The 72,089-nt window shown below is 38.3% G+C and overlaps 4 protein-coding genes across 10 annotated transcripts; 3 read left to right on the top strand and 1 right to left on the bottom strand.

Annotated features, from left to right (window-relative positions):
- Nucleotides 1–16,879: 16,879 nt before the first annotated feature.
- Nucleotides 16,880–42,405, bottom strand: LOC104099738 (uncharacterized). Of its 7 annotated transcripts, none has more exons than XR_011408539.1 (9): nucleotides 42,167–42,394; nucleotides 40,831–41,465; nucleotides 39,639–39,776; nucleotides 37,916–39,477; nucleotides 37,568–37,625; nucleotides 21,341–21,987; nucleotides 20,130–20,267; nucleotides 18,912–19,968; nucleotides 16,880–17,267 (listed from the first exon to the last, which is right to left on the bottom strand). XR_011408539.1 is itself a non-coding variant. In XM_033657009.2 (5 exons), the coding sequence occupies exons 2-5, from the start codon at nucleotides 40,942–40,944 to the stop codon at nucleotides 19,879–19,881; spliced, it is 480 nt and encodes a 159-aa protein (XP_033512900.1). In that variant the 5' UTR covers nucleotides 40,945–41,465; nucleotides 42,167–42,388; the 3' UTR covers nucleotides 18,772–19,878. The 7 variants fall into 7 exon arrangements, 1 of the variants encoding a protein (XP_033512900.1); XR_011408538.1 differs by having other exon boundaries at nucleotides 18,916–19,968; XR_011408537.1 differs by lacking the exon at nucleotides 16,880–17,267 and having other exon boundaries at nucleotides 18,760–19,968; nucleotides 37,568–39,477; nucleotides 42,167–42,405.
- An 835-nt stretch (nucleotides 42,406–43,240) lies between these two features.
- LOC104099739 (uncharacterized) lies at nucleotides 43,241–46,899 on the top strand. The gene is made up of 2 exons (XM_009606828.3): nucleotides 43,241–44,683; nucleotides 45,162–46,899. Exons 1-2 carry the CDS (start codon nucleotides 43,369–43,371, stop codon nucleotides 45,212–45,214), a joined length of 1,368 nt encoding a protein of 455 aa, XP_009605123.1. The 5' UTR covers nucleotides 43,241–43,368; the 3' UTR covers nucleotides 45,215–46,899.
- Nucleotides 46,900–50,641: 3,742 nt separating this feature from the next.
- Nucleotides 50,642–57,501, top strand: LOC104099737 (poly(ADP-ribose) glycohydrolase 1-like). The gene is made up of 11 exons (XM_009606825.4): nucleotides 50,642–51,024; nucleotides 51,118–51,306; nucleotides 51,967–52,070; nucleotides 53,527–53,731; nucleotides 53,814–53,918; nucleotides 54,273–54,391; nucleotides 54,584–54,727; nucleotides 55,710–55,854; nucleotides 56,025–56,225; nucleotides 56,564–56,626; nucleotides 57,156–57,501. Exons 1-11 carry the CDS (start codon nucleotides 50,776–50,778, stop codon nucleotides 57,327–57,329), a joined length of 1,698 nt encoding a protein of 565 aa, XP_009605120.1. The 5' UTR covers nucleotides 50,642–50,775; the 3' UTR covers nucleotides 57,330–57,501.
- An 8,760-nt stretch (nucleotides 57,502–66,261) lies between these two features.
- LOC138893896 (uncharacterized) lies at nucleotides 66,262–66,926 on the top strand. Its single transcript, XM_070178563.1, has 2 exons — nucleotides 66,262–66,746; nucleotides 66,839–66,926. Exons 1-2 carry the CDS (start codon nucleotides 66,262–66,264, stop codon nucleotides 66,924–66,926), a joined length of 573 nt encoding a protein of 190 aa, XP_070034664.1.
- The last annotated feature ends 5,163 nt before the right edge of the window (nucleotides 66,927–72,089 follow it).

Genomic DNA, 72,089 nt, shown 5'->3' with positions numbered 1-72,089 from the left:
ATGATACTTGTTGAGTACATGGGGTCAGTTGTACTCATACTACATTTCTGCACCTTGCATGCAGATCTTGGAGTTGAGCTGCTATGGATGACATGAGCTGGCACTGAAGATGTACTTGCTTTTCGGATATAGCTACCACTTGTCCTTGGTAGTTTTAGATTCGTACTCTGTTTATGTATAATCCAAACAGATATTGTATTTATTTTCACACCAAATTTGTAAATCTAAAATCTTAGAGGCTTATGACTTGTACTACCAATTCTTAGGTTATTGTATGAAAATTCAGTTATTTCACTTATTGATTTTTTATTATTTTCGTTAGAGTTGTGTTAACTGTTGTTTGGCTTACCTAGCGGGTTGGGTTATAGCTCCATCTCCTAGGTACCCTTGTCCTCATGCTAACTACTATACATAGGATCTTGCATATCTGATTTTATCACACAAAAAATATATCAGAACAAAAAAATTGATATATATTGACCGTTTATATATTCTTGATTCTATTTAGCTTTTGTATACTTTTATGTGAGAGTAGAAAAACATTCTGACGTAATTTCAAATTGTAATAAGTCGTTCTTATTTGGATGGACCCTTCTTCTTGATCATGACACCGGAAGTGAAGAAGAAAGGGTCCACCGTATGCTTTTCTATTTTTCTTTATTTTTTCTTTTTATTATTTTACCTCTTCCTTTATCGAATGTAATAAGAGAAATTTCGTACTAAAAAGAGGTTGTGTGGGATGGCCGCAGGGGCGGAGCTAGAGTTTGACTTGCGGTTTCGACAGACCACAATAATTTTTGCCTATACCTTATATTTGTATTGATAAAATACATTTAATTTGTACAAATAATATATTTAGAACTCAATTGATTTTTTTAAAATTCAAATTTTATAAAATCAAAATCCTAACTTCGTCTCTATATAGCCGTACTTTTCATCATTCCCTAAATCAAACCACTAATAAGCACCCGTAAGAGAGATTCATTATATGTGGGATAAAGTTGATGCATAGTAGAAGGGTACGACTTCAAGGGATAAACTCGATCTGCCGATTGAACGGCTATATCACGACCCAAAATCCAGTATAGGCCATGATGGCGCCCAACGTCGCCGTTAGGCAAGCCAACGGTGAATTATCACATTAATTATTCATTTTATTACTTTCGAAATCATAAATTTTATTAAGGAAGGAAATTTACACTTTTAAATCCACAGAAACGTACATAAGTAGTAGTTCATAAAAGAAATGAAAGGTGATAATGATATATAAATCCGTAAGCAACAACTAGCATATCCCAAAACCCGGTGTCACAAGTGCATGAGTATTTACTAAGGAATACAATAATAATACAACATTTGTCCGGAATGTAAATACGATAGGATAAAGTAAATAGTAATGTAAGGCCCCATAAAATTTTTCCTAAATACCGGGGTTCCGTGATGCCGCGGCAGGCGTAGAGGTTAATAGTAGTAAATATTCTTCGCGGCGAGCTTGCGGGTCGCGGTTCGAACTTTTTGGATTGAAAAGTACATGGGGAGTTGAAGAAAAATGTTGGGCAAAAGTAGGCATTTCTGCGGCCCATTCTGCGGCCACAGAACCACTCTGCGGACCGCAGAATGGTCGTAGAGTAAGGCAGTTTTCTGGGGTATTTTTTATGTCAATTTCGCGGCCAATTATGCGACCGCATAATCATTTCGCGGGCCGCACTTTGGTCGCATAGTCATCCTTAGACTTTTGCAGAGGGAGGTTCTGCGGCGCATTATGCGACCGCAGAACAGGTCTGCGGGCCGCATAATGGCCGCAGAGTGAAGCAGGCCAGCCCAGTTCCTAGAGCCACCTTTCGCGGTCATTTCGCGGTCATTGACTGAAAAAGGTAACGCCTTAGGTGAGATGGCCTAGCCGATCGGGCCGTGATCAAACGCCATGCCGCACACATGGTGGTGACTGTGCTGAAATTGATAATTGGAATTGTGGTTATGGTTGATGTCTCAAGTGAGACGACCTAGCCGATCGTGTCGTGATCGGACTACGTGTAAGAATACGGTGATATTATGAATTGTGAAATATCGGCACTAAAGATCACTCAACCTAATAACGTGGAAATCGACTTGAAAATCCATGTGATCCTTAACTTGATGTTTTAGTGTTATTTAAAGCCCATATTGCATTCTTGACTGTTTCCCCCTGTATTATTGTTCATTCTATTGAGATAGTGTTTTAGTTTTACATACTAGTACTATTTGACAGTACTAACATCCCTTTTGTCGGGGGCGCTGCATCTTTAAATGGATGCAGGTGGTTCCATAGCAGACAGTATTGATCATAGATAGTGATGCATCCTCTTCTCAGCGGACTCGGTGAGCCCCATTTCAGTCCGGGGTCATGTATTGTACCTTATATTTATATTGTGGTCACTTTTTGAGGTATAGCCGGGACCTTTTTGCCGACACCATCTTTACTCTCTTTTGTATCTTTAGAGGCTCCGTAGATACTATGTAGGTTGTATATGAGTGTTAGAAAGTTTAACGGATCTTGTTGTGTTTTGGATTCTTGTTCCACTTAGCCATAAGGATGCATGTATTTTGAAACTTAACAATGATATAACAAAATGAAATGACTTAGTGATGTGTATATATATATATATATATGATCTCTCTACTGTTTAATCAGTGAAAACATGCCTTCTCATGATCATAAGCGCGTCGGGTAGAAAGTGTCTAACTGGCTTGCTCGACCGGGTCCACTCGGTTGAGCGCCGATCGCGCTCTCAGAGGTTGGAGTGTGACAAACTTGGTATAAGAGCCTAAGGTTTTAAAGTATCCTAGAATGTCTCGGAGCCGTGTCTAGTAGAGTCTTTCTTATCGGTGTGTTATCGACCACATCTATAAATTGGAGGCTACTTGGACATTTAGGAATAATACCCTTCTTTGATATTCTGGATCGTGCGATGAAATTGATGGTGAAACTGTTCCTCCTCTAACTCGTGCATTCCTTTAACTTTCAGTACATGGAACCTAATAAGAGAACAAGAACTGGCCAAGGAGCCAATGCCACCTTAGGAGGGGCAGTTGACCCTTTATTTGGTGAGGCGGGTGAACACCCGAGGGGTGAGGATAATCCCCCGACTGCTACATTGCTTGATTCCACTACACCTGACCAGGCCACACCAGTTCTTGTACCTACTAAGGGTGCAGCGATTCCTCCAACTGATATTCTGGTTCCACCACCAGCTCCAGCTTCCGATTTTGGTGTTTCTGATATGGATCTTAGGGGAGCTATCCAGATGTTGACACAGATAGTGGCTTCTCAAGCTCAAAGATCAAATGTTGCATCCACTTCTTCTAGCCAACAAGGGGATTCTAGTGGTTCTAGGGTGAACAGGTTTTTTCAGTTGGATCCTCCGGTGTTCACGGGTGCTAATCTCGAGGAGGACCCACAAGACTTCATTGATGAGATGCATAAGAGTCTCCGAGTGATGCGCGCTACTGATACGGAGGGAGTGGAATTGGCCTCCTACCACCTAAAAGGGGTGGCCTATTCTTGGTTTGAGCTGTGGGAGGACTCTCGGGAGGAGGGGAGCCCTCCAGCGAGGTGGAGTGAGTTTGTTGATGCTTTCATAGACCATTTCTTGACGGCCGAGACTAGGGCAGCTCGTGCTGCGGAGTTTGAGAACCTTAAGCAAGGAAGTAAGAGTGTGTGGGAGTATCACATGGAGTTCGCGCGTCTTTCTAAATATGCCATTCTCATGATGCCTACTATGGAGGCTAGAGTGCGCCGGTTCGTGCAGGTCCTTATCCCCTTTGTTATCAATGAGGCCGTTACAGCTGCCTTGAATTCAGATATGAACTATGGGAAGATGGTAGCATTTGCTCAAGCTACAGAGAACCTTAAGTTGAAGAACAGAATAGATCGAGAGGTACCAGCAAGGCCCGGTCTGCGGGAAACTTTGGGGAATCATTTGGTGGGGGAAGGTCAGCTTATAGGGGAGGGTCATCAGGGCCATCCCAGTCTGTTGCTCAGTCTTCAGCCAGTGCCCCGCCAACAGGTCCCAGTCAGCAGCAGGGGAGTCGTTTCAGGCCCAATCAGGGCAGCAGGGGACCCCACTAGCAGGGCCGATCAAGAGGGAGATTCCAGCAGCAGCGGAGGCTCCCATGCCCCAGGTGTGGGAAGATGCACTTGGGTATCTGCTACATGGACTTATCTATATGTTACGGGTGCGGATTGAGGGGTCATATTTAGAGGGAGTGTCGTTCATCCCGCCAGGGTGCAGGAAGGGGCACAGCATAGCCATCCAGTTCTGCAGCCGCTACGTCTTCAGTACCCTCTCCAGCACGAGGCACTCTAACACCAGCAGGGAGTGGTGTAGCTAAGGGTGGTGCGCAGAATTCAGGAGGATCCAGCCATTTCTATGCTATGAGTGGTCGCCGGAGTGCAGAGGCTTCTCCAGATATTGTCACAGGTATATTGACTGTCCAATCTCATTATGTATATACTCTTATTGATCCAGGTTCCACCTTGTCCTATGTTACCTCTTATATTGCTATGGAATTTGGGATAGAACCGGAACAGATTCCTTAGCCGTTCTTTGTATCTACTCTGGTTGGCGAGTCTATTGTGGCCGCACTGGTTTATAGGGGTTGTGTTGTCACGGTTCGTGGTCGGGACACCGTGGCCGATCTCATTGAATTGGGGATGGTCAATTTTGATGTAATTATGGGAATGGATTGGCTTTATTCATGTTTTGCCAAGCTCGATTGCCGAACTAGGATGGTGAGGTTTGAATTTCCAAATGGGCCAGTTATTGAGTGGAAAGGGGATAATGTGATGCCAAAGGGAAGGTTTATTTCTTACCTTAAGGCCACGAAGATAATTAATAAGGGGTGTATCTATCATTTGGTCCGGGTTACGTACACTGATGCCGAGGTGCCTACACTTGAGTCTGTGCCTGTTGTAAATGAATTTCCGGAGGTCTTTCCTGATGAACTCCCTGGAATCCCACAGAACAGGGAGAGTGATTTTGGGATTGATGTGATACCAGGCACGCATCCTATATCTATTCCACCCTACAGAATGGCACCAGCAGAATTAAAGGATCTAAAGGAACAATTAAAGGATTTGTTATAGAAGGGTTTCATCCGACCAAGTGTATCACCATAGGGCGCACCGGTTCTCTTTGTGAGGAAGAAATATGGATCACTGGGGATGTGTATTGACTATCGGCAGCTTAACAAAGTCACAATCAAAAACAAATACCCATTACTAAGAATAGATGATTTGTTTGATCAGTTACAGAGTGCTAGGTACTTTTCCAAAATTGATTTGCGGTCCGGGTACCACCAATTAAAAATTAGGGAGCAGGATATTCCGAAAATAACTTTTAGTACCCGGTATGGGCACTTTAAATTTCTGGTAATGTCTTTTGGGCTAACAAATGGCCCGGCGGCTTTCATGGATCTTATGAATCGGGTTTTCAAGCCTTTTCTCGATTCCTTTGTGATAGTGTTCATTGATGATATTCTTGTGTATTCACGAGGTCGAGAGGACCATGCCGATTATCTCAGGGCAGTTTTGCAGACTCTTCATCAGCACCAATTGTATGCAAAAGTTTCAAAATGTGAACTTTGGCTCGAGTCTGTCATATTCTTGGGTCTTGTTGTCTCCAGAGAGGGGATTAAGGTTGATCCTCAAAAGATTGCAGCGGTGAAGAATTGGCCTAGACCAACAACGCCAACCGAGATTCGTAGTTTCTTGGTCTTAGCAGGGTATTACAGGAAGTTTGTGGAGGGGTTATCTACTCTTGCCTCTCCGTTGACTAAATTGACTCAGAAAGCGATTAAGTTCCAATGGTCTGATACTTGTGAAAGGAGCTTCCAGGAGTTAAAATCGAGATTGACTACGGCACCGGTGTTGACCCTGCCAGAGGGTATAGAAGGGTTTGTGGTATATTGCGATGCTTTAAGGATCGGGCTTGGGTGTGTGTTAATGCAACACGGCAAAGTTATAGCTTATGCTTCTAGGCAACTCAAGAATCATGAAAAGAACTATCCAACTCATGACTTAGAACTTGCGACGGTGGTTTTTGTATTGAAGATTTGGTGTCATTATTTGTATGGGGTCCATGTGGATGTATTCACGGACCACAAGAGTCTCCAATATATTTTCAAGCAAAAGGAGTTGAATCTGAGGTAGAGAAGATGGCTTGAGTTACTCCAGGATTACAACATCAATATTTTGTATCACCCGGGGAAAGCCAATGTTGTGGCGGATGCTCTTAGCCGAAAATCTATGGGTAGTTTGGCACACTTGGAGGTATGTTAAAGGCCGTTGGCCAAGGAAGTTCATCGATTGGCTAATTTGGGAGTTCGTCTTGTGGACTCTAATGAAGGAGGAGTAATTGTACAAAATAGGGCTGAATCGTCGCTTGTTGTGGAAGTCAAAGAGAAGCAATATAACGATCCATTTTTGGTACAACTAAAGAAGGGGATTCAAAAACATAAAACTATGGCTTTTAATCTTGGCATGGATGATGGTAAACAAAGGTACCAAGGGCGGCTATGTTTTCCAAACGTAGATGATCTCCGAGAAAGAATCATGACAGAGGCTCACACTTCTAGGTATTCTGTGCACCCAGGTTCTACGAAGATGTATCATGATCTCAAGGAAGTTTATTGGTGGAATGACATGAAAAAGAATGTGGCGGACTTTGTGGCAAGGTGTCCGAACTGTCAGCAAGTACAGGCCGAACACCAACGGCCTGGTGGGTTGGCACAAAACATAGAAATTCCAATGTGGAAGTGGGAAATGATTAATATGGACTTTGTGGTAGGATTACCTCGCACTCCGCACAAGTTTGACTCAATTTGGGTGATTGTGGATCGGCTCATGAAATCAGCACATTTCTTGCCAGTTAGATCTACCGACACAGCGGAACAGTATGCTCAGTTGTATATCAAGAAAATAGTCAGGCTACATGGTACTCCAGTATCTATCATTTCTGATTGAGGGGCTCCGTTCACGGCAAATCTTTAGAAGAAATTTCAGCAAGGTTTGGGTACTCAGGTGAGTCTTAGTACAACCTTCCATCCACAGACCGACGGGCAAGCAGAGCGGACTATTCAGACGCTTGAGGACATATTGCATGCTTGTGTTCTTGACTTCAAGGGTAACTGGGATGATCATTTTCCACTCATAGAGTTTGCTTATAACAACAGCTTTCATGCTAGTATTCAGATGGAACCATTTGAGGCATTATATGGTAGGAGATGTAGATCTCCCATTGGGTGGTTCAAAATTGGGGAAACAGAGTTGATAGGGCCAGACCTCATGCATCATGCTATGGAAAAAGTTATGATCATTAAGGAGCGGTTGAAGACTGCTCAGAGTCGTTAGAGGTCCTATTCAGATGTTCGTCGTAGGGATTTGGAGTTCAAGGAAGATGATTGGGTATTCCTGAAAATTTCTCCCATGAAAGGTGTAATGCAATTTGGTAAGAAATGGAAATTGAGTCCGAGGTATGTCGGACCATACAAAATCATACAAAGGATCGGTGAGGTGGCGTACAAGCTTGAGCTACCACCAGAGATGTCATTAGTGCACTCGGTATTCCATGTGTCTATGTTGAAGAAGGTAGTTGGAGATCCGTCAGCTATTGTGCCAGTTGAGACCATTGAGGTTAATGAAGAACTGTCATATCAAGAAATTCCAGTTGCCATTCTTGATAGGCAAGTCCGGAAGTTGAGAAATAAAGAAATTGCCTCCGTGAAAGTGCTATAGTGAAACCAACAAGTTGAAGAGGCTACTTGGGAGGCCGAGGAAGAAATGAAGAGAAAGTATCCTTATTTTTTTGAATAGCCATGTATTTATTAAGTTGTGTTCTATGAAAATTCTAAGGGTTACCTTCTATGAAATATGTATCATTTGAACAAATTCACGTTAAGGGTATTTCTTTCTGGTAATGTATTGTATGTGAAGCCACGGTTGGTATTGTTATGAGTTATGTTATTGGTTTATGAATATATTTTAAGGATGTGTTTGTGGGGCTCTCTGACAGGTGGATAGGCCTAGTTACAGGGGAAACTTTAGCGAAATTTTGGAGAATTTAGGGAGTTAGTCAAATTTGGGGTTGCTGGTGTGTGGTATGAAAATCGAGTTGCATAAGATGCTAATAGTGAACATTGACCCTCATTCGGGGACGAATGATCTTAAGTGGGGGAAGATGTAAGGCCCCGTAAATATTTTCCTAAAAATTGGGGTTCCGTGATGCCGGGACAGGCGTAGAGGTTAATAGTAGTAGAAATATTTCGCGGCGAGCTTGCGGGCCGCGATTCAAACTTTTTGGATTGAACAGTGTCTGGGGAGTTGAAGGAAAATGTTGGGCAGAAGTAGGCATTTCTGCGGCCGCAGAACCACTCTGCGGACCGCAAAATGGTCACAGAGTGAGGCAGTTTTCTGGGGCGTTTTTTATGTCAATTTCGCAGCCAATTATGCGATCGCATAACCGTTTCGTGGGCCGCACTTTGGTCGCATAGTCATCCTTAGACTTTTGCAGAGGGAGGTTCCTGCGGCGCATTATGCGACCGCAGAATAGGCCTGCGGGGCGCATAATGGCCGCAGAGTGAAGCAGGCCAGCCCAGTTCCCAAAGCCACCTTTCGCGGTCATTTTGCGGACCGCATAATCATTATACGGTAGCATATGTGACCGCATAACCTGGTCCGGAGCTTCATTTTTGGGGTTTTTAAACCCAGCCATATTCCGTTAAAACACCTCCCATAGACCATTTTGAGCTTATTTCTGATATCTTTGGAGTGAGAAAGAGAGTCCTAGAGGGAGAAAGTGATCCTCATAAAAAATTTCTCTTCAATTCTTACTTAAACCTTTGAAGATTATCAAGAGAAGCACCCTAGGTCTTCATCCTAAGAGGTAACATTCTATCACCAAGCTCTTAAATTCGAAATATAACCAAAATGGGCAATTAGTAAGGTAGTTCATAGGGATGGGAGTGCTTACCTTGCATGCATGTATTCTTAAGGTACGTGGGGAGGTTGTGAGTTAAAGATAGAAAAGAATGGGGTGTGGGATGGTGAAGTCTTTCATAAAAGGGCCATGGAACCTTAATACACACATAGTGTTTGATATAATGCTCAGGTGAGCTAGATTCATGATCGTTTTCCTAATATTTGGTTCAATTTTTGATATATTGCTAAAATAGATTGAAGTTGCTAATATTCCAGAACATCTTAGAGTTTTAAGAAGCTCAATTGAGGTATGTTGGCTAAACACCCTTCTTCTTAGAATCGAATCCTATGGTGTTCATGTAATTGGAGTAAGTCCTTGACCATTATTGAATTGGCTATTCCTAAATATGGTTGTATTGAAGGATGTATGTTCAATATTTATTCTAAATGCTTCATCATGTCATCTTGCCATTTGAGGACGTGTTCAAAATGTGGAATAGGTGTTAGAAATGTTAAGACTTCATGTCAAGATCGAAATAAAGGTTGTTATGCCAAATTGTATGGAAATCCTCTATGTGCCTAAGATTTCCCAAATTTCTCATATGTGAATTTAATATCTTGAATGGGAAGCCCTATTGCTGTTGATAATGATAATGATATTTGAATGTGGAAAATGAAACTGAAACTATGAAATACGGCCAAGTGCCAAGAATGACTTTGTAATCGTGATCACTAGTGCTAATGAATCGAAAAGATATGAAAGAAGTATGATGTGAAATGATTGACTGAAAAAGGTAACGCCTTCGGTGAGATGGCCTAGTCGATCAGGCCATGATCGGACGCCATATCGCACACATGGTGATGACTGTGCTGAAATTGATAATTGAAATTATGGTTATGGTTGATGTCTCAAGTGAGACGACCTAGCCGATCGGGTCGTGATCGGACTCCGTGTAAGAATATGGTGGTATTGTGAATTGTGGAATATCGGCACTAAAGATCACTCAACCTAATAACGTGGAAATCAACTTGAAAATCTATGTGATCCTTAACTTGATGTTTTAGTATTATTTAAAGCCCATATTGCATTCTTGACTGTTTTCCCCTGTATTATTGCTCATTCTATTGAGATAGTATTTTAGTTTTACATACTAGTACTATTCAAAAGTACTAATGTCCCTTTTGCCGGGGGTGCTGCATCTTTAAATGGATGCAGGTGGTTCCATAGCAGACAATGTTGATCACAGATAGTGCTGCATCCTCTTCTCAGCGGACTCGGTGAGCCCTATTTCATTCCAGGGTCATGTATTGTACCTTATGTTTATATTGTGGTCACTTTTTGAGGTATAGCCGGGGCCTTGTTGCCGGCACCATCTTTACTCTCTTTTGTATCTTTAGAGGCTCCGTAGACACTATGTGGGTTGTATATGGGTGTTAGAAAGGTCAACGGATCATGTTGTGTTTTGGACTCTTGTTCCACTCAGCTATAAGGATGTATGTATTTTGAAACTTAACAATGATGTAACAAAATGAAATGACTTAGTGATGTGTATATATATATATATATGATCTCTCTACTGTTTAATCAGTGAAAACATGACTTTTCATGATCATAAGTGCGTCAGGTAGAAAGTGTCTAACAGGCTTGCTCGACCGGATCTACTCGGTTGAGCGCCGGTCGCGCTCCCCAAGGTTGGGGGCGTGACAAGTATGATGAAGACTCGGTGGGTTACGATGTGTAGCCTAGAATGCAACTAACCATAAAGTCTCCTCAACAGCTGCGCCTACGTGCCAAGATGACCGCCAGATCAACATATCGGATCCTGCACATTTAGTGCAGAAGTTCAGCATGAGTACGTAAATCAACGCATACCCAGTAAGTATCTAGCCTAACTCCGGAGAAGTGATGACGAGGGGTCGATATCGACACTTACTAGAGGTCCAATAAATCAATATAATAAATCATAAGCATATATGAAGCACACAGCAATAATGGGGTAAATCTGTAAGTTACATAATCTTCCAAAAATTTCTTTTAAAGGTATGAATTTCTGAGTCTTGTATTCTACCTCAACAGCTCATATGTATCAAGTGCCAGTATCAAACGGATAAGGAATATCACATGAAATGCCAGGCATCTGTGGAAGGATAATCCCGTGAATATTCGACTGCCAACGATATAACGCACGATTATGCCGAGGTCGTTTGGCCCGATCCAGATTAATATGTACACTGCCGAGGGTCGAGCGATACGAACCATATATGCATCTATTATACTGCTGAGGTGTTCGGCCCGATCCACAAGAAAGGAAGGAACTTATTGAATTATGAGGCATGTGCTTACAATACAGTACATGAGCATAAAGTGAATAAAACCTTTACCGTTTCCCAAATAACTTGCCAATAACTCAGGGTGATAAGGCTCGGCCTAACATATATATATATATATATATATATATATATATATATATATATATATATATATATATATATATATATATATATATTTCCAAATCAATTTCAATTATAAATCCAATTAATTAAGCCAGCTGAGTGAGTTTAAATAATTCACATATTACATGATAAAGTCATAAGTCTACCCGGACATAAACATATTTTAGCTACGTACGAACTCTCGTCACCTCGTACATACGTAGCACCCACAACTAGTACCACATAACAATTATATCACCTAGGGGTAGTCCCCCCTCCCCCTCCCACAAGGTTAGACAGGAGACTTACCTCACTCTGGAGTTCTATAACCGGCTCCAACGCCACTCTAACACCTCAAACTGATGCTCGTCGCTCCAAAACTAGTCAAACAATGTGCAAACCAATAAACATATACTCTAATACTCGTAATAAATTAATTTATAACAATTTTTAACTCCGTTCGAAAAGTCAATAAAGTCAACCCCCGATAACATGTGCCCGGAACCCGACAAAAGTCACAAAATCCGATAACTCATTCAATTACGAGTCCAATCATACTAGTTTAACTCAAATCCGACTCTGAATCGGCAATCAAAACTCAAAAATTTATTATATGAAACTTTAGATAAAAAAACCCCAATTTCTCTTTTTAAATCATCAACCAAATTCCTAAAAGAAGGATAGATTCATGAAATATAATCAAAATCGAGTAGAGAACACTTACCCCAATCCATAAGGCAAAAATCGCTTCACAAATCACTTCAATCCGAGCTTCATAGCTTCAAATATAATAAAATGGCCGAAACTCACAAAATATAGCTTATGCCCAGGTATTTACCCTTCGCGATCGCGGAAAATGCTTCGCGATCACGAAGCATAACTTTTTCTCAGCTCAAAATTACCCTTCGCGATCGCGAAGAACAAGCTGCCCAACTCCTCCAGATAGTCTCTAGTATAATGATCATAACTATTTTTAACAAACTCCAAATGATAAATGGTTTGATTTTCTGAAAACTAAACACCAAGGGCTACAACTTTTATTTTTGGATCATCTCCAAAGTCTTTATAGATTGCAAGATATTAGCTTCTATAATCAGCCTTGTGCAGCAGCAATTTCTTCTTCGCGAACGCAAATCTGTCTTCGCGAACGCGATTCACAAACCCCTTTCTCCCATTTTGCTCTTCGCGAACGCGATCCAATGTCCGCGATCGCGATGCACACTGCTGAAGCCAAAAACCAGCAATTAAAAATGGCCTAGAAATGGTCTGAAACCGCCCCGAAACTCACCCGAGCCACTCGCAACCCCGTCCGAACATACCAACAAGTCCCAATACCTTATACAAACTTATCCAAAGGCTCAAAACGCCACAAATAATATAAGAATCATGAATCCACGATAAAAATCTTTCTTTCAACTTTCAAACTTTCAAACTTCGACGAACGCGTCCGAATCATATCAAAATATTCCGGAATGACGCCAAACTTTACGCACAAGTCACAAATCACGATACGAACCTATTCCGAGACTTGGAACCCTAAACGGACATCGATATCACCAAAGTCCACCTCAAACCAAACTTAAAAAATTCTAAAACCTTCAAAATGCCAACTTTCCATAATAAGCATCGAAATGCTCGCGGGCGACCCGATTCTCAACTCGAACATACGTCCAAGTTTGAAATCATCATATAAACCTATTGGAACCTTCAAATCCCGATTCCGAGGTCGTTTACTTAAAATTCAAACTTTAGTCAATTCTTCCAACTTAAAGCTTCCGAAATTAGAATTTTCCATCTGAATCAACTCCGAACTTCCCGAAATTCAATTCCGACTACGCGTACAATTCATAATACATGAAGTGAAGCCACCCAAGGCCTCAAACTGCCGAGCAATGCGCTAGAGCTCAAAACGACCGATTGAATCGTTACATGCCAACCAAAATATTTGGAGGAGATGAAATCCACACATTTGTCAAAAGCAGTAGGACATTGTATATATAGGAAATTATTAGAAATAAGTGGTCGATGGCGAAGCCTGAAGGGTAAAATAATCAACTCTTCGCTGCTCTATTTTAGAAAACGCGACAAAATTATAGAAAAATTAAAATTAAATGAAAGAAAGTGCTACTAGTGGAGAGCTGCAAAAAAAGAATCAATTCTCCACCAGTAGCACTCTCTTTCATTTTATTTTGAAATGTCTAAAATTTTGTCACATTTTTTATATATACAGTCAGACTTTTCTATAACTGCATCCATATATAACAATCATTCACTATAAAAGCCAAGTTTTTCTCATAACCGATTTTTTAAATTATATTTTACCTCTCTATAACAGCTTTTTACCTATAACAACAATATTCATATTTATAGCAGACGGTCTTCGTAAAACTATCTCTACATAACAGCCATATAGAATCTTTAAGAATACTAATAATAATTCTAAAAAGATGCACACAATCTTTTTCATTAAACAAAGTTTCTATCTTGCATAACATATAAGATTTGAACATTTGCACATGATATTTTTTCCATTGGATAAATTTGAAAAATATTTAGATAGAAAATTTAACTGTTAAGCTGTTAGATTGTCTTCAAGGGAAAGCTATTGGATACCTTTTTGCTGAAAATTTGGATATGAACTTTCGCCAATTCAAGTGTTATATCGCTACTAAGAGAATGAAACCTACGAAACAAGCTACAATTACAAAGTTCTTCCATTAATCTTGAAAGAATTTATTTTTTTAGGTAGCTTTAAAATGTATGTCTTAGAGTTTAAATCTTTATACGTTTAGTTATGAATTTATTAATAATCTATTAGCTTTCTCCAATATTTAACTAGTGAAATATACATATCTTTGAGTTTTTAAATTTGAATAATTTTCTTAAGATATGTAAAATTAAAAAAGGAAAAATAATTGATTTTGGATAATCTTTATCTATAACAGCCAAAAAATATTTAAACGTCAAATGTATAACAGTTATTCACTAAAAAAGTCAAAAAATATCGGAATATATAAGGCTGTTATAGAAAAGGATGATTGTATTTGACTATTTTATTATGTAACTTTCCCTAAATTATGCATGATATTTGGAGGATTTTTATATTACACGAGGTAATAATGGAACTAAACAAAGAAGCATTTGATTCTTAGCTAAAAACATTCCCTTTATTGAAAAGCTATAGTGGTGTATCTAATAAAGGAGGTAAGCATGCCGAAACCTAAGTAGAAACTAAAAGCAAATAAAGTATTCCTTTCGTTCCCGTTTCATTTCATGGGAATATGTTTAAATGGATTAAGAAAAAAAATTGAAACTTATTTATTTTTTTGGGTTATAAAAGACCAACTTATGTTAACCTATGAAAGAGGTACAGGGAATAGATTGCCTCTTTACATTACTACTACTACTAAGATTCCTGTTAGAATCTGTAAAAAGATGAGATTCCTTAAGCTACTAGAAGTAGGATCCTGTGATGAAGGACAAAAGAGATGCATAAGCTCTGTCACAGGTATATCGTTACTACAAACATATTTGAGCCTACGATAGCCCAACTGATACAGCTTCCAAAACAAAAGGAGGTGGTTGTGCAAACAAAGTGATGTTGCTGCCCGTGAGTTCCTATCCAAAATGAGCCAGTCGATCTGCAACCTGGTTTTGCTCCTTGTATGTATGTATCACTGCCGGATCATTCAGTTGGTGGATCAGGAATTTGCAGTCATTTAACATGTGTGAGTATACAATAGAGATTATGAAGCATGATTATTACCTCTTGAGCATCGATGTTAATTTCAAGAGGTGTAAGATAATGGTGGACTGCAAGTTGCAACACCCCTTAGTAAAGCAAGTATTTCTAAAGTAATTGCATTTGTTGCTTCTTGTCTTGTTGCATATCCCATTACTCAGTTACCGTAGGCATCACAAAAGACTCCTCAAGACCTGCCAATCCTTCTGATTTCCGAAGTGCCCCATCAGTGTTTAATTTGAAAGTACCCTGCTGTACTTGTGGAGGTTCCCATTTTACATACATAGCAATTTTAGTCTTTTGATTTTTATTGTGACTTGCAAGGTAAAAGTATTCTGTGACTAATTAATTGGTAGATGGTGTCGGGTTGTGCGAGGAGGTTTCTATTTTCGAAATACTTTTTATCACGAGTGAGCCAAAGATGCCATTGTGTGAAAGGAATGAGCTTATTGCAAGGGATAGTATGATGTATTTTTGAATGAGGCTCCTAAGCCAAGCATGAAATAATGTTGGTTTCATCAATAACTAGATTATCTATTAAATAAAGGCAGCAAATGCATAGCGTTCCAGCAGTATTTGGCGCTGGGACAATTAATGAAGATATGACTAATGGTTTCAGGTGCTTGTTGACAAATGGGGCATACAGCCGAGGTAGAAATCCCAAGTCTATGTAGGTATGCATTTATGAGAAATCTGTTGTGACTACTTAACCAGTGGAAAGTCTTAGTTTTTTAAGAAATTGGAGACGCCAAATCCAACCATGGAGATTTTCGGGTCAATTGATTTTTTGGCCTTTTACAAACTTGTTTTTAGTTTTATGATCCTACCTCTTTTTTTTTTTTTACACATGGGAGATTTACTTTTACACGTAAGAGATCTTTCTTTTATACGTAAGAGATCTAAAAAAGACATTTTCTTAAACTCAACATTATAAAAGACCAAAAAGGCCTAAAACCTCGGAGATTTTCAGGATGTGAAGTTTTGGTTATAGCTTTGTAGCAAGAATTTATAAAAAAAAATGTCTCGTCCTTGTAAGACCCCATATGAATATGTTGGAAGGTAACAATTTTTTATATGATTCGTAATATGCAAGTATACGTGGTCGACAAGTAATATAGGATTGTAAGTCCAGATATCGTATCCACAGGGACTTGTGATTAACTATTTACTAAATTAAACTAAGATAATTAATCGATTCAAGCACTTTTCTAAAGTATAAATATTTAATAAAACTAATCTAGAGTAATAAACTAAGAGATTAAATGAACAAGTTGGCTAAATTTTAAAGACGAATTCAATGGGAGACAATATTCTAAAGATATGAGTTGGCTAACAATCCCGTTGAGTTTTTCACTTAAATCGTCTAATTAATTTATCTGGTTTATTGGCCGACATGGTTAATATTGCTTGTAGCCTTCTTCCGAAGTACTACTCGCATATTCAAGCTAACCTAACGCCTATATTCCTATGGAATTAGGATTAACAAAAACGCATTTATAATTCCCGTATAATAACCAAGCAAGACGATTAGGTATATCCCTATCCTAACCGCAAATCTGTTCCCGATGCTCCAGTTCAAGATCTCGCTCTACTCAATCTTATATGCAATCTAGAATTCCCTCTCCCGAGTTCAATCCTAAATTCGTAGATAGTATTCAATTGGTGATCAAGCAATCAAATAATTAAATGCAAGATTGACTAAATAAACCAATATGATAAAATAATAAGAACAATTCAAGCTTCAAACTACAACGTTCATGCAGCACTCAAAACTCTAGAACTAATAAAATATAAGATTAAAAGAAGAGAAGAGAAGAAAAACTAGTTAGAAGCCTCCTCCAAAGAGTGGTGTGTGTTCCTCCACGTGAATTCTCCTTCAAAGTATGTTAGATCTCCTCCAAATTAGGTTTAGAACCCCTTTTATACGAGTTGGGGCCGTGTAGGGGCGAAATAACCTTGTTCCGGACGAAATAGGAAAAATCCCGCACCAGAGTGACCAGACCAACGCGTCACGTCGGCCTTAGCGCTGAATCCAGTGCGTTTTCACATTCAAATCCTTCGTTGAATTAGAAGCTTCATTGTTGCTTATTTTCCTTTTTTGTCTCCAAATCTCTTCATCTTCACACCGCTTTATTCCTAAACATTTAAAATATAATATTAAGCACAATGTAATATAATTAATACTCAAGAAATGATTAAAAGTACTAGAATATGAGGCAACAACAGTTAAATATATGTATTTTTGGCGAAACATCAGTAACTCTAAGGACATATGATTTACTTGGCATGTATGCAAGTTGATGGTGGATGCCAATATTGTATTTTCTTTCTGGTATTAAAGTGGACCCTCGATAAGACAGGTAAACATGCAATAATATTTTTGTGGTTATAAAATATTTTTAAATATTGAAATATTTCATTCCTTTTGATAATTGAAAAGAAAAAAAAACAAACTAAAGGAAGTATGTCACATAAAATTAAACAAGAAATAACTAAAGCAAAACCAAAACCTACAGGTTGTAGCGTAACCCATAAATTATCATACTATATTATAAGTGTGAAGCCATTAAATCTAAGGTAAAAGACAAAAATATCCATCACAAATTGATCGACCATTTTGCCCTTCATTCAAATGCTATTCTTGTTATGTTTTTTGTACAAAAATGTAACTATATATTCTAATAAGTGTTACCCCACTAAAAATAAATATTTTATAATAAATTTGAGCATTAACTACTGATGTATTATGAAACGTGCGTGTGATTATATATGGAGCATATAGTAAAGAGGATAACAATGTATTCCATTAAATAAGTAATTAAGCTATTGATATTACTGTACAGCAAATCAAAATACATTTCATGATAAATAACAGAAACTGATGCAACATAGTCTGTTTCGTACCTATCATTAATGTAGTCTTTGAAGAAGTATGCATTTTAAGAATAAGTACCTTAAATAGTAAATGAAAAAACTACTATTATTACTCTATAATCCTACAATTTATGTTGAATAAATGAGAATTACAAGGAACAACGACCTTTCATTGTCTCTCGGGTACTTCATTTTATTTTGAAAGTCAGTTGTCTAAACTTGAGAGCAAATGAAAAGACACTATTATAGTCTCATTATTTGTATTGAATCAGTGGAATTAAAAAGGGTCATGGTCAAGTCCTTTATGTTCTTTGTTTCTTTTGAAGTAGACGGTATGCTCTTTTCTGTTCTTTAGTTTTTTCCCCTTTCAAGTCCCAATTTTCTTACTTAAATTTTATGTTATGTCGGTTTAGTCTTGAAAGTTTGTTATAATTATTTTGATTTTTTTGTGAATTTTGTTGGTTTTGATGTCACTATGTGGAACTTTTTGTCTTGATGTATGTCTTTTCAAGTTTCTATTTTTTTTTGTTAGTAAATTTTATGTTCTTTTGCTTTTCCTTGAAATGTGGGAAATACTTTGTAAATCGGTTTGTGAATTTTAATATTTTATTTTTTGTTTGTTTAGACTCAAATATTCTTTTTTATCTAAAAAAGTCTTCGTAGAATTCGGTTAATTCTTTTACTGCTTGATTTTTGCTATTAAGAAGTTCCCTTTGTTTCTGCTAATATGAAAGACTCTTATAAATCCTTTAATAGTATGATTTAATGTAAAAGGATATATCACAGATCATATATTGCAAAAATTAGATAGGAAAAAATCGTTTGTACTACTTGCAGGGACTCACGTGCAACAATGTGTCCAGAAACTAGTACCTACTATATTTGGATTCTTAGATGTATACATACCGACCTAGTTCTGTTCCTCAAATTAGTGATTCTTTTGATGGAAGTTGCAGTAGTCCTAAGGTGAGCAGCAGTCCATGGTTGATGCTACTGCCGGAGTTTAAGGAGGACAGCACCGTCTTCAAATTCTACAGACTGGCAGAAGGGTATGTCATACAAGTACAACATGAGCAGCAAGTGATGATGCCTGATATTGATTCCGTTTGCTTGGGTTCATTATCCAAGGGATGGCTTGTTTGTATACAGCCTAAAGATTGTCTTCTCTTCATGTTTAACCCACTTTCTGGTAAGACTATCCAGCTTCCATCCATTGAAACTTTCCCCTGTGTTAACGGCGTTATTCAGAATAGTATCAGAGTCGAATGCTTTCTTAACCACCAATCTATTCCCTTAACCCCACAACGTATGTCTTCATACATTGTCGAAAAGATGATCCTTTCATCCCCTGATCCTATGGAAGAGGACTGCATAGCGTTGGTCATTTACGGGCCACACCAGCGACTCGCATTCTGCAGGAGGCCTGGCATAGCTGAAGCCAATTCGTGGACTGCACTCGACGGTCCCTTACGCGAGTACAGTCAAATTGTATTCCACAATGGAAAGAAACTATTTTTTGCTCTCACCCAAGATAAGGAGCTTGAAGCTTGGGATCTCCACAATGATCCAACTAAGAGGTTTCTCATCCAGATTGAAGATATAGGCTGCAGTGATGATTAGCCCTCTTCTGCTGCGGATGACACTGAGCTAGAGTGCAAGTCATGCTACTGTTGGGACACATCGTCACGAATAGCTTCTCCTCTTATTCTACCATCTCCACCAATAGATGTTTTTCATGTACCATTATATTATTTAACCACATGGCTATATCTAATTTATAGGGTTTGCAAACTACCTTTCTCTATCTTAAGGGCACTACCCAAAGGTCTTAAGACTGTCACTCTATCCAACCCTTTATTTAGGCTATCTATTATCATGTCTCTTTATCTGGTAAAATAATAAGATTTTGGATGTAAGCCTCCCTCTTTTCAGCCTTTGTAGGGTAAAGAAAAGGGCACACCACCTGGGAAGGAAACAAAAAGATTTATAAGCATAGATATTAAAGGCATGCTTGAAACATCCATTAGATGTTTAAAACACTTTCTACAAAATGTTCCAAGCATTTACAGGATGTTTGAAAGATGTTTCAAACATCTTTGAAACATACACCAGAATGAGTCGTACCGGATCATCTTTGATCTGAAATGGATCGAGCCTGTCTTTTTCTACTTTTTCAAATAACCACCTCTTCATCCTCGGCAAAGTCCTCTCTTTTGGATAATCGTTTGGCCGTAATTGAGGTAAGGCTTCAAACGTCCAAGCCTACATTGTGTGATCAAACAGTATATAGAAGGTTATATAAATAACACAAAAGTAAAAATAATAAACAAGATTTATCTAGTTACCATGAAAGTTTAAGGAAATCCGTAGAGGTTAATAAGAGTTACTCTTTGATTGTTGACGCTCTTTCTTATCATTCATAATATAATCAACAGACAAGTGAAAAATATTTTTGCCCCATGGATAAATGTAGAAAGCCTCTTTTGTGGAAGCCAGTCTGACTGTATCTTCAGACACACCACAGTTCAGTTCCTTTTCTAACAAAATGTAGTGAACTAACCAAATCAAGCATAGTGCATATTTATGTTTTTAAATTTTTTTGGATTTGGATTTGATTAAGTCAAACAAGTTTACCAGTCACAGATCTCTTTCCTTTGGTATAAGTTTTGATAAATCTTCATCATCAAGAAAGTACTTTTCAATCTTCAAATTAGGGTAAGAATGTCTACAGTTGAGTTCGATTGTTATGGCAAACTCACAAAGTCCAAAGCGGACTGGTAATCTTTTGTAATTAACCCATAAATCCTGGGTCTTCTCCTACAATACTCTACTGTAATATAGATGCCTTAAATATTGGCCTCTGAGGCACATCTAAAAGTGCCTGAAAGGACTAGTCCTAAACTTATTTTCAAGGCCCTCATCCTGCTACAACTTTCTGAACTCACCCATACTCGTTAATCCTAATGAGAATCTTACTGTGATGTTCTTGATGAAGGTCTCATTATCATCCAAAAATATCTTGAACTTGAACGGTGGAAGTTCCGGCCAAAGCCTTAAGATTTCAACCTCGCAACTATCAAACTCATCTTTAGGCATCTCAATCTTTATATGATTTTAAAATGTTGATTAATAAAAGGCACAAGAATAATAAATTTAATAATTATTAAAATCTATTTCCAACTTTTTTTTAGTGAAACATCCTATGAAATGTTTCAAAAATCCAGATAGATAATTTATACATCCAACTAGATGTTTTAAACTTCCAAGGAGAATTTCAAACATCCAGAGAGATGTTTCAAACATCCAGAGAGATGTTTTAAACATATTGAGCTTACCTTAACAGATTGAGAAGGTGCATTGTCATTCATTTTCTTTTTTCTTCTTTCTGCCTCTGCCTCTTCTTCTTCTTCTTCTTCTCTTGAAGCTTCTTCTTGTCTTGGTTTCAACATAAGATCTTCATCTCCAGAGGTCTCCTCTTCTATTTCTTCTCCTTCAACAGTTACTATTTTCTCTTATGATTCTTCATCATCAATATTTGTCTCCTCGTTTCTTTCTTCTCCTTCAACGATCGTTGTCTCCTCTTTTGATTTTTCATCATCAACTTCTGTCTCCTCTTCTATTTCTTTCTCTATTTCCTTTTCTCTTTATCCACTTCTTTTTCTCTCTCCTTATCCTCTTCTTTCTTCTTTCCTCTTCTTTTTCTTTTTCATTATCCTCTTCTTTCTCTTTTTTCCTCTTCTCCAATATTCTCTCCTTTACTACTTCAGTAGCAGTGTTTCCTTCTACCTGATTATTCTGTCCTCCTACTACTACTACCTGAAGATGTGTAACTTCTACTTCAGCTATAATAAGAATTGATTATTGTATCTCATTTTCCTATGATGTCCTAATTTTTTTGCTAGATTTTTTAGAAGGAGAGTCACCTCTTCCTATTCCTCTTCCTCTTCCTCCTTTTTTGGAACACATTCCTTTATCATTTTATCTACACACTCAAACAAGTAACAACCATCAACAAGTAAATAAATAATTTACTCCAAACACATAAAACATTAACTCTATAAATAATCAGGTATCCTTTGGTGAAATATTTTTTGGATTATTAAACATCCTTACAGTTGTTTCAACATCTTATATGAAGCTTCAAACATCTAATTAGATGTTTGAAACATCTCTGAAGATATTTTACAATCAATGAGTTATTTACAAGAAGGATATTTCAACCATATTTAAGATGTTTCAAATAATCCAATGAGATGTTTGAAATATCAGCGCAAAATACCACTAACCAAACTCAGAAAAACATTGCAATAATTGAAACATATAACAACAACAATAACAACATAGATGTTTAACAATCTCTTAAGATGTTTCAAAAATTCAAATGAGATGTTTGAAACAAATGGACAAAAATCGTTCCGCAGACCCAAACATGGAGCAATATAGCCATTTTAACATCACAACAACTAGATTTCTAGGTCTGTGGAACAATCTCATCAACAATATATAAATACCAAATTTTCAGTCAAAAATATCAACTACACGACAGCTCTAAAATTTAAGCACGAAACTACACAACGACATGAAGATACAAAAGCACCAAGAAAAATAAAAGAATCTATAGAAGTTGAAATAATAAGTTTAGGATTCATCAATGGGGTAGAAAAATAAAATAAAAATTACCTTGATGATGGAATTTCGAAAGTTTTGAACGAAGTTGAGTAGAAATGGAGCCGATATTTGGAGCCCCAAATCGTGAGAAAACTGATTTTGGAGGTTGAGTTTGAGAGAAAGGGGAGGAAGATCATGAAAAATAAAGAAAGAGAAAATAGAGAATGGGATAGGTGGGGAACTATTTTGGGTGATGGGTTAACTTATTTTTTAGTTTTTTAAATTTTACCCCAAAATTTTCTTATTTTTTAATTTGGCCCCCAACCATTCAATAGTCCTAGGACTATTTTTGTAATTTTTTATTTACGGTTTTTTATTGCGCATGTTGCGGCATTCACACACGTTACTATGTTACATTGTTGCTAACATTCTTTACTACTTGGTACTTTATTTTCATTGTTTCTTAAACTGAGGATCTATCGGAAATAACCTCTCTATCTTTGAGAGGTAGGGGTAAGATCTGCGTACACACTACCCTCCTCAGACCCCACTTATAGGATCAAAATGGGTTTATTGTTGTTGTTGTTTGCCCCCGACCACCCTTGATTAACCAACCTGTTGTCGTTTGGATATAAGAATTGTAAAATTCCGGAAAAAAAGTAAACAAAAAAATTTCAAGTGAAAATGGTATTTAAAAATTAGAGTTGTATTTGGACATGAATACAATTTAGATATGTTTTTGAATTTTTTTTAAAGACCCGTTTGTACATAATTATTTTTTTATTATTTTCTTTTTCAAAAATGTGTTTGTCCAAGAAATTTTGCAAGAGTTTTTCAAAAAACCTTTTTCCCAATTTTCAAAAAAAAAATTCTCCACTCACAAAATTGTAATATTTTTTTCAAGTGAAATGCATGTCCAAATATAATTTTAAATTCCAAATACTTTTTCAACTTATCTTCAAATGCTGCTTTTTCTAAAAAATTATAATTCTTATGTCCAAACGCCTACTAAGTAATTTAAAGTAAAAATTTTAAAAAATAATTTTTTGGAGTTTTTCAAATTTCAAAAAAAAAAAGTAAATTTTCAAAAATAAAATATATGGAATTTTTTTTTAATTTCAAACGGGCCCAGCCCTTAAACACATTTTTCCGTAAAAGTGAGAGCCGACAGAAAGCAAGTCGAAACCTGGCAGACTTTGGATTACTGTATCTAAAAGCAAACCGATTCTTGATCTATAAATACGTTTTGGAGGTTCTTGTGTCGAATTCAATCATGGCTAGCTCTTCCTTGGTGGTCAGAACTTCTGTTCCAAAGGAAATAATGAGAGGGCAAATTAGTGAAGTACTGATTAGAAGTTGTAGTGGTCCTGTGGTGAGCAGATGTGTGGCTCCTTGGTTGATGCTATTGCCGGTGTTTAAGGAGGACAGCACCGTCTTCAAATTCTACAGACTGGCAGAAGGGGATGTCATACAAGTACAACATGAGCAGTAAGTGATGATGCCTGATATTGATTCCGTTTGCTTGGGTTCATTATCCAAGGGATGGCTTGTTTGTATACAGCCTAAAGATTGTCTTCTCTTCATGTTTAACCCATTTTCTGGTAAGACTATCCAGCTTCCATCCATTAAAACTTTCCCCTGTGTTAACGGCGTTATTCGGAACAGTGTCAGAGTCGAATGCTTTCTTAACCACCAATCTATTCCCTTAACCCCACAACGTATGTCTTCATACATTGTCAAAAAGATGATCCTTTCATCCCCTGATCCTATGGAAGAGGACTGCATAGCATTGGTTATTTATGGGCCCCACCAGCGACTCGCATTCTGCAGGAGGCCTGGCATAGCTGAAGCCAATTCGTGGACTGCACTCGACGGTCCCTTACGCGAGTACACTCAAATTGTGTTCCACAGTGGAAAGAAACTTGTTTTTGCTCTCACCCAAGATAAGGAGCTTGAAGCTTGGGATCTCCACAATGATCCAATTAAGAGGTTTCTCATTCAGATTGAAGATATAGGCTGCAGTGATGATTGGACCTCTTCTGCTGCGGATGATAATGAGCTAGAGTGCAAGTCATGCTACTGTTGGTACACTGATTACTTGGTCCATGTGTTTGACCAAAACGTGTAAATCTTTGATTAAACTAATTAATTTTATGTAATGAGGGATTAAGCCTAATTGATAATAATATCCCTAGATTTATAACTAGCTAACACAAATAACGTAGGGTAGTGTTGGTGGGGGATTAAATACAGTGTACATTCAATATTTCAAGAGGAGTAATAATAGAAGAATATCAAGCAATAAATAACCATAAATGGCATTAACGTAAATAAGGAGAATGATTCATCCAATATCGAATGAGGTGGATGATTCTTCTTTCTAACAATGATGAATGATAGATAAATCCTAGAATATTTGAACTATTCTCAAATCTGATGGAAAAGTCTGGAATAATGGATGGTGGAATCTTATTAGAAATGTAATGTTTGTATCTTTTCTCGAGAGAGTCTTCTTTTTAAAAAGTGCTCTTATGAGAAAAAAAATATTACATACCCTTTCCCCTTGTCTCTTTTTCTATTTATATGGGACTTATCCCCAGTCAACCCTAAAAATACCAGTACATAGAATATTCAGTGAAATATTCCCTTAAATATCCTATTACAAAAACTAATCATTAGTACCGTCCTTGGTACTTGACCTCGACCGTTATTGACCGCCCGGCTACAAGCCCCGCTATCCACTAGTCGACCTCGGCCACATCACCTTCCATAATACCACTCCACGCTAAATCTCATTGAGGCACATTTTGACCTATACAGTTAGTCCCTCCGCTTATTGATGTCGACCCTGGGCGACCTCGATGAGCGGACTCTGTTGGTTATGGTTGAGAAGTTTAGATGAGCAGGTTGAGTAGTAGCATTTCAGACGGGATGGAGACGTAGCCTTCCGTGAGTCGCAATCCAGGGTCACGTCATTTCAGAGTGACGTCATGTCAACATACGTCATTATTACGTATTTTCCCGATACTTTGCATCGTTTCTCGTGCCTCTGCCACTTCGATTCCTGAGCTGGGTAACAACGGTTTGCTTTCTCGATATTGATGCCTGAACTCTTATAAATAGGGATACAAAATCCTTTGCCTTACTCTTTGCAATCTAAATATTGAACCATCATACTTCTTCCTCCTTTCTCATTCAGAATCCTTGTTCTTTTGATCTTACTTCCATATTCTTGCTTTCACTTATTCTGGTGGCTCCTGCTACTCTTGACTCTTCTATGTTTACATCACCTTTATTCATAAACAATGATGGTTAATGCGTCTTCCAGTTCTGGGGGGGGGGATACCTGACCCTGTTCCCTTGGCAGTGCGCATGCCTCCCCATGACGATGGGGTTTCCATTGTTGAGGAGGATGAAAGCTTTCCTATGGTGGAGGAAATAATTTCCCGTAACGAGAAGGCTAGATCTGACTTTTCAAAACCGCCTGAGGACGACCCTGAGGCCACCGATCGGTGATGGACGTGGTTGCCCTTGCTAATTTCAGGGCGAAGTTCAAAATTCTGGCCCACATCGATCTAGTCCCGGCTAGTCATGATGCGGTGCAGGTTCATCGCCCTGGATACTGCGCATTCTACGCATATCCGTTCTACGTGGGCTACTCATTTCCTCTTCTCCCATTGGCGGAGGAATTTTGTCGCTACTACAGCGTCTGCCCGGCCCAGCTTTCACCTTACATCTACAAACTCATCCGCATGTTGATGAAGTACGTGGAATTGGCCGGCCGCGGGATCTCTCTTCGCCACCTGATGCACCTCTTCGCGCCCAATTTCTATATGGGGACGATGTTGCATCTTCGTCACCGAGGAAGTAAGAGTTTGGTAGTGAAGATGGACGATAAAGCAAATCGTCGGTTTTGGTTTAGCTACTTCTACGTCAAGACCGAGGATGTGGTGACAAATGTGAATGGATTTCCTGAGGCATGGAATTATGCCCGTAAGTATTTTTTTTACTAAGCGTTTATTTTTCTCATTTTGATTGTAGCCTAACACTCTGCCTTTTCCTCGTTCAGCCGAGACTTCGCCCCTTCCTTTGGTTGCAGATATTCATGACTGGGTTAGCCAGGTCTTGCCTCACACAGTGAGGATTCACGAATGGTCGGCCTTTATCAAGAAGTTCGAACCCAAACTTTCAGCAACCAGTGAGTTTAACCATTTTGAATCTTTATTGTCATGGCCTTCTGGTCTCTTGATTCTTATTGTTTTGTGGGGATCGACCTCTTAATCTTCTTTTTCTTCTCTTTTATTTTTAGCCCGGGGATCCTCGAGGAGGTCGAAGGCCCCTACTCCTGCTTTTCGCCAGATGAACACTACAACTGGGTTTACCCCAGCTGTGACTGTTTCTAAGCTTGCCCAGCCATCCATTTCTATTCGGCCTCCGATTTTGGCTAGATCGGCTCAATCCTCGACGGCTTCAATACCAGAGACTCTGGCCTCTCCCTTGCTTCATTTAATAGATGAAGAATCTTCCCCGAGCGAGGAGGATTTGGTCCCTCGTAAAAGGAGGTCGGTGGACGTCGGCGATGGGATAATCCGAGCCATAGATTCTACAAGGAATGAACGCGAACCGGCCTCCGTTGTGCCTGAAGACAGTGCGCATTTTCCTTCTGAGGTCCTACCATCAGCGAAAGCTATAGAGAGCGTGCCCCTTCTTGATGCCAACGTCGGAACTGGTGGGGTATCCGTGGAGGTTCTGCGTACTATGCGATGAGGTGTGCCATCATCCTCACGGCCCGTTGATGTTCCCACCTCGTTTACTGATGAGAGAGGTAAGGGGGTTACTGAGGATGGTTACGATACGGGCTCCGATATGGACCCTGAAGAGGTTAGGATGATGGGAGAAGGACTCACCCGGCTCGAGGTGAGATTGGAGGGAACCATGCGTACCATTGCGATCCCTCTGAACCGATATCTGCTAGTCGATTTGGAGAATGTGGTCCCTTCTCTTGGTCCCCTTTGTTCCGACGTGGAGGGTAAGACCCTTGAAAAACTGAAGGATTCCATATTGTCGAGGAGCATAGCCGGCCTTGCTCTTAGGGTAAGTAGGGTATTTCATTTGTATGTTCGTTTATGTCGAATCCGATTTTATTCTTACTCGCTCTGGTTTGCTTTTCATACCGTGATCTTGGAGATCGAAAGATCCCGCCGAGAGGAGAGGCGGAAGGCCATATTCCAAAAGATGGAGCGGAAGTATCGCGAGTATCGTGATAAACAATGCGAGCTTTGCAGGCGGCTTGTGGGAGTAGCTACTTCCGGGCTCTCCGAGATGAGCTAAAGGAGAAGGATAATGAATTGGTGAAGGTCATCAGAAAATGTAGTAAGCTCGAGGGGGCGTTGAGGGACAAGGAAGAGGAGCTCGAGGTGAGCAGGGGAGTTGAGGCCCAATGCGCTGACCTTCAAGCCCAAGTGAGCTCGCTGCGGGCCTAGCTCGAAGAAAGTCTAATCAAGGCGGACGTTCTAGGTGGTGAGTTCGTCAAGAGGATAGCGGACTTAGAGAAGTCAGAATCGGATCAGTTTGCGGCTTTGAGGCAAGTAGAGGCATCGAAGGCCGTAATCTACGTTCTTCGTTCAGAGCGGGCGGGTGATTTGCAGACAGCGAGGCTAAGAGAGGAGTGACTCGACGAGCATATATGGGAGTTGGAGAAAGAAAATTTGGGCTTTAATGAACGAGTTATCGTCCTTGAAGCAGAGAAGTCCCAGTTTCTGGCTCAGCCGTCCTCTTCTCGCACTTCTGCCTTTCCTGACGTTCCACGGGATTTGTATGCTATCTGGATCCACGCCGAGGCCCAACGGGATATATTTAGGGATTTGATGGCGGCGGTAAAAGTTTTTGAGGTCGACTTTGAGGATGCTCGCGCTAAGGCACGCTCAGCTCGGACTGCTTGTGGCTATGATCCCGCTACGTCGGAGGCTGGTGATGGCGAGGAGGACACATGAGTGGACGGGATTGAACAAGATGCCTGGTATGAGGATGAGTATTCTGAAGGCGGTGGTGATGGCACTAGCAGAGAGGCGGGTGGAGATGACCTAGGCGGTCATATAGGTGACGTTGCTGGGTTAGGTGGCGAGTAGTTATTTTTCTTTCTTTTTGCTTGTAGGTTTTGTACATATATTTGCGGGCATCTGTTCTAACCTTAGTAAAGAATATATTTTATGAAATTCCATTTTCGTTGCTCGTACCTGACTCTTTTCCTTCTGTTCGGGTTTGAATGCCTCTTTTTTTTGTTTTGCCGTTTGGTCGTTTTAGTCGTAAGAACTTGGTTTATGTGTGTTGAATGAGGTCAAAACAGAACTAAGTTTCCGTCGCGGCCGGGGGACGACAGGTGTTATTCGAACGAAGTCGAATGTAACCTATACTTAGTTAATTTGAAACAAGGTCGAATGTAACTTAGTTAATTCGAACAAGGTCGAGTGTGAGTTAATTCGAGTGAGATCGAATGTAACTTTTATTTAATTGTGGTCGGGGGCTGAGCGAGTGTTGATTCGAACGAGGTCGAATGTAACCCGTACTTAATTAATTCGAGCAAGGTTGAATGTGAGTTAATTCGAGCAAGGTTGAATGTAACTTACTTAATTGTGGTCAGGGGCCGAACGGGTGTTGATTCGAACGAGGTCGAATGTAACCCGTGCTTAGTTAATTCGAGCAAGGTCGAATGTTAGTTAATTCGATCAAGGTCAAATGTAACTTACTTAATTGTGGTTGGGGGTCAAGCGGGTGTTGATTCGAACGAGGTCGAATGTAACCCGTGCATAGTTAATTCGAGCAAAGTCGAATGTGAGTTAATTCGAGCAAGGTCGAATGTGAGTTAATTCGAGCAAGGTCAAATGTAACTTACTTAATTGTGGACGGGGGGCGAGCGGGTATTGAGGCAATGTTGCTCTGGTGAAAGTATGGGCGGGCTTCATACATTTGTGTTTTGCTCATATACTTGGAGAAATTTACATGTTTTTCGAGCTGGCATTCCAGTTCCAGTTTATCTAGTCCCTTCATTGGGTGACTTGGAGACGTGTTGAGAGGTTGGGTAATGAACTGACCGCTCAGTGCCTTCTTCCGTTCGCATTTCAACTTGAAGTGTCCCCATTATCTCCTCGTTAAAAACCTCCTTGAGAAAACCCAACTGGGACAAAACTCAAGTGAGGAAAAAAAGAGTACGACTTGGAGAACCCTTTTTCTTAAAAGTTGAAGTACTTGAGGTGTGTAATGTTCCAGTTGTTTGGTAGTAGTTTTCCTTCCATTGTTTCTAGTTGGAAATACCCTTTGTTTACTATTACTGTGATTTTGTATGGACCGTCCCAATTTGTTCCCAGTTTGCCTTCCCGCGGGTCTTTGCTTGCTTGTGTTTTGGCTTTGAGCACGTAGTCCCCGACTTTGAGTGGTCTGATCTTGGCCTTTTTTTATAATAGCATTCTACCTGTTGTTTTTGGGTGATCATCCTTATGTAGGCCATATCTCTCCTTTCTTCGACTTCGTCGAGCTCTTACCTTCTGCTTTCATTGTTGCTCGGCCCGCTCTCATGGGAATATCTCAAACTGGGCTCTCTGACTTCGACTGGTATTACCGCATCAGTGCCATAAACTAATGAGTAGGGCATCTATCCTGTGCTCGTCTTCGGCATTGTACGGTAGGCTCAAAGCACTTCTGATAATAACTCCGGCCATAGCCCTTTGGATTCCTCAAACTTTTTCTTCATGATGTTCAGTATTGATTTATTGGAGGATTCTGTTTGCCCATTGCCCGCGGGGTGATACGGTGTTGAGAGTATTCTTTTGATATACCACTTCTCAAAAAATTCGGCAACCTTTTTTCCAGTAAATTGGGGTCCATTGTCGCAACTGATCTCTTTAGGGAGGCCGAAGCGGCACACGATATTTATCCATATGAAGGCGATCACTTCTTGTTCGTGTATCTGGGCGAATGCTCCTGCTTCCACCCATTTAGAAAAATAGTTAGTTAAAACCAAAAGAAATCGTACGTTACCTCGCCCCGCAGGGAGGGGGCCGGTGATGTTCATTCCGTACCTGATGAACGACCAAGGGAAAGTGACCGAGTGGAGGTGCTCGCCTGCTTGATGGATCATTGGGGCGCATTTTTGGCATTGATCGCATTTTTTTATGAAGACCGCAGGCTCTTTTTTCATAGTGGGCCAGTAGTAACCTGCCCGTATGAGACATCTGACCAGAGCTCGACTGCCAGAACGAGATCCGCAGTGGCCTTCGTGGACTTCCTCTAGGACGCGCCGAGTTTGATTCGGGCCTAAGCATTTTGCCAGGGGATCGCCATACGCACTCTTGTATAGGTCGTAATGAATGATGGTGTACCTCGATGCTTGCATCCGAAACTTCTTGGCTTCCTTTTTATCATCTGGGAGTATGACATCCTGTAAGTATGTAACAATACGGTTGCGCCAGTCCCAAGTTAGATTTATGGTCTGTACCTCGATTTGATCTATTGATGAGTGGAAGAGGGTGAGCACATTTCTTTCTCCGGTTATGCTTTTAGTGGCTGCTGCTAATTTGGAGAGGCCGTCTTCTTCGATGTTTTATGCTCAAGGAATCTGGTCGAGCTGGCATTCATCGAAATCGGGCAGTAGTTTGCAGATCTCGGCCTGATATTTTTGTAACCTTTGCTCTTTGATCTGGAAAGTCCCTGCGACTTGGTTAACGACGAGTTGAGAGTCGCAGCGTAGTATGACCCGTCTCGCCTCGTACTTGAGTGCTAGCCTTAATCCTGTAATCACGCCCTTATACTCGGCCTCATTGTTAGTTATGTCTGGGCACCTTATTGACTGGCGAATCACTTCGCCTGTTGGTACTTCGATTACAAGTCCTAGTCCGGACCCTGACGCATTAGAAGAGGAATCGGTGTACAAAATCCATAGATCTTGTGTTTGTGGAGAAGCGTGGGGCGCTTCTTTTTCAACTTCGGGCATTATTTTTGCGCTAAAGTCGGCGACGAAGTCGGCGAGGACTTGTGATTTTATCGCCATTCACGGTTGATATGTGATATCATGCTCGCTTAATTCTATGGCCCATTTGGCCAACCTGCCCGATAGCTCGGGCTTATGCAGAATACTTCTCAAGGGGAAAGTTGTGACTACCGAGATGGGGGGCATTGGAAGTAGGGTCTAAGCTTTTGTAAAGCTACGACCAAGGCCAGGGCCAATTTTTTGAAGTGGGGGTACGTAATTTTTTGACCTCTTCGCGGACTGCATCGTTTATTATGGAATTGAACTTTCGCCTAAGCTGCCTCACCAGGTGGTGGAATGGGTCGACGTTCAACTTGTGTGTGGCGATCTCCTTCGGGATACCTGGCATATTTGCATGGGAAAAAGAAAACAAGTCTGCGTTAGCAGTTAAGAATTAACAGAAGTTACCTGGTTCTTGAAGCTTGCAACCGATGTAGGCTTTCTTGCTGTGGTCGGTATCATCAAGTTGAACGGGGTCGAGGTCTTCTATGGTTGATCCCGCAGCCTCTACTATTTTGGGATCTCTGATGACGTCCTCTCTTTCGTCACAACTCGACCTCGACCCTGTTAATTGCTATGCCTCTTTTGTTTTGCCATTTATTTGTTGGGTGGTTGTACAATCCAGGGCGATACGGTAGCATTCTCTAGATGTGCGTCGTTCTCCTCATATGCCAAATATTCCCCATGGGGTTGAAAATTTGATAACTTAGTACAAGCTGGAAGGGATGGACCTCATGGTATGTATCCAAGGTCGGCCTATTATGGCGTTGTACGTTGTATCCTGGTCCATGATGTGGAATGTGGTTTCCAGAGTGGCACTGCCGGCCAGGACGGGGAGTGTGATTTCTCCAGATGTTCGTTCAACTGCATCGTTAAACCTGTTAGCGTGATGCAGCGCGGCACTATCTTATCCTCGAGTTTCATTTGTGCAAGTACTCGAGGGTGGATAATGCACGCGCTGCTCCCATCGTCCACCATAATGCGTCTTAGATCTGTATCTAATATTCGTAAAGTGATAACAAGGGCATCATAGTGAGGGAAAACCAAACCGTGGGTATCTGACTTATCGAAGATGATACTTTCTTTGAGTTCGTCATACCGTTCGTGAGTGATCGACCGTTTGAGCTTGTGGGTTATGGTGAACTTTACGATGTTGATCGAAGTGTCGCCACCACCTCCGATGATCATTTGAATGGTGCGAGTCGGTGAGGGTGGTTTCGGCGGTCCCTGGTGCTGTTCACGTCCTCGGGCAAAGTTGGTCCTTCATCGGTCACTCAACAATTCTTTGAGGTGTCCTTGGTGAAGCATATTTACAACCTCCTGCCTTAGGGCGATGCAATCCTCAGTTTTGTGACCTCGCTCTTGGTAGAACTCGCAGAGGGCATTTGACTTTCTGGTGCTTGGGTCTGACCTCATCTTTTGCGGCCACTTTACTTTTGGTCCGAGCTTTTCCAATGCGTAGACTATTTCTGAGGGTGACACACATAAATTGTGAGAGGATAATAAAGGGGCATACCTATCTCGTTTCGGTGAGTCCTTGTCCTTGGTCTAGATGGGCCCTCTTCGTAGTGGGAGGGGGCATGATAGTGCTTCTAATGTATGGCTGATGCCTTTCCCGATTGGGTCGTGGAGCTGCGAGATTCCTCCTGGCATCATTTCTTCGATCCTTCCTGGATTCAGTGTGCACCGAGGTCAACCGATGAGTTAGTCTATTTAGGTCATCTTCGTCTGCACGGACCTTGGCACAGTAGGCATTGTGTATTTCATCCCAAGTTGTTGGAGGATATTTCATAAGCCGACTTAATAATTTTCTGGTCGCCCTTGAGCCATTCCTGTTCAGCCCATTTTGGAAAGTTGCTACAGCCATTCCTTCTGATACATTCGGTAAGGTCATCCTTACTCGGTTGAATCAAGTGAGGAAGTACCTCAATCCTTCTCCAGGCGATTGTTTGATGGCAAATATATCATTCACTTTTGCCTCCGCCTTTTTGGCCCCAACATGGGTCATTACGAACTTGTCGGCCATTTCTTCAAACATTTTGATGGAACGCGCGGACAATTGTGAATACCAAGTTAATGCTCCTCCGGTGAGGGTCTCGCCAAACTTTTTAAACAAGATGGAGGATACTTGTTCTTTGGCGAGATCATTGCCTTTTACCGCAGTGACATAGTGAGTCATATGATCTTTGGGGTCGGTCGTACCATCATATAATTACATTCTGGACACACTCCTAAGTCTAAAATCACCCAACAAATCTAATCGAATCATAAAAATTCACATCCGAATTCGTTTACTCATAAGTCAACTTCTGGTTGACTTTTCTAGGCGGCATCTTGAAGGTCTTGGGTATGGCATGCGGGGCGACTTCATCACTATAGGGTTGCTCAATGAACTGACCAGCATCTCTTTTTGGCACGAGTTTTGGGGCATCCGGTATTTTGTCGACTCTCTCTTGGTGCTCTCTCATTTGGTCCCAAAACATTTTGTTCTCATTTTCCATTTCTTCCATCTTCCTCAGAATGGTTGTGAGGGTGTCATCACCTGCATTATTAACATTGTGAGTGATACTTGTTACTGGAGGGAGAGGGTCGTGCTGCTCGTCCGTTGTCGGTGTAATGCTAGTCTTTGCATTTTCTCTAGCTGCCTCCTGGGCGGGCTTGTCGAGGATGCTGGTTAGTGTGTTTGTTAGCCAAGCCTCGAGTAGTTTTTCACTGCTGGTGGCGCCTCTTCCGTCGTGGGCGTGGAAGCTCCTTTACCGCGGGATGTTGTGATACTGCCGTAAGAGAGGGGCGACCCAACTCGCCTGGGGGAAGCGTTGGGCGTTATATCTTCGCCTTCTCTTTCAGAAACCTCATTGATGGTATTCAAGAGGTTGGTGGTGAGATCGGCCACTACCTTCATCCTTTCTTCTCCATTACCTGTATGTCAGATCCATGTGTACAAGGAAAAATGAGCTTTGCCCTTTTTTTTTATGAACTGTGCTAATTATAGATCTAGGGGAAACTAAAAATTTAACTAGGAAATTCCCACAGACGACGCCAAATTGTTTGACCAAAACATGTAAATATTTGATTAAACTAATTAATTTTATGTAATGAGGGATTAAGCCCAATTGATAATAATATCCCTGAATTTATAACTAGCTAACACAAATAACGCAAGGTAGTGTTGGTGGGGGATTAAATGCAGTGTACATTCAGTATTTCAAGAGGAGTAATGATGGAAGAATATCAAACACTAAATAACCATAAATGGCATTAACGTAAATAAGGAGAATGATTCACCCAATATCGAATGAGGTGGATGATTCTTCTTTCTAACAATGATGAATAATAAGATAAATCCTAGAATATTGGAACTATTCTAAAAAATCTGGAATAATGGATGGTGGAATCTTATTAGAAAGGTAATGTTTGTATCTTTTCTCGAGAGAGTCTTCTTCTCAAAAAGTGCTCTTATCAGAAAGAAAATATTACATACCCTTTCCCCTTATCTCTTTTTCTATTTATATGGGACATATCCCCAGTCAACCCTAAAAGTACCAGTATATAAAATATTCAGTGGAATATTCCCTTAGATATCCTATTACAAAAACTAGCCGTTAGTACCGTCCTTGGTACTTGATCTCGACCGTTATTGACCGCCCGGCTACGAGCCCCGCTATCCACTAGTCGACCTCGGCCACATCACCTTCCATAATACCACTCTATGCTAAATCCCATTGAGGTAGATTTTGACCTATTCAATATGACCACCAAAGACAGGAGCTTTTTATTGTTACACGCATGGCATTGCCCAAGATGGGACTCTGATATTGCCTATGGACAACGCTGTGCGCGAATATCCCTACAAGACTCAAACTTTTGATGTTTTCAAGCTTGATTTTATAGACCATGATCATGTGGAGCTTCGATACTTGCCAGGCAGCCTTGGCAATCGTGCATTCTTCAATGGTTCCAATCTCGGCTTTGCTCTCTCGACCACCATGTTCCCGGAATTGAGGCCCAATTCTATTTACTTTACAGATGATCTAACTTATAATTACATATTTAGGGAGGAGCCTAATTGTGGAGGTCATGATTTGGGGATTTATGACTGTAAAGAAGGAAGCTTTTTATCATGTTACTACCCTATCGAAGTAGACAAGATACAAAGGATTCTACCAACTCCTATGTGGTTCACCCCTGATGTTGATGCAACATGCTTGGCCTCCACTTTAGGTCTCTCCATTTAGTTTTAAACTTATTGGGATCATGTATGCAGCACTGGTGTTGGCTTATTATTAGTATTTTTTTTCTTTTAAGTAAACTCTAGGTTTCTGTTTATGTAGCTCCAATATCTGTGCTAATTAGCTGATGTCCTAAGCAATTTGATGTCGAGCCAGTTACTTTTCCAGTCCATCTTACTCTTAATTATTTATCCTGCATTGTCTAAGAATCCTCCTGGCAAGGTTTATGTGACTTAGGCACCTTGTTCTTAGCATAGGTAGCACCTTGTTCATAATTCCATGTGGTGTTCAAGTGTTGTATTTTATTTGTGACAAGCTAATAGTGGATACCAACAAAGTGGTTTGACATGTGATGTGAAATAAAGTTGTTACCAAGAGTAGTATCACTATGTGCGCAACATGGTGTCCGATCTCTACCCGATCAACTAGGCCGCCTTCCCACATATGCCGTGTGGGTTGACTATTCCAATTCATAGTTATTACCAGTTTCATCCCAATTAAGGGGAATAATCACAATTTCACCAATATTTCAATTTCATCCCAAATAAGGGGAATAATCACAATTCACCCCTACACCGGCACATGTAGTTTCAGGTGTGGGCCTTATGACCCACCCTTTCTCTGTTTTGCTAATGATGCTCCCAAAAATATTTTTGATTTGATTTGCATACAGAGGTAAAATAAATACAATAGTACTCGCCTCTACATCTTTCACATTGTATAAATTCTCATTAGTATTTTCAGTCATTCACAAGGACAATATTTCCTTGGCTCATTTGGCCATTCACAAGATTCTTTATTCCTGGCAAGATGGCCGCATTTCATGTTCCACACTTTCACCTTTTTCAATTTCAAAGATCACCTTCAAATATCAACATATAGAATATTCTGGAAATCACAACTTTAAGTTCATTAGAAATGAACAATTTAAGCACAATAGATTTCTTTCCGAGAAATGGAGTAAAATAATTGACAATTGATGCGCAAGTTAAAATCATTAACTAGTAACACACCATTTATTCTTAAAATACTTTTCCCCAAAAAGGGCAATACACAATTTCCACTCACGAATATATAAGAACTCAAATACATTGAAAATACTCACAAAGCATAGTATTTGTTAAAACAGCCACATATGGCATGACTTGAGTACAAAAGTTTTTAGACAATTCTATTTTCGAAGTCATTTTAAAATAGTTGAGTCGAGGCTCATTTCATATTCTTTATCACATCATCTCACTTCATTAGCACCATTGGCCACAAGTATAACTTTCACTCTTGGCACGTTGGCCACACTTTATATTCCCAATTCACCTATTTCACTTCCAACCATCTTTATTGATTATCAACAATAAGACATTTTCAATCACTTTAGGTACACATATGAGCAATTAAGAGTCTTAAGCATATTGTGTTTTCTCACACAATTTGGCATCATAACCTTCATTTGAAACACAACTCAAAGACATAGTATTTTAATACACATATCATTCTTGAACACATTCCCAAAAGATAACATAATGTGATAGGAATATTTGGAACACGTTTTGAATACATAATTCTCGACACTTTGCTCATTCGGGACAATCGAATTTGTTGGGGACAACTTGGAACATAGAATAAGGAACTTGGGACAACCATACTTGGAACTTACGAGAACATCATAGAATTCAATTCTAAGAGAGAAAGTTTAGCCAACATACCTCGCTTTGAGCTTTCCTTAAATTACTACAACATTCCAAAAATTCTAGCAATCCCAATCTATTTTGAGACATAACAAAAATTGAACCATAATTAGGAAGATATTCATGGTCTCGGCTCATTTGAGCATTTTATCAAATACTAGGTGTGCAAATTTAACTACAAGGTTCTTATACAAGATTTCCTTCACTCCACAACCCAATCTTTACTTATTTTAGCTCAACAATCTTTCCACAAATCTTATTGGTATAAGCATGTATAATTAATACTCTTACACCCAAGAATCATACGTCCAATCACTCATCTTTTATCCCAAACTCGAAATTGAAGACTAGGGATTTGAATCTTACCTCTTGAGTGAAGATCTTGTCAGATTTTCTTGTTGGATTTCAAGGCTTGAACAAGATCTTGATGAACAAAATACTTCATCTACTTCCTCTCTCTAGAACACTCTCATTTCTCTCTAAAATATCAGGTTTTAGCTCAAGAAATGACTTAACCCCTCTCTACCCAGCCTTGGGGTTATTTAATGGGCTCCTACGTGTGCGGCCGCGCACCTGAACAAGTGGCCGCACATCTGGCCGCGCACATGAGGCAGAAACTCTCAAATATGCACGGCTGCGCATCTGGGCGCGCATATGATACAAGTCCAGTTAAATGGCCATAACATTCTGTATACACATCCAAATGACGAACGGTTTAATGCGTTGGAAACTAGACTCAAAGAACTTTAATTTGATAGGTAGATCACCACCTAAGTCATTATATTGTGGGATTTCTATTCATTTGAAGTCGGGTCTTGTGCCAATTAAAATATCCTTTCCACTTAATGTGTCCAACTTGTTCTACACAAGTTCTTGCCATTCACAAAACTCCTTAATATCTTCCAACATGCCTTAAACATATATTTTAATACCAAAATGATATGGTTCTATCCCATGGGTCTCCTTTAATACTCAAATACGTTATTCCCAAATACTGCTGGCGCACTTTAAAATCTTAAATCATTAGAAAATTTTTACGGGACCTTACAATAACATAGACCTACTCGAGGCCTCAAATCACACATAACAACATCGAAATAATGAATCGCACCTCAAATCAATCTTAAATGAACTTTAAACTTTCAACTTCCAAAACTCGCGCTGAAATATAGCAAATCAACTCGGAATGAACTCAAATTTTGCACACAAGTCCCAAATCACATAACGAAACTATTCCAATTCTCGGAACCACAATCCGAACCTGATATCATCAAAGTCAACTCCCGGTCAAACTTGTGAACTTTCCAAGCCTTCAAATTTTCAACTTCCGCCAATTAGTATCGAATCCTTCTAGAAATATTCCAATGCAAATCCGGGCATACGCCTAAGTCTAAAATCACCATACGGACCTAACGGAACCATCAAACTCCATTCTAGGGTCAAATTCATAAAAGTCAAACTTAGTCAACTCTTCCAACTTAAAGCTTCAACAATGAAATTCATTCTTCCAAATCGATTCTGAATAACCCGAAAACCAAAACTGAAGATTCACACAAGTCATAATATATCATACGGAACTATTCATGCCCTCAAACCACCGATCGAAGTACAAATGCTCAAAACGACCAGTTGGGTCATTACACATCATCACGAATAGCTTCTCCTCTAATTCTACCATCTCCACCAACAGATTTTTCTCATGTACCATTATATCCTTTAACCACATGGCTATATCTAATTTGTGGGATTTGCAAACTACCTTTCTCTATCTTAAGGGCACTACCCAAAGGTCTTAAGACTGTCACTCTATCTAACCCTTTTATTTAAGCTATCTATTATCATGTCTCTTTATCTGGTAAAATAATAAGATTTTGGATGTAAGCCTCCCTCTTTTCAGCCTTTGTAGGGTAAAGAAAAGGGCACACTACCTGGGAAGGAAACAAAAAGATTTATAAGCATAGATATTAAAGGCATGCTTGAAACATCCATTAGATGTTTAAAACACTTTCTACAAAATGTTTCAAGCATTTACAGGATGTTTGAAAGATGTTTCAAACATCTTTGAAACATACACCAGAATGAGTCGTACCGGATCATCTTTGATCTGAAATGGATCGGGCCTGTCTTTTTCTACTTTTTCAAATAACCACCTCTTCATCCTCGGCAAAGTCCTCTCTTTTAGATAATCTTTTGGCCGTAATTGAGGTAAGGCTTCAAACGTCCAAGCCTACATTGTGTGATCAAACAGTATATAAAAGGTTATATAAATAACACAAAAGTAAAAATAATAAATAAGATTTATCTAGTTACCATGAAAGTCTAAGGAAATTCGTAGAGGTTAATAAGAGTCACTCTTTGATTGTTGACGCTCTTTCTTATCTTTTATAGTATAATCAACAGACAAGTGAAAAATATTTTTGCCCCATAGATAAATGTAGAAAGCCTCTTTTGTGGAGGCCAGTCTGACTGTATCTTCAGACACACCACAGTTCAAATCCTTTGCCAACAAAATGTAGTGAACTAACCAAATCAAGCATAGTGCATATTTATGTTTTTAAATTTTTTTGGATTTGGATTTGATTAAGTCAAACACTAGTTTACCAGTCACAGTTCTCTTTCCTTTGGTATAAGTTTTGATAAATCTTCATCATCAAGAAAGTACTTTTCAATCTTCAAATTAGGGTAAGAATGTCTACAGTTGAGTTCGATCATTATGGCAAACACACAAAGGCCAAAGCGGACTGGTAATCTTTTGTAATTAACCCATAAATCCTGGGTCTTCTCCTACAATACTCTACTGTAATATAGATGCCTTAAACAGTGGCCTCTGAGGCACATCTAAAAGTGCCTGAAAGGACTAGTCCTAAACTTATTTTCAAGGCCCTCATCCTGCTACAACTTTCTGAACTCACCCATAATCGTTAATCCTAATGAGAATCTTACTGTGATGTTCTTGATGAAGGTCTCATTATCATCCAAAAATATCTTGAACTTGAACGGTGGAAGTTCCGGCCAAAGCCTTAAGATTTCAACCTCGCAACTATCAAACTCATCTTTAGGCATCTCAATCTTTATATGATTTTAAAATGTTGATTAATAAAAGGCACAAGAATAATGAATTTAATAATTATTAAAATCTATTTCCAACTTTTTTTTAATGAAACATCCTATGAAATATTTCAAACATCCAGATAAATAATTTATACATCCAACTAGATGTTTTAAACTTCCAAGGAGAATTTCAAACATCCAGAGAGATGTTTTAAACATATTGAGCTTACCTTAACAGATTGAGAAGGTGCATTGTCATTCTTTTTCTTTTTTCTTCTTTCTGCCTCTGCCTCTTCTTCTTCTTCTTCTTCTCTTGAAGCTTCTTCTTCTCTTGGTTTCAACATAAGATCTTCATCTTCAGAGGTCTCCTCTTCTATTTCTTCTCCTTCAACAGTTACTATTTCCTCTTATGATTCTTCATCATCAATATTTGTCTCCTCGTTTCTTTCTTCTCCTTCAACGACCGTTGTCTCCTCTTTTGATTTTTCATCATCAACTTTTGCCTCCTCTTCTATTTCTTTCTCTATTTCCTTTTCTCTTTATCCACTTCTTTTCCTCTCTCCTTATCCTCTTCTTTCTTCTTTCCTCTTCTTTTTCTTTTTCATTATCCTCTTCTTTCTCTTTTTTCCTCTTCTCCAATATTCTCTCCTTTACTACTTCAGTAGCAGTGTCTCCTTCTACCTGATTATTCTGTCCTCCTCCTCCTACTACCCGAAGAGGTGTAACTTCTACTTCAGCTATAATAAGAATTGATTGTTGTATCTCATTTTCCTATGATGTCCTAATTTTTTTGCTAGGTTTTTTAGAAGGAGAGTCACCTCTTCCTCTTTCTCCTTTTTTGGCACACATTCCTTTATCATTTTATCTACACACTCAAACAAGTAACAACCATCAACAAGTAAACAAATAATTTACTCCTAACATATAAAATATTAACGCTATAAATAATCAGGTATCCTTTGGTGAAACGTTTTTTGGATTATTAAACATCCTTACAGTTGTTTCAAACATCTTATATGAAGCTTCAAACATCTAATTAGATGTTTGAAACATCTCTGAAGATATTTTACAATCAACGAGTTATTTACAAGAAGAATATTTCAACCATATTTAAGATGTTTCAAATACTCCAATGAGATATTTGAAATATCAGCGCAAAATGCCACTAACCAAACTCAGAAAAATATTGCAATAATTGCACAACATATAACAACAACAATAACAACATAGATGTTTAACAATCTCTTAAGATGTTTCAAAAATTCAAATGAGATGTTTAAAACAAATGGGTAAAAATCATTTCGCAGACCCAAACATGGAGCAATATAGCCATTTTAACATCACAACAACTAGATTTCTAGGTCTGTGGAATAACCTCATCAACAATATATAAATACCAAATTTTCAATCAAAATTATCAACTACACGACAGCTCTAAAATTTAGGCACGAAACTACACAACGACATGAAGATACAAAAGCACACAAAAAAATAAAAGAATCTATAGAAGTTGAAATAACAAGTTTAGGATTCATCAATGGGGTAGAAAAATAAAATAAAAATTACCTTGATGATGGAATTTCGAAAGTTTTGAACGAAGTTGAGTAGAAATGGAGCCGATATTTGGAGTCCCAAATCGTGAGAAAACTGATTTTGGAGGTTGAGTTTGAGAGAAAGGGGGAGGAAGATCATGAAAAATAAAGAAAGAGAAAATAGAGAATGGGATAGGTGGGGAACTATTTTGGGTGATGGGTTAACTTATTTTTTAGTTTTTTAAATTTTACCCCAAAATTTTCTTATTTTTTAATTTGGCCCCCAACCATTCAATAGTCCTAGGACTATTTTTGTAATTTTTTATTTACCGTTTTTTATTGCGCATGTTGCGGCATTCACACACGTTACTATGTTACACTGTTGCTAACATTCTTTGCTACTTGGTGCTTTATTTTCATTATTTCTTAAGTTGAGGATCTATCGAAAATAACCTCTCTATCTCTATGAGGTAGGGGTAAGGTCTGCGTACATACTACCCTCCCCAGACCCCACTTATAGGATCAAACTGGGTTTATTGTTGTTGTTGTTTGCCCCCGACCACCCTTGATTAACCAACCTTTTGTCGTTTGGATATAAGAATTGTAAAATTTCGGGAAAAAAGTAAACAAAAAAATTTCAAGTGAAAATGGTATTTGAAAATTAGAGTTGTGTTTGGACATGAATACAATTTGGATATGTTTTTGAATTTTTTTTAAAGACCCGTTTGTCCATAATTTGTTTTTTTTTTATTTTCTTTTTCAAAAATGTGTTTGTCCAAGAAATTTTGCAAGAGTTTTTCAAAAAACCTTTTTCCCAATTTTCAAAAAAAAAATTCTCCACTCACAAAACTGCAATATTTTTTCAAGTGAAATGCATGTTCAAACGTAATTTCAAATTCCAAATACTTTTTCAACTTATCTTCAAATGCTGCTTTTTCTAAAAAAATTATAATTCTTATGTCCAAACGCCTACTAAGTAATTTAAAGTAAAAATTTTAAAAAATAATTTTTTGGAGTTTTTCAAATTTCAACAAAAAAAAAGTAAATTTTCAAAAATAAAATATATGGAATTTTTTTTATTGTCAAACGGGCCCGGCCCTTAAACACATTTTTCCGTAAAGTGAGAGCCGACAGAAAGCAAGCCGAAACCTGGCAGACTTTGGATTACTGTATCTAAAAGCAAACCGATTCTTGATCTATAAATACATTTTGGAGGTTCTTGTGTCGAATTCAATCATGGCTAGCTCTTCCTTGGTGGTCAGAACTTCTGTTCCAAAGGAAATAATGAGAGGGCAAATTAGTGAAGTACTGATTAGAAGTTGTAGCGGTCCTGTGGTGAGCAGATGTGTGGCTCCTTGGTTGATGCTACTGCCGGAGTTTAAGGAGGACAGCACCGTCTTCAAATTCTACAGACTGGCAGAAGGGGATGTCATACAAGTACAACATGAGCAGCAAGTGATGATGCCTGATATTGATTCCGTTTGCTTGGGTTCATTATCCAAGGGATGGCTTGTTTGTATACAGCCTAAAGATTGTCTTCTCTTCATGTTTAACCCACTTTCTGGTAAGACTATCCAGCTTCCATCCATTGAAACTTTCCCCTGTGTTAACGGCGTTATTCGGAACAGTGTCAGAGTCGAATGCTTTCTTAACCACCAATCTATTCCCTTAACCCCACAACGTATGTCTTCATACATTGTCGAAAAGATGATCCTTTCATCCCCTGATCCTATGGAAGAGGACTGCATAGCGTTGGTCATTTACGGGCCCCACCAGCGACTCGCATTCTGCAGGAGGCCTGGCATAGCTGAAGCCAATTCGTGGACTGCACTCGACGGTCCCTTACGCGAGTACACTCAAATTGTGTTCCACAGTGGAAAGAAACTATTTTTTGCTCTCACCCAAGATAAGGAGCTTGAAGCTTGGGATCTCCACAATGATCCAACTAAGAGGTTTCTCATCCAGATTGAAGATATAGGCTGCAGTGATGATTGGCCCTCTTCTGCTGCGGATGATACTGAGCTAGAGTGCAAGTCATGCTACTGTTGGGACACTGATTACTTGGTATATGACCACCAAAGCCAGGAGCTTTTTGTTGTTACACGCTACATAGCACATGGCATTGCCCAAGATGGGACTCTGATATTGCCTGTGGAGAACGCTGAGCGCGAATATCCCTATAAGACTCAAACTTTTGATGTTTTCAAGCTTGATTTTATAGACCATGATCGTGTGGAGCTTCAATACTTGCCAGGCAGCCTTGGCAATCGTGCATTCTTCATTGGTTCCAATCCCGGCTTTGCTCTCTCGACCACCATGTTCCCGGAATTGAGGCCCAATTCTATTTACTTTACAGATGATCTAACTTATGCTTACATATTTAGGGAAGAGCCTAATTGTGGAGGTCATGATTTGGGGATTTATGACTGTAAAGAAGGAAGCTTTTTATCCTGTTACTACCCTGTCGATGTAGACAAGATACAAAGGATTCTACCAGCTCCTATTTGGTTCACCCCTGATGTTGATGCAACATGCTTGGCCTCCACTTTAGGTCTCTCCCTTTAGTTTTAAACTTATTGCGGATCATGTATGCAGCACTGGTGTTGGCTTATTATTAGTATTTTTTTCTTTTAAGTAAACTCTAGGTTTCTGTTTATGTAGCTCCAACATCTGTGCTAATTAGCTGATGTCCTAAGTAATTTGATGTCGAGCCAGTTACTTTTCCAGTCCATCTTACTCTTAATTGTTTATCCTGCATTGTCTAAGAATCCTCCTGGCAAGGTTTATGTGACTTAGGCACCTTGTTCTTAGCATAGGTAGCACCTTGTTCATAATTCCATGTGGTATTCAAGTGTTGTATTTTATTTGTGACAAGCTAATAGTGGATAGAGATCAAAAAAGCACTGGAGCTCTTTCATTGTGCAGGTCAACAACGTGTTCTACTGTATGATGTAAGGTGTCTGCTTACCTGCAACACCTTTCCCCTGATCCAACCTGAGCTATATAATCTAGAATCTCTTTGTTTACAGGTACACAGAGAGCTATAAAAGCACATGCTGAAGTAGAGAGGACTTGTAGATGAGCATGGCTAGTTTCATAGCCACACAACATGCGCCTGCTAAAAGGATTTATGCACGCGTATGAGTTGTTTCAATGATTGCTGTCCTTATATATGAATATGAGCCTTCTCCAACTCTGTACTACTTAACCAAGTTTGGTGGCCTTTATCGAGAAACTGAAAGGCTGTCTAGTCGCATGATGAAAGCTACAAGTGAGGGATATATCTCGCTCAAGTATCTACTTGTCGATGAACTGTATTTGAGGTTCTTAATGTAGCCATTCAATCAATGCAAATGAAATGTAAGTGCGCTTCTTACTTGGTAGGTATCACATTCCAGTAGCACAGCATCTTCAATTACTGCCCCATCTCATACTCTTGTCCTCAACCCTCACATTCCAGTAGCTGATTTCATAAAACTGCATGTACCACCAAACTAAGTGTATGACTTTGACTTTGTCTGCTTACATAGTCTATATTCTAAATTAACTTTCTAAATTTTCTGTAATATGAAAGATAATGTTCAGCTGTATACATCAACCATCCCAATGATGGAGTCCCTCACAATAAACATCAAATTAGCCTGCCTGATAGTACTATGCTTCTCACGTCCTTCCAGTATCCATCAAATTTGTGTACAGATACCTAGTCTCACTGTTTTGAGTAAAAAGGAATAAAGCAACAATTTGATATCTTTTACACAAGAGAAGTCAAAATTTTAGTCCATATCTCAAATAGTAGACCTTACATTATTCTTAAGGAAAGTGCATCTGGTATGAGGTATCACTTCTCTTCTAAGTCAACAACATCCATGGGAAGGTCTTCCAAATTTATCAAGCAGAGAGTTTGAGAGAGAACTCAGCTTGATTATTCCCTCAAGCCAAATAGCTAGTGTACATACTCTAAGAAAGAAAAGAGAATCAAGCTATACTTTATTTACAAGATCCTACGAGATTCTAACAACACTTGTTTGCACCTGAAATTACACATGTGATCATACCTTTCTTAACAAAATGATATGTATGATGAGACAAAAGGAAACTACTACCAAGCAGCAGAAAGATATGAATGAAAAGGGAGGATATACTCTGTCATCTGGTTTATCGATTCTGTTGTTTAGGTGGGCTTCTAAGAGTTTGTTCCATATTACAAAGATGGTAAGCAGGAAGGGCTAGAAACTTAACAATTGGATACTCCTCTAGCCCCCACAGACACCTTGTTATATCATCAGGATAACACACAGAAGAAAACATTTGGTATATCACTAGAAGATATCACAAAGTTAACATTTGGATGACTTCAATAAATGCTTCATTCCAAAGGCTAGCGCTATTGCTAGGTGGGAATACAGAGAATTGGAGTCAAATTGAGTAAATCTTGGTTATGTTACTGTTAATGCAGTTTCTAACTGCTGCTGCATCAATGTTTCCTTCCATAGAGAGAGAGGCCAGCTTCTGATCTTCCCTTTGTCGGTGGGTGCAACCTTGAAATGGATCCATCTCCAAACACGATTGCCACACCACTCTGCATTTCTGAAAAAGAATCTTTTAGAACTATTCAAGTAACCAAAATGAATGTGAATGGTGTCGGAGTGTAGTAGATGTGATCCCTCCCTAGTATGTTTGAGCTTTGACTACTGTATAAGCCATCACTATACTGTTATATATGGATGACATTATTATTCAGTGAGTCACTATTGTTTTTTGACACATGATATGTCCTTACTTTTGTGCTATTCAATTTAATTATGGTTATGACTATGCACTTATGCGGTTGCTTAGTGAATGCCTTGATGTTGTTTAATTTAAACACAAGTTAAGATGGTTCACTTAATGGAATAAATTCAGCAATCCCCTGAGTTGCATGCTGCATTTTTTTAATTAAAAGAAAGATCTAGTACTAATGTTAAAGTAAAGTCACACTAAGCAGCTCAAAATTGACTACATGTCCACCAGCACTACCAGTGCAACAACAAAAAAAAAAGAGCAGATGAAAAGTGAGTCCAAACATGAGAACTATGCTAAACACGCAGAAAAAAGTAAGAGCATAAAACATTTTTTCAAGGCAAGGAGACAAAATATTAACCAAAAGGCAACAATAGTGGGCTGAACGCCGGGTCTTGGGGTCGTGACCTGAAGGGATCTTTTCAACTTTGTATATTAACTGTGATGATCGGACTAGTCGTATTGAGTTCTAACGCTCCATTTTGCGATTCAAGACTTTGATTAGGTTTATTTGATATTTTATGACTTATGTGCATGGTTGATTTCGATTTCCGAGAGGTTCAAGAGTGTTTTGGAAGAGTAATTTTCTTTCTAGAAGCTTTAAATTGAAATAGTTCGACCAAGATTTGCGTTTTGAGTAAATGATCCCGGATTGGTGATTTGATGATTTCGTTAGGTATGTATGATGATTTTGGACTCGTACGTATATTTGGTTTGGCTCCCGGGTGACCCGAGACCATTTTGGCGCTTCTAGATGGAAATTTAAACTTTAGAACTTTCAGAATATTTGGATTTGATTCTTATTTCTTGTTTTGATGTTGTTTTTGATGTTTTGAGTCTTCGAGCAAGTTCGTAGACTGTATAGACTTGTTGGGATGATTGGATGGGGTCCTGAGGGGCGCGGGGTGAGTTTCGTGATGATTTCGGACCATTTTTGTTTATGTTTTAGTTGCTGGTTTCTAGTGTGATTTTAGTGCTTTGCGAACTCGGAGCTAGTCTCGCATTCGTAGAAAGTATTTTGAGGCAGTGGGGGTTTGCTCTTAACAAACGCATAGTGGGGTCGCGAACGTGAAGGCTTGCAAGGGGGACTGGCCTTAGCGAATGCGAGGGTAGTATCACGAACGTGATGGTCTCAGACCATTGGCATTCGCGTTGAGTAGAGTAGTTTTGGCCCAAGGTATTTAATGCTGGAAATCGGGATCTAGGCCATTTTTCAATATTTTTTAGACCTAGACTTCGGATAAAGGCGATTTTTTAGAGGATTATCACCCCAACTTCAGAGATTAATGGTTTAACTTAATTTTGGTTAATTTTCATGATTTTCCATAGATTTTACCCTTAAATCTAGAATTTTAAATGGTAGAAAAGTTGAGTTTTAGGGTTTAATCTTAAGATAGCTAATTTTGGGGATTTAGACCTCATTTTGAGATCGGATCTTGAAACAATTTACATACTTGGGCTTGAAAAAAATGGGTCATCGAAATTTGGTCTTGATTTTGAATTTTGACCATGTGGGACCGGGTTAACTTTAGTTGACTTTTGGGGTTTTCAAAAGATTAAAGCTTTATTGATTGGGATCGCTTCCTATAGCATTCTTTGACTTTCTTGGTTAATATTTGGCTAGATTCGAGTCATTTGGAGGTGTATTCTAAAAGAAAAAATAGTTTTGGAGCTTTAGACTAGCCCGGATGAGGTAAGTTTCTTGCCTAACTTTGGTTTGCGGGAGTTTTTCCTAGAAAATAATATTTTTTTACTACATGCGAGGGTGATGTATATGTGAGGTGACGAGTGTATATACATGTGCTATGGGTATTTATGCCCGGGATAGATTCTAGGATTACTTATTGCTTTGTTGAGTTGCGTATTCTTCTTGACTTATACCTTACTTGATTTCTATGGCAACATGAGTACAATTATCCATGCCAGAAATCGTGGTTAACTTATGATAGCTTAATTGATCACGATGGACTATTCTTGAGGATGGTTATGTACTTGATTTGGCCGTGGTCATACTTTATATCATGAACACATATCTATATCCGCCATTGTTGTGATACTGGAGTTTCTATTTTTATATTTATGCTAAATATCATGTTCAAACCTTATTGCAATGTTGAAGCAAGATATTGACTTGTACATTGTATTGAAGCTAAATATCATATTCAAGCTACCTTTTGATCTGGGTAGTTTAGGATTTTAACTCTGTTTATGTAAATTTCAAATAGACATTGTATTTATTTTTCATATCAGTTTGTAAATCTAAACCGTAGTGGCTCATGACTTCTACTACCAATCATTGGGTTATTGTATAGAAATTTAGTTATTTCACTTACTGATTTTTATAAATTTCATTAGAATTGTGTTGACTGATATTTGACTTACCTAGCGGGTTGTGTTAAGTATCATCACGACTACGTGAATTTCGGGCCGTGACACAAATGCACACGTTAATACTAAATTGTTCATCTTTACAAGTTCAAGAGATATTCAGTTATTTTTTATTTAATATAATAAATAGGTGGTGCATCTTCTTTAACGTACCTTACTATTTCGTATAAATCGTTCTACACAAACTTTAATTGATTGTCACGAAATACACGTACAACACATGTAATCTAAAGCTAGTATAAACTAAAACGAAGGGAGTGTTTAATTCAACTAATCCAACACATGCTCTTATAGCCTAATGACATTCGAGTATTTTTATAGTATGAACCTTGAGGTCATATGTTATTTGTCACTATAGTAAGATTTATTTTATAAATAGTAATATTATAAACAATTTTTATTATCAGTGTATTTAATTTGTCATATCAGGTTAACAATAAGTATTTTAAGTTACCAAAATTAGACTTAGTATAAAAAATATCAATTCATGATGTAGTGTAGAATACAATTAATCTATACAACAAATATACTGATAGTAGAGATAATCTATTGTAGTATAATCTAGGGAAAATGTCCAAATATATCCCTCTACTTTGGTATATGTTCACATGTACCCTCCGTTATACTATAGGGCTACATCCACCCTCACCGTTACCCAACTTTATAAAAATACCTAAAACGAAAAGCTACCAGATATTAGGGATGACCCGTTTTTAAAATAAAAAAATTTCGACCCATCGACCCATAACCCGTTTAACCAAATAAATGCATCATATAAATAAAAAAAACCCATAATTTTATACGGGAAACACTCAAAACACACTTTTTTCATCATAGAAAAATCGAGAAGTGCCATGTCTTATGATTTTGCTACCAAAATTTCTCTGTGAACGCTGCAAAGGTGCAGTTTTTCTTCCCTAATTTCGCTGATTGTGCTTATTTAATTTGGTTTCTTGTAAGATTGCATTCTATTTGAGTTAACTGGTTTAGAGTTTTTTTGAGTTATGTTTTGATTTTGAGGAATGAGCGATGAATTTTGTCTTTCTCTGGTAGAGCACACACGAAGCAGATCTAAGAATTGCAGGAAATACAAGGGATCCCATGGGTTTATTTGGTTAAACGGGTTATGGGTCGATGGGCAGAAATTTTTTTATTTTAAAAATAGGTCATCCCTAATATCTTATGACTTTCCATTTAATGAAGTATATTTTTATAAAGTTGGGTAATGGTGACAGTGAATGTGATCACACAGTATAACGGAGAGCATATCTTAACAATATATCAAAAGGCATAGGGCCTTTTCCCTATAATCTATTATAATGACAAAGAAAGAGAAAAAAGAAAAAAGAAAAATGTAAACCAAATTTTCACTTCTGTTGAAAAGGGCAAAAAGAATGAGAAGAACAGTGTCAGTCTTTTATGTTTGAATTCAACCAACGGAAAATGTAGGTGAAGAGTAGGTAAGGTCCAGCGATGGAGAATAGAGAAGACCTAACGTCAATCCTTCCGTTCTTACCACTGTGTCTCCGGTCATCTTCCCTCTTTTGGCCACCGCCTGTTGTTGAAGCACTTAAAGCCCTCTCTCAAGGCCCTCACTATAGCAACGTTAACTCCGGCCAAGTCCTCTCCCTCGCCATCTCCGACATTCGAAACTCCCTCTCCCTCCCTGAATTTTCAATTTCCTCCTCCGCTTCTGACGGTTTTGCCCTCTTCTTTGACGACGTAAACCTTTTCCTTTTCACCTTCGATTCTCTGTTTATTTTATTATTGTATGGTGTTTTTTATTGAATGAATGGTGAAAATGTTTTGGTGCAGTTAATTCCTAGGGCAGAAGCTGCTAAATGGTTCGAACAAGTGGTGCCCAAATTAGCCTATTTGCTTTTGCGGTTGCCTTCCTTATTAGAATCTCACTATGAGAAGGCGGATGGTGGAATTGTTAAAGGAGTCAATACTGGTCTTCGCTTGTTGGAATCACAGCAATCTGGAATTGTTTTCCTCACTCAGGTTTTATGATGGTTATACTTTGATTATTGAGTAATTTATTTAGGAGTATGTTGTAATTTGCACTATTGCCAACCTCAGCACTTGAGTCATCTGCAACCACTCCATTCTATTGTGGCCCATTTCGTTCCAATGTCAAATAATTTGCCTTTACTATCAAGGACCCTTAACCAGAGGTCTCGAGTTCGACCATGGGAGGGCTTTCCCTTAATGGCCCCCTATGCTGTGCGGATCTGGATTAGTCTGATAATTGAATTTTGGATACCAAATGGTTGAACGTTTAAAATAATAATAAGTTATCTTTAAAAGCAAATTAGGGCCTCTAAAAACTAGAATTTTCTAAACTTCACAATAAATCGTAAGCCAGCATGCAAGTTTCTAACCAGAATAAAGTGACCCAAAAGTACTCCTGGCAAACACTAAACTGTAAAAGAACATAATACTAAGCTTCTACTAACAAATTTCAGAGGATTACTTGCAGATTATGGTGTCATACATTTGAACGAATAGTAAGGTTTTCTTTGAAATTTGTTAAAAGTATAATTATTTCGATGAAGTAGTATACTTTTATGCGCTAATGTATGAATCAGAATCTGATTCTTAACTTTTTAGCAAGTATATATAGCGTATCACTGAGCATGATTGTAAATCATTTTCTTGCAGGAATTAGTCGGTGCTCTTCTTGCATGTTCCTTCTTTTGTCTATTCCCGACCAGTGAAAGAGGTGCCAAACATCTCCCGACGATCAACTTTGATCATTTGTTTGCGTATGTTTTATCAGCTGTTTATTTTCTCATAGCTGTTGCGTGTATCTCAAACATTGGTTCTTTCCTACATCTTTCATGTCAGTTGTGTTCTATGTTCTGTTTTAAGGTATGTGAACACAATCTTTTTTCTTTTCAGCTGTAAAAAGCTGCATCTACAAACAGTAACATAGTTTGCTACATTCGAACCGTTGAGTTCCAACAATTTTCCACTAAATCAGCTACAAAAGAATGAGCTTACTTGCAGGCTAACCATCCCCTTATTTTGTCCTACTTCACTTGATTCTGATATAGTTATCATTGTGAAACTCGTTTCCACTTTGAAAAAAAATAAAAGAATTTCTCCACTTCAACAACTTTAACTTGAAAAGAGCTTGTTCATAATTTTTTTGTGTGTATTGGAATTAATAAGGAAGAGTTGAATGTTATATTTTCTGATGTAGTCTTCTCTACCTAAATGGCTACTTTGGCCTTTCACAATGCCATCATTGTTGTTTTTCAGGGCTTTCGCGTTCCATCAAGCATATTTCACACATCCCCTTTCTCTTCTTTTGTATGCCTAAAGTTGCACAACACTATGTAACTCCGAGATGAAAGCATAAATTTATTTCTTTTTGTTGGTTACTTCTAAACTATGGAGTTCAAGAACCAACAATGCACTACTTAATATGTCTAGACTCTAGATTTACTGATTAGCAAGAGTATACGTGACTCTGCAATGAAAGAAAGAAAAACTTGTCATAGTTCCACTTTCCAGAAGCCCCATCTAACACCAGAGAAAAATGTAGCATTGCTATGTTAAAGCATATGCCTCAGTATGTTCTAACAGCTCGCGCAAATGGATTGGGGATGCAAAGCTAGAAGCTATGAGAGCACTAAAAGAAACAGTCCGTTCTGAACTCTGAAAGAGGTTGATATGGTAAACCATCTTGTTAAAATGGAGGATACATTTTAAATGTATTAGTGGCATTAGTTGGCAATTGAATTGGAAGTAAAGCTTAAGAACTCTTAAGCAGAACGTGTTATGAAGAATGATGAATCCAATCGTTGTTAGTCATTTTGAGAAGTTTTCGTTAGGTGTTTGAGAGAACGAAATTGTTGTAAATGAATGAAGCATGTTGAAGTTGAGACCTTTACATAATACTGACACTTTGTACCCATAGCTATCACTTAGTGAGGAGTTTGATATAGCATTCTGAGATCGGTAATGGCGGTCAAGCTGTTTCACAAGAAAAAAGGCTCTAGGATAGGATCCTAACTATGGTTTATCAGGAGTAATCCAAGGCTGTAAAAAGCAGTGTATAGTTTTCCAGTTCTGAGACTATTTATGGAAATGATCTAATGAAGTCAGAAGCTATTGTCTTATGCTCTTTTATGGTTGGTTGCAACATGCCATTTTATGAGTCCGATTATCTGAATGCAGAAAGGTAGTTCACCTGGTGACAAACATGTTTTTCAGGTATTTATATGATCATTATGACGAGAAACTTGAAAATAAATTAAAGTGCATTGTTCACTATTTTGAGAGGATTGCCTCATCAATGCCCGGGGGCTACATGTCATTTGAGCGGAAAGTTCTTGCTCTAGAACATGGTACATTTTGTTTTCCTTATCCAAAGGAAAATTTCTGGAGCCAATCCAATATTTCCCTTTGCCCTTTTAAGGTAAGAGATGAAACTATATTTTTCTATTTGGTGATAGAAGATCTTACGTTCGAAAGGATGACATCTTTCTGTTTCTTTTTAGATTTCCAATTCAGGCTTCATTGAAGATCAACCAAATGAAGCTATAGAAGTGGATTTTGCGAACAAGTATCTTGGAGGTGGTGCTCTCAGTAGGGGCTGTGTACAGGTTTTTATTTCTCAACATAGTTTCAGTTTTATCTTTTGATATATTTGTTAGCTATTACTCCATATATATATATATATATATATATGAGAGTAGAACTTATAAAAAAGAAAAAACTAAGAATGCGTTAAGAATATAAAGGAAGAGGGATCCTATTTATTTACTGGAGTATTAATTTAAAGAAGATAATATTTTCTGGTTTTTCTTGCTCCTAATTTGCTTTAATTTAGATGTATCTAATTTGGTGATTTAATATATATTTCTCTCGTTTAAATTCTAATTCATGCAACCTCTGTCTCTTTGAGACATATATAACTGGACATATCTAAAATGTTATATTGATATTTCCTTGGTTAGGAAGAGATTCGCTTTATGATCAATCCAGAGTTAATTGCTGGCATGCTTTTCTTGCCTTGCATGGCAGACAATGAGGCAATTGAAATTGTTGGTACAGAGAGGTTCTCAAATTACGCTGGGTGAGCTTAGTTTGAGAATTAATTTCATTTTACATAAGCAAGTTAACTTATAATCAAATTTTCTTGCTAATTTATTTTGGCTGAAATTTCCTATTTCACAATGAAGTTTTATTGGCAGTTTTTACCTTTAACTGCAATTCCATAATTTTTTAATATGTATAATCTAATGTTAAATGTCTCTGATTGGTGTAGATATGCTTCTTCGTTCCGTTTTGGTGGTGACCACGTGGACATAAAAGAAATTGATGTTCTTGGAAGGCGTAAGAGGAGAATAATTGCAATAGATGCTCTAAGCAGCCCAGGAAAAAGGCAGTACAGGATTGAATGCCTCCTAAGGTATGTGAGTGTTTATTACACTGGAAATCTTATTTGGAGTAAGATTCTCTCTTAAGGTCAATTGGGTCATAAAAGAGATTACTGTGAATCTGTCAGCACTTTGATTATTTTTGAGCTCCAATTGGGTTCTGTTTTTTCTTAGAAAGGAAGTATTAGTGAGGTTTAGTATATCCAAAGCTGAGAAGGAAGTAAAAGTTTATGAGCTGATGTTCTGGAGTTGATGTTAGATAAAAGTGGCTGTCAATTAGATGCTGTCAGTCAGGTGGTTTGTGTTCTATTCCACCTATGTTTATGTTAAAGAAATGAATGGATTAGTACATACCCACATAATCGACAAAACTATCTTGTGAATAGATCCTTGCCTGTCAGGCATGCCTATGCCATGAAATTGACCAGAATTGGTTGAAATAGAACTTAATCCATAAGTTCCTGAGAGAAGAGATGGTTTACTTTTGGGATCATTTGAATGAAAGATTATGAACAAGACAAACCGTGGATGGCCTGGGTATAAGTATTTCAGGATCTAACAATATGTCGTCAGTCGTAAGATTTTACTTTCATAAGCCATTTGGATTTAAGGTATTCGGGTAAACACGAGCATGAAAAAACCAGAGTTGAGGAATGAGGGCAATAGACACAATTATCATTTTGATAAAAGCTTATAGATACTTTTCACTTCCAGAAATTAGATTAAGCTAGGTGAAATTCATTTAGCAAATTCACTGGGGAATGACATGGCTGAGTTTATGATTTCATATGGGTATGTTCATAGTTGTACTTCTCAATTTATTTTCTCCTTGCACATAATTTAGCTGATTTGCAATTTGTTTTCTTACATTATGTATGTATGTGTACTATTTTCATCTGCGCGTTTTTTCGCTAAAGCCCACACTTTAATTGCTCTTTGCACTTAAAGTAAAAGACTTGGTGCTTTCGGCCCCTTTCGCGCTTTGACAACACCGAGTCCTTCAACTTGTTGTAGGGAAATTAACAAGGCTCTTTGTGGTTTTCTGGATCATTTTAAGTGTCATCAGTATCAAAAGCTTTTTCAAGATGCTGGCTTCCTGGGACGTCAGCATGATCTGAGTGATGAAGAATCTGGTGGACATTCTGAAGTTTATCATTTGGTAGTATCTCCCTTCTTACTATTTTTAGATCCTCCTACTTTCTCATTTTCTTCACTGCTTCACCCCCTTTTCCCCCTCTTTTTCGGAATCTCTCCAGTTATGCTATCCGTGTTCTAAAAAACAAATTGTTTGACTTGCTTTTTGGCTATTTATTATCCTGTCACCAATAGTATCTTGGAAATCCTTCAACATCATCTCAAACAATTGAGGAAACTTTGGCTAGCCAGTTGCTCAAAAATCATGAGGCACACTATTGTCAGCCTTCAGACTACCAGCAAGAAATCGGGGTTGTGACAGGAAATTGGGGTTGTGGTGCTTTCGGTGGGGATTCTCAAGTTAAAGCTATGCTTCAATGGCTTGCTGCATCTCAGGTTATTCTCTCCTTGGACATTTTTCCAGCATTTTGTTACAGGAATGTTTCTCTCATGCAAGGCAAAGAGTAGTCTTTTGCTTTCACCCTTTATATAATTCTCATGCTTTATGTTCAAGATTTCATCAGATATCTGATTGTTTTATATCCCTTTCACTTTCCAACGCATCATGTCACATAAAATGGTTAATGGCAATATATAAACACTTTATGCCCCTGTATATTCATGTGAAGGCGTGAGCACCCATTTTTTTCCCTTGAACTACTTTTCCTAATTCGTTTTACTTTGATTTTTTTTTTTTTTTTTTTTCAAATTTTTTCTCCTTTCTTCTCTGACAGGCTTTCAGACCTTTCATCTTGTATTATACATTTGATTTGGAAGCACTGCAGATGTTGGGACAGGTACTAGTCTTCTAAACTATGAGATTGTCTTTGAGAAGGTTTCTGCTTGAAAGGGAATACCTTTTAATTTTGAACTTCCATTTCATGGGATGTTTGCCATTTGTTATTTGTGAATCTCTTTGGTTTAGTGTGAAAGTTAGTAGAGGCTGCTTGCTCTTTAGATTTTAAAGAACTGTTGTATCTGACTGCTTTCTTTGACATTACGTGACAAAAAGGCTCCTCTGCTATAGAAATTTTGTGTAATTTTTAATACTCGCTATGTTTTGATGGTTATTGATGCTAGAAATGGTAAATGAGGTTTGTCCTTATGTTGGTCCTGCCTTTTGTGATCCTTATGTTGGTCAAATAATAGATGCATAAATTTGCTCGCTAGGAAATCTTGACTTTTTTGTTTGCTGTAGCTGTAGCACCAATGTACTAGGTTTTAATATAATATAGATATGATCATACACCACAAGCATCTTCAGGACTTGGTAGCATATATATATATATTTCATTGTTGACATTCTTTGTTGATAACCTGGAATAGGTGGCTCAATGGATTTCTTCACAGGGGTGGACTGTTGGGGAGCTTTGGAATATGTTGGTGGAATACTCAGTCCAGAGGTTGAGGGGAGAAAGTGGAGCTGGCTTCTTCAGTTGGCTCCTTCCATCGTTGAAATCCCATGATACTATTTTGCTCGACAATTCTCATAATGTTTAATTTTTTCTGGTCATTTTATTATACTGCTGCTGCATGGGAGTATATCATTTTCACACGTTATTTTAGAGTTAGTGTGTCCTTTTTCATGAATATGACAGAGACTCCTGCATCCTATAAATTATCAAATTTACACTTTATTCTAATTAAAATTTAGGAATAATTGCTGATCTTACACTTTTCGACTTGTGGATGTGTTTAGGCCACGTATTTGTCAGGAATAGGAAATCTTAAGAGTTGGTATAACACTGTCCCTTTCAATTTTCAATTTATATGATTTACTTTGACTTGATACAGTTTAAGAAAAAAAAAAAAAACTTTTGAAACATGCGATCTTAAAAGCTTTGTTGGGCCATGATATTTGTGTGACTATAAAAGTTTTTCATCAAAGGTAAAGTGGGTAATGCGGTCCTAAAAGCTTTGTGGGGTCATGATATTTGTGTGGCTATAAAAGTTTCTCATCAAGGATAAAGTGGGTAAAATAAAAAGTTTAAAGATTGTTTCTAAATATAGAAAAATGTCATTCTTTTTGTAACAAACTAATAAGGAAAGTGTGTCATTTAAATTGAAACAGAGGGAGTAGCTTGCAAACCTGTAAGGTCTACCAAAAGAATTTATTAAAAAAAAAATCTCCTCAAACGTAGTAGATATCAGCAGTAGGATACCGAATTCGAAAATCGAACCGCAAAAGTTGCTTAATGGCTTATTGGTATCGGGTTATCGGTTTAACAGATGGGGAACATATTGAAATTTTATTATTAATGACTTATCGGTTTGGGGGCGGATCTTATCGGATAAACCGTTAATCCGTTAAGAATTAATTAATATATATATATATATATATATATATATATATATATATATATATATATATATATATATATATATGAAGGGTTATATATATATATCCCTTCTACAGTTCCACTTATCCACTGTTGAAGAATTTCCATTTTTTTCTGTTGCTCAAACCTATAACATGCCAACAATCTCCTTCTTTGCATGTTATAAATATATAGGTAAATGAGATCCTAATGCCACTAGATGGACCAGATTGTCCATTAAATGATGTTTTGCACTTAATGTTGTGGTGGTAAATAATTCACAATATTCATGAAAGAAATAATAATTCCAATAATAGGTTGTCATACGTTCAACTATTATTGTACACATTTAAGAGACACCGCAAATTTTAATTAATTCATTATATTTTGTATGGTTTTCATGTTGGATTGAAGACAAAATTTTAGAAAATTGTAGATGCATTCTGTGCAATGTCATTTAAAAAGCAAACTTAGTTAGATTGTGAAATGAGAAATATACTTTAATTCTCTCTGGAGTACTTCATCTCATGCTTCCGCACGGATTCTAACATATATATATATATATAAAGTTAGCAATAGAAAAAGTGATGTGGCATATCTCTTTGGCCATGAATCACACTTATCTTTATTCTCAATTTTTTGATATTTTTTCTATTTATGTGCTACATTAATGTATCCAAAAATCACTTCTTAATTACATTCTCTAATTACACCTCCTCAGTTACTCTTCTTTCTCTTTTCTTAGAAAGCCCAAAAGACTTTTCTTAGAAAGCCCAAAAGACTATCATTAATTCAGTGATCAATTTATGCAATGAATATCATAAAAATAGGGCTATAAGAATACTGTGGGCTTCTTCAACAGCCAACGCATCCGCCAATTTAGGGACCAATCTTGCCCCCTCGTTTTTCAGCTCTTTACAGGTGCTTTTCAACTGATAATTTAGAAGCTTGATAAATCACTTAGTATCAGATTGGTAATTATTCACTTCATTGTATTGTTATTCAAATTCTTACTTGCACATTTTATGAGAAAAGGGTTAATTGGAGTAAGTAGCTTCTTCACATGCATGAATGAGCTACACGTGTGAGTGAAAGAGTGCAGTGCCCACGGTTGGCATCATCGATGCATGTTCAGGTTCGTCTTCTACTTTATATAAGGCTCACGTGTTATTTTTCGAATGAAATACTTTTTATGAGATTAATATCTAAGGTTGATTCTCATATGAGTTCTAACATATTAAGCTACGAATAAGCTTGCTTTACTATAGATTATGAGAGAGTAATTTGACCATGAGAGGGTAATTTGATATCCATTAAAATGTATTTTTTTCTTTTTCGTTTTTGTTTATTATTTTTTTTTCAAGGCAACAGTCACTCAACTCATCTCATAAGCTCATACTCTCGGCTCTCAGCCCTCAATACACACTCTTAATAGGTACTTGTGCTCACTGGGGGTGTACAGACTCCGGAGGGGCTCCTATAGTCCAAGCGCTATATTGTTGCGGCGTGCAGCCCGACCCAATACTACTGCGGCGTACAGCCCGATCCGATATATGGCCCGAAGGCTTGTTGCGGCGTGCAACCCGATCCAATATTGTTGCGGCGTGCAGCCCAATCCAATATATATCTCACATAGCTCTCAACCCGGCACTCAGGTCCTATCTCAGTCATTAACCTCTCCAACCCCTCGGGCTCACAAAATATCATAATAACCAGCCCAAACAGAGAATACAACAAGTATCAACAAGAAATGAGAGGAAACAGAGATATAACACATAATAAGGCTGTGACTGAGTACAAGACAATAATTAGCAGTTAATTCAACAAGTATACGACCGTTGCAGTTTCCCAATAGTGATATCATATGGCCTAAGCATGGTTTCTAACATGAAAGGCAGTCAATTTCTCAAAGACAAGGAAAAACAAGTAATAACAATGGCTATTCGACTTTACAGTCTCAGAGAACGGACCAAGTCACAATCCCTCACGATGCACGCTCGCACGCCCGTCACCTAGCTTGTGCATCACCTCCAAATATTCACATCATACAAATTCTCGGGGTTTCATACCCTCAAAACCAGATTTAAGACTGTTACTTACCTCAATCCGAGCAAAATCCTACTCCGCGATGCCTTTGCCTCTCAAATCGACCTCCAAACGTCCCGAATCTAGCTACAAGTAATACAACACAATCAATAAAGGCTAAAGGGATCAATTCCACAAGAAAACTATAAATTAGAGCCAAAATCCGAATTCGGCTCAACCCGTCCCCCGGGCTCACGTCTCGAAACATGACAAAAATCACAAAACCCGAAAGCCCATTCACTCACGAATCTAACCATACTAAATTCATCGAAATCCGACATCATTTGGTCTCTCAAATCTCCAAAATCCACTCTCCAAAATCCCAAGCCCTAACCCCCAATTTCACTCCAAAGCCCCACTAATTAGGTGAGAAATCAACGGAAAAACACCATAGCTAAGGATAGGCCAAATACATATACGACCCCTTAAACTTGGCTTCAATTTCCATTTAAACATTTCAACAAAGGCCAATACCTATTATACACTTTAACTTAATGCAATATGTACCTATTAAATACCTCTCACTCACCCAGTGTAAAAAGGTAAGTGCGTGGTGTTCACTTTCAGATAATGTGGTGCAACATCGAATTAAAGAGTGACACGTTATTGTGCCCATTTTCTTTTTTCTTTATTTAAGGTTAAATAATCCAAATTGAAAAAGATTTAAAAAAATATTAAAAACTTTACTCCCCCCGCCCACCTACCAAACTCATTTTTTCCGGACATCCATTTCTTTTTCCCTCTCCTTTCTCAAGCTATCTGTTTCTTCCCTGCCCATTCATATTTTTTCACCTCTCTCTAGCTATGTCCAAACAAAAAACATATTGTTGTGTTCTTGGTTGGAAAATCTTCATGTTTTTAGATGTACATATTCGCCGTTAAATTTCACATCTGGACAGAAAATTCCGATGCCGGCGAAATCGTTGGATTGAACTCCATGTTTGTAGCTTCAAAATTAATTCATGTTTTTGATGTCTGAAATTGCAGGATTTTTCTTGTTGAGTTTTATCGGTGTAAAATCAGATCAATTTTACAGAGTTGATGTTTGAAATTGCTGCGCTTTTCTTGCTGGGTTTCTCTTTGCATAATCTACTCGAGTTTGCTTGATTATTTTCTGAAATTGCTGAGTTTCTTTTTTGTTTCTTCTGGAAAATGAGTTTGAGCTATTCCTTGACTTGTAAATAATTCGAATTTGAAATGAATTCTAAGGTGTCTCTCTGTAATGAAAAGATAATCCAGAAATAAAGTTTAACACTACTGCTTCGAGTTTGGATTTCAATATTTATCTCAGTCTCTTTTGATAAATCATTTCTGGGTTTTACTCTTCTTCGTTGGCATGTAAGTAATTCTTTGAAGTGAATTAGTAAGTTAATCAATATCGGAAGTAAGATGAATCTATAAAAAGGCCCTAGAGGAAATTAGAAGGAAGAAAGTCTTGTGGTATATGGAGGTAGCGATGAGAAATGAAGGAGAAAGAAAAAGAATAAAAAAAAATATGTCAAGAAGAAAACAGAAAAAATATAATATTTCTTGTTCACGCGCCGAACTCTTAAGTGAAAATAACACATCGTGCCACCTGTCATGAGGTGTTTATAGGTGCATAATATATTAAGTTAAAGTATACAATAGGTACTGGCGTTAGTTGAAGTGTCTAAATAAAAACTGGAGCCAAGTTTAATGGGCCGTATAGGTATTTGGGCCTAAGGATAATTAGGCTCAAGGACTTACCTCAGTGAATAACCTTGAATTTCCTTCAAAAATCACCTCAAAAGCTCCAAAGTTCGAGTTCAAAATTGTGGAAATGAGGAAAAATCTCGAAGTCCTCTATTTATACATTCTGCCCAGCGAAACCGCACCTGCGGTCCCTTTTGTCGCTTCTGCGATGCCGTATCTACGGACCAAGCTCCACTTCTGCGGAAAGTCACTTAAAACCCCTGGACCGCTTCTGCGACTCTCGACCGCATCTGTGATCATCGCAGGTGCGGAAACTACCTCGCCCCTGCGGATTCCCTCTCGCACCTGCGCATGCCTGCCCGCATCTGTGACTCTCGCAGATGCAGGAATACCTTCGCACCTGCGGTTCCTGCCCAGGTCCTCCATGGCCGCATCTGCGGCTCCTCAGTCGCTCCTGCTGGCCCGCACCTGCGGCTCCCACTCCGCAGGTGCGGAAGACACCAGAACCAGCAGCTTCAGCCGCATTTTCCAAGTTCCAAACCTTCCGTTAACCACCCAGAATCACCCCGAGGCTCTCGGAACCACAACCAAACATACCAACATATCCTATAACCTTATACAAACTTATTCGAACCTTCGAATCACTCAAAACAACATTAAAACACCAAATAACCCTCGGATTCAAGCCTAAAAACTTCTAAACTTCCAAATTCCGCAAACGACGCAGAAACCTATCAAACCACGACCAAATGACCTTAAATTTTACACACACGTCACAAATGATACCACGAACCTACTCCAACTTTCGAAAATCTATTCCGACCCCGACATCAAATTTTTCACTGCCGACCAAAATCGCCAAATTTTCAATTTTCGCCAATTCAAGCCAAATTCCACTACGGACCTCCAAATTATATTCCGAACACACTCCTAAGACCAAAATCACCTAACGGAGCTAACGGACCCATAAAAATTTAAATCTGAGATCGTTTAAACATAAATCAACATCTAGTTGACTTTTCCAACTTAGCTTCTAATAAAGAGACTAAGTGTCTCATTTCACTCCAAAACTACTCCGGACCCGAACCAATTAACCCGACATATCATAATATAGCTGAAGAACACAAAAGAAGCATAAATGGGGGAAACGGGGCTATAAAATAACCGGCCGGGTCGTTACAGTTAGCCAGTAGTGCTCTATTTCAAATTAGTCTGATCTGCACTTAATTATAAGATAAAGGAATGTATATGTTGAATTTGGTTTTGGATGAATAATGAATTGGTTATCTTATGGATTGTTCAAACGGTCGACTTATATATATATAGTTTGGCTTTGTAATTGAACATAAACTAGTGTTATATATTTGGTTTAGCATGATAATTAAGCACTCAAAGTTGATTAATCTTATCATCTGAAAACGTACGTATTTTGGTTTTTGGTTTGATGGTGAATAACTTGATGCATGAGAAAGAATTGTTGACCTTTGAAATAAAGAAAGATAGGAAATGTTTTATAAGCCCTTATGTCTTCAGCTGTTTACTTTTATTCAATATTCCTCTAATTAATGATGAATCCAAATATATATGATACTTAGTAGATCGATCAGCAGACCATGCATGTTCTGAATGTGATCGATACAGCTCCAACAAAATGATGCACATAATTACAATTATATCAAGTGTAATATCCCTCCATTACAACAGCAGAAGCAGGTCTTCGTTTGATTGGAACCATCAAACTTGCATTAATTCTACTACTCCCAACTCTTCGTTTTTCACCCCTTCCTCTAAACACCTACAGTACGTTAGGCATTTCCCTGTACTGTGCGAAAGCCAAAATCTGTGGTTGTATTTCTTAGGTGGCCGGAGCTATTGATTTCCAGTCAGCTTAATTCTGGTGAGTTGAGCTATCCAAGTTTTACTTTGCCATGCATGCTTGTCCACGGCGAGGTAACTTAATTTGTCCCTTTGAGCATTTGTCCATGTAGTTCCTCAATTAATTGGTGGACATATATATTCATACCGCCGGCCTGATAAACTCATATTTTATATAGGCATTGTAGTACACAATTCGGAGCTAACATAGTCAGATTGCAAGCAAGGCACCAGCGATGAGAGAGTCTGTCGAATGCAGTCATGTGGGAATTGGAGGGCATTTATTTGTTTCACATTTGGAACACTGAGTTTGCTCTTCAGCTCACCCGTTGCATTAGCATGCCAATGTTTCTATGACAATTCAACTTACAGAGAGGTTCCAAGAATTACGGCTGGCAATAAGTTCAGTTTGTCTTTCATTGAAAAACCTAATTAACAAATGATAATACCATTGCTAATCATTCAAAGTCAAATAGCTAGCCAGTGTTGAGCTTGCACTGGCTTTTCGGTTGGTTTTCATCATAGATGTAAAGGATAATTTGCCTATCCATTTAACAGGCGGGCCTTGTATAATGTTGAACGCAGACAGAATATATCTCTTGATGTTCAACTAATAACATGTAATTAAAAGCATTAGCGTCTTACCTGTGCAGATCGCCACCTAAATAACTAAAACCTGAAGCAAATATTATATATGCAACTTTTTGTCACATACTGTAACATCAGATATTCTAATAGCTGTACGTTACATCCAATATTTTGCTTAACCAACACTACACCTGCAAATGAAATCTTTCAAGCCAGTCTAGAGCAATAACTTATCTTTTACAGGTGCTAAAAGATAGTTCTCTTCTTTTTTTCTTTTGCTACCTATTCGGTATTGCAGTCATGAATTTGTATATATGCTGATGCTCACCTAGTCATCTTTCACTGCTCATTATGCCTTGGTTAGATATAACTTTTCACTTATATTCTTACTTATCTGTGTCTGCTTCTAATTTTATTATCATCATATATTTTTCTCAAAAATACCCATTTTCTATTGAATATTGTTTAAAGTTACCCTCCTTATACTATTCGATCAAAAATACCCTTACCGTCTTACTATTGAACAAATATACCCCAAGTTAACGGAGGAGCCACGTGGCGACCATTTAAGCCCTTAGGTATATATGGGTATTATTTTACACCGACCCGGACCAATACCCGATACCCAACCTAAAAAAGAAACCCGCTTAACACTTAAAGGAGGTATAAGGCGGGATAAGATATAGGATTAAATTTAAACTCTATTTGGTTGGCGGTATAAATTTATCCTGGAATAAATTTATACCTTCAACCAAACAAGGTATAAATTTAATCCCAGACTTAATCCAGGATATCCCACCTTATCCCACCTTATCCCAGCAAATGTGGTATTATTTTATCCCATCTATAATTTTATAGGTTTAAGTTTAAGTTTCAATGACGACAATATTATCTTATGTTATATTTGCAGGACTAACAAAAAGGAAAGAATGGAGATGCTTAGCAAGATGCGATTGTTACAGGATTCGAAATAGCAAATAAAGATCAAACAGGATTCGAATGAAATTGCTGTTGCTACATCAATGGTCAATCAAGAGAAGCAAATTTATTCGTCCTCAATCAAAGAAACTCAGATTGCCAATCATGGATACTCAAATCAAGAAGCTCGCCAGCAATTATTCTGTGTCCAGAATTAAGCTCACTCCAGGCGCAAATGGCTCCTTAATTCAAGTTGTGACAAGGAAAGTCACAATCGAATCTAGACTCTTCAAAGAGCAGGATTCGAAGAGGCACCCCTTGGGTCAAAACCCTTTTGCAAAGATCTCGTGCCTCTGATTTCGCTGAAGACTCAATGACTCTTTTCTCTCCTATAAGAAGGCTGATACTTTCAAGAAGAAGACTTGCGCAACTACATATATTGTATTCTAAGTCTGTCTACTTCTTAGTTCAAACCCTGTAATCTTTAGTTATCAGTGTCTCAAAAGATAGAAAGATCTAAAACACAAAAGAGAGTTGTGTCAATTACTCAGAACTCAAGGTGTGATACTGTTTGTTGGTGGTGAACGCGTTATAACCATCTGTGTTGTAACATTTTTAAAGATCTTAAGGGAACCCTTGTGACCCAAGAAAAACTGGATGTAAGTACCACAATGGTACCGAACCAGTATAAATCGCTGCATGTTATTTACTTTTCTTTATTGCTTACTTTCATTCTGCATTGTGATCAGTCAACTAATACTTGTGTTTGTCGACTAATTTTTAAATAGTCAGCAATTCACCCCCCTCTCGTACGTTCAATTGGTATCAGAGCAAGGCTCACAATCTTGCCTAATCGCTAGTGAGGAAAAGATCATGGGATCCAATACTGTTGTTGGTGCTCTCTTTCAAGAAGGAACCTCTCAGGTTCGACCCCTTACTTCAACGGTTAATATTTTTCTCACTGGAAAGTTCGCATGGAAACGTATACTCTGTCATATGACATCAAAGTATGGCGTGTGATCAAAAAAGGAAATCTTCCAATTCCTCCCAAGAAGGATGCAAACGGTCAAGTCATCTTATCTAGTGATCCTCTTGACTTGGATGATTACACTGATGAACAAGCTGCTGCCATCACTGTTAATGCAAAAGCAAAAAATCTACTATACAATACTATCAGTGGAGAAGAATATGAAAAGAGATCAAGTTGCAAAACTGCAAAAGAAATGTGGGACAAACTGGAAGTCACTTATGAAGGAACCAATAAAGTGAAAGAGACTAGGATAAACCTCTTGGTTTGGGACTATGAGTTATTTCAAATAAAGGATGGTGAATCTGTAGAAGAAATGTTTTCCAGGTTCAGCAAAATACTTGAAGACCTCAAATCATTTGGAAGACCTATTAAAAGTGGCGAACAATTAGAAAGATCCTCAGAAGCTTACCTACAATTTGGCAGTCAAAGGTCATTGCGTTGGAATGTCAAGATCTGGACAAAATTTCCTATGATGAGCTCAGAGGTGATCTAATTGCTTTTGAAAAAACTCATCTTGACAGACAAATTCAAGAGAAGAAGAAAACTGTTGTTTTCAAGGCAACTGTAGCTGAACCAGAAAATGAAGAAGAAGAAGAAGGAGGAGAATAAGATGAAAGCATTGCAATGCTCTCTCAAGTCGTAACTAGCATGATGAGAAGAAACAGAAATAACAGAAGAGGGAAGTTCAACTTCAGGAAAGGAAGGATGAGCAATGAAGCTAATAAAAATGATGGAAAGTGTTACGAATGTGGAAAGTTTGGTCACATTCAAGCTGACTGTCCGGAATTAAAGAAGAAGCTTAGCAGAAACATGCAAAAGAAGAAAGCTTACAGAGCATGGAGTGATGAGGAAGAATCTGATCACGAGAAAATTGCTAACATATGTTTCATGGCTCTAAGTGACAATGAAGATTCAGGAGAACTCGGACTAATGGCAAACAACAACGATGAGGAAGACGACTCAAAAGAACCTCGTTCAATGTCAGATGAAGGAACTAGTGAGGTACGTACTCCTTTATGCCCTAATTGTTATGAACTTCAAGAATTTGTTGATATTGCTCTTACAGACATAGAAAGAGTAGTAAATGAGCTCAGAAGAACCAAGAGAGAAAAAAAGAGAGAGAAGAAAGACTGGGCCATGAAACTAAAAGTGTGCGAAGTTGAGCGTGATATGCTTCAAGATGAAGTAAATGAACTCAAGCTTCAATTGAATGGCTTGCAAAAGACCACGAGTCTCAGTCCAGTCAAGTCAAATCAGACTGCTCTTCACAAGAAGAAAATCGCTTGTTCTTTTTATGGTAAAAATGGGCATAGTACTAACAATTGCAGGAAGAAAATTAGAGCTGAAAGTAGTACTGGTAACTCTAACAGCTCATCCTGCTCCTATTGTGGTAAAAGAGGTCACACCTCAAATCGTTGCAGGTTAAAAAACAACAGGAGATGGGTCTGGAGACCAAAATCTTCAAATCAAACTAACACTCAGCAGTCTAACCATTCAGGACCCAAGCAGGCTTGGGTACCTAAAAATGAGTAATCTTATTTTGCAGGAACACCGCAAAAAGAATCGAAAAGGAAAATAGTATCTTGACAACGCGTGTTTTAGACATATGACTGGTGACAAACAATTGTTCAAATCAGTCACCAAGCTAGATGGAGGAACAATTACTTTTGGTGACAAATCCAAAGGAAATGTTATTGGTGTTGGAAAAGTTCCTTTAAGCTCGACATGTGATGTAGATGAAGTCTACCTAGTTGATGAGCTTGGCTATAATCTTCTCAGCATCAGTCAACTATGTGACAACAATTATGAGGTTCGTTTTAAGAAATATGGCTAGTTTATAGAAGACGAATCAGGTAATATTATTCTCTCAGGTAATAGAGACAGAAATGTCTACACTATCAAGAACTTAGAAAACTTTGGGGATCAAATCTGTCTTACATATATGATTGAAGATCCCTGGGTTTGGCATAGAAAACTTGGCCATGCAAGCATGCATACTATTCAAAAACTGTCTAAACATGATCTTGTTATTGGACTCCCAAAACTAGATTTTTCGAAAGATCATATCTATGATGCATGTCAACTAGGAAAACAAACTTGCTCATCTTTCAAAGTCAAAAACATTGTTTCTACCTCTAAACCTCTTTAATTGCTGCATATGGATTTATTTGGTCATACTAGAACTGCTAGTATAGGAGGTAAGAAATATGCTTTTGTTATTGTAGATGATTTCTCTAGATTTACATGGGTTATGTTTCTTAGTCATAAAGATGACGCTCTAAAGAATTTTGAAGTTTTCTGTAAGAAGGTTCAACGAGAAAAGGGATACTACATCTCTACTATCAGAAGTGATCATGGAGGAGAGTTTGAAAGCAGAGCTTTTGAAAATTTCTGCAACGATCAAGGAATCTCTCACAACTTCTCTTCACTAAGATCACCACATCAAAATGGAGTAGTAGAGCGTAAAAACAGAACCTTGTAGGATATGGCAAGAACCATGATCGTGAAAAACTCTCTACCTCATCATTTTTGGGCAAAGGCTGTGAGTACAGCATGTCACATCATCAACAGATGTCTGATTCGACCAATTCTCAAAAAGACTCCTTATGAACTGTGGAATGGTAAGAAACCACATATCAACTATTTCCACCCCTTTGGATGCAAATGCTTCATCCATAATAATGGGAAGGATAATCTTGATAAGTTTGATCCAAAGAGTGATGAAGGTATATTTCTTGGTTACTCTCCTTCAAGTAGAGCTTACAGAGTTTATAATAAGAGAACCTTATATATTGAAGAATCTATTCATGTTATTTTTGTTGATACTAACCCTCGCCCAAGGAATGAACATATTCTTGAAGATGAGGAAATTTATTGTGCTCCTGAGTCAGTTATTGTAGGTAAGGATCATCAAAATGAGTCAGCTAATCAACAGACTCAATCAGCTGAAGTACCACTAGAAGATCTTGACCTACCCCAGCCAGATCAGTCGACTACCGAAGAAAGGGTGACTCCAGTAAATACTCCAAATGAATGGAAGAGTGAACCGGGATATCCTCACAAATTCATTATAGGAGATCCACATGAGGGAATAACTACAAGGAGATCTCAAAAGAACAAATCTCATGTAGCTCTCATTTCTCAAATTAAGCCCAAGAAAGTAGATGAAGCTCTAAAGGATTCTCATTGGATTAGTGCTATGAAAGAAATAAAGTATGTAAATTAGTTCCAAAGCCTCAAAACTATTATGTAGTTGGAACTAAGTGGGTCTTCAGAAACAAATTGAATGAATCAGGTCAAGTTGTTCGAAATAAAGTAAGACTAGTGGCTCAAGGTTATTCTCAACAAAAATGAATCAACTATGATGAAACCTTTGCGCCTGTGGCAAGACTTAAATCCATTCGAATACAACTCGCCTTCGCTACTCACAAAGGATTCAAATTATTTCAAATGGATGTTAAAAGTGTGTTCCTAAATGGTTATATCTCTGAAGAAGTATATGTGAAGCAACCACCTGGCTTTGCAAATGCCACCTTTCCAAATCGTGTATACAAGCTGACTAAAGCCCTGTACGGTCTCAAACAAGCTACTCGAGCATGGTATGAAAGGTTAAGTTCTTTCCTTCTAAATCAAGGTTTCAAACGAGGTAATATCGATACAACCCTTTTCATTAAGCAATCCAGTTCAGGTAATCTTATTACTCAAATTTATGTAGATGATATTATTTTTGGTATCCCTAACTCTGTTCTTTGTGAAGAATTTGCTCTTTTCATGAAATGAGAATTTGAAATGAGCATGATGGGAGAACTGACCTTCTTCCTTGGGCTTCAAATCAAGCAGTCCCCTAACGGGATTTTCATCTGCCAAATCAAGTATACCAAGGAGCTTATTAAAAGGTTTGGGATGGAAGATGCTAAGGCTATTGGTACTCCAATGAGTCCAACTACCGTGCTAGATGAAGATAGCAATGGAAAACTGGTTGATGAAACCATGTATAGAAGGATGATTGGATCTCTACTATATTTAACTGCCAGTCGACCAGATATCATGTTCAGTGTATGCAAATGTGCTAGATTTCAGTCGCCTCCTAAAGAATCCCATCTCTCTGCTGTTAAACGAATTATTAGATATTTAATTGGTACATCTGAACTAGGACTATGGTATGATCACTCTAACAATTTCTCTCTAAGATTGATAGGAAGAGTACCGGTGGGATATGTCAATTGTTAGGAAATGCATTAGTATCTTGGCACAACAAGAAACAAAATCGTGTTGCACTATCAACGACTGAAGCAGAACACCTAGCCGTTGCAAGCTGTTGTGCACAAGTTCTATGGATTATGCACCAACTTCTTGATTTTAATTTATCTCTTACATCCACTCCTATCTTTTGTAACAATACTAGTGCTATCTATTTATCAAAGAATTATGTGCATCATTCTAGAGCAAAGCATATAGAAATTAAACATCATTTTATCCATGATCATGTAGCAAAAGGTGACATTGTTTTAGAGTTTATTAGTATTGATTCTCAACTTGCTGATATTTTTATAAAACCTCTTTTGGAAGAAAGATTCTGCCTTCTCCGAAAAAAGATTGGCATTGTGCCAAATTTGTAAATCAAATATTTTCTTGAGTGTTTAAAATATTTTACCCTATACTAGGATATTTTTTTGAGTGTTTAAAATATTTTACCCTATATTAGAACCAAAGACTCCAAATCTATCCCTTGTCAAGGAATGTAGACCAATTGCTTGTTGTACAACCCTCTACAAGATCATAGCAAAGATATTGACAGGAAGACTAGTAATAGTTCAAATAGTAGGGGCCTCGCAATCAACTTTTGTTGAAGGGAGGAATATTCTGAATATTGTGATCATAGCACATGAGCTGCTGAAAAGTTATTCCTAATAATTATCATCTCCTAGATGTCTGATCAAAGTGGATATCAGGAAAGCCTATGATTATGTGGAATGGAGCTTCTTGGAAGGATTACTATTGGAGTTTGGTTTACCTACTAGACTGATTAAGCTCATTATAGAGTGTGTGGGTATTGTCAGTTGTTCTCTTCTGATCAATGAGGTGTTAACTCCCAGATTTAATGCAAAGAAGGGGTTGAGACAAGGTGATCCAATGTCACCTTATCTCTTTGTACTAGTGATGGAATATACAAACAATGCTCTGAAGCAACTGAAACTGAATCCAGACTTCAACTACCATCCAAAGTGTTCAAAGATGGAGATTGTACATATCTGTTTTGCAAATAATTTATTAATGTGCTGCAGGGCAGACTATATCTCTATACAGCTTATGATGGAGTGTTTTGCCAAGTTCTCTGAAGCATCAGGCCTCAAAGCCAACATGGAAAAGAGTTCAATCTACCTGGACGGGGTCTCTACTCAAGTAAAATAACAAATCATATCACAACACCACTTTACTCTAGGTACTCTCCCATTCAAATACTCAGGAGTGCCCCTATCCACAAGGAAGCTCACCATCAGTGAGTGCCTTCCCCTAGTGGAAAGAATAGTGGCCAGAGTTAAAAGCTGGACATCTAGATACCTTTTTTATGTAGGCAGAGCACAACTTATAAAAAGTGTGCTCTTTGAAATGCAAACCTACTGGGCTCAAGTATTTTTGCTTCCCAAAAAGGTTCTTAATATGGTAACTGCAGTGTGTAGGAACTTCTTATGGCATGAATCTGAGGAATATAGCAGGAGAAATCCTGTAGCTTGGGATACAATATGCCAGCCCAGGTCTATATGGGGTTTA

The sequence above is a fragment of the Nicotiana tomentosiformis genome, chromosome 6, assembly GCF_000390325.3.
Source record: "Nicotiana tomentosiformis chromosome 6, ASM39032v3, whole genome shotgun sequence".
Taxonomy (NCBI): domain Eukaryota; kingdom Viridiplantae; phylum Streptophyta; class Magnoliopsida; order Solanales; family Solanaceae; genus Nicotiana; species Nicotiana tomentosiformis.
This window is presented reverse-complemented; position numbering and strand designations above follow the sequence as displayed.

What these genes read in the sequence shown, in the direction of transcription:
- LOC104099739 (XM_009606828.3), top strand. Translation starts at nt 43,369, where the DNA reads ATGGCTAGCTCTTCCTTGGTGGTCAGAACTTCTGTTCCAAAGGAAATA. An exon ending in ATGCTTGGCCTCCACTTTAG is followed by an intron (nt 44,684 to 45,161) that starts GTCTCTCCCTTT and finishes CTTTGTTTACAG; the next exon opens with GTACACAGAGAGCTATAAAA.
- LOC138893896 (XM_070178563.1), top strand. Translation starts at nt 66,262, where the DNA reads ATGGAAACGTATACTCTGTCATATGACATCAAAGTATGGCGTGTGATC. An exon ending in CTACAATTTGGCAGTCAAAG is followed by an intron (nt 66,747 to 66,838) that starts GTCATTGCGTTG and finishes TCATCTTGACAG; the next exon opens with ACAAATTCAAGAGAAGAAGA.
- LOC104099737 (XM_009606825.4), top strand. Translation starts at nt 50,776, where the DNA reads ATGGAGAATAGAGAAGACCTAACGTCAATCCTTCCGTTCTTACCACTG. An exon ending in TTGCCCTCTTCTTTGACGAC is followed by an intron (nt 51,025 to 51,117) that starts GTAAACCTTTTC and finishes GTTTTGGTGCAG; the next exon opens with TTAATTCCTAGGGCAGAAGC. An exon ending in AACTTTGATCATTTGTTTGC is followed by an intron (nt 52,071 to 53,526) that starts GTATGTTTTATC and finishes CATGTTTTTCAG; the next exon opens with GTATTTATATGATCATTATG.
- LOC104099738 (XM_033657009.2), bottom strand. Translation starts at nt 40,944, where the DNA reads ATGTTGAAACCAAGAGAAGAAGAAGCTTCAAGAGAAGAAGAAGAAGAA. An exon ending in TTCAGATCAAAGATGATCCG is followed by an intron (nt 20,268 to 39,638) that starts GTACGACTCATT and finishes CACACAATGTAG; the next exon opens with GCTTGGACGTTTGAAGCCTT. An exon ending in TTCAGATCAAAGATGATCCG is followed by an intron (nt 19,969 to 20,129) that starts GTACGACTCATT and finishes TTTCCTTCCCAG; the next exon opens with GTGGTGTGCCCTTTTCTTTA.